The 70,828-nt window shown below is 53.2% G+C and overlaps 1 protein-coding gene across 1 annotated transcript; it reads right to left on the reverse strand.

Moving 5' to 3' along the window:
- Positions 1–405: 405 nt before the first annotated feature.
- AR (androgen receptor) lies at positions 406–44,841 on the reverse strand. Its single transcript, XM_086756106.1, has 8 exons — positions 43,711–44,841; positions 23,331–23,482; positions 14,880–14,996; positions 8,828–9,115; positions 3,505–3,649; positions 2,501–2,631; positions 2,020–2,177; positions 406–1,061 (listed from the first exon to the last, which is right to left on the reverse strand). The coding sequence occupies exons 1-8, from the start codon at positions 44,637–44,639 to the stop codon at positions 906–908; spliced, it is 2,076 nt and encodes a 691-aa protein (XP_086612232.1). The 5' UTR covers positions 44,640–44,841; the 3' UTR covers positions 406–905.
- Between the last annotated feature and the right edge of the window lie 25,987 nt (positions 44,842–70,828).

Below are 70,828 nucleotides of genomic sequence, written 5' to 3' on the forward strand. Positions count from 1 at the left end.
GTCTGAGGAGGTCAGGCACTTGGGGAGGTGGGTACGGTTGCATCGCAGGAGCAGCAGCTGTCGAGAATCGGAACGTGACTGCCGAGCGTCCGGGCGTCCACGGGGCAGATCGACATCCAGCTTGACTGCTCGCAGGAAAAACATCCCAGGCGGAAAAGAGCAGCCACCTGCCATCTGGGCATTTCTGAAGGTCATCTTCCCCTCCAGCCCTTCTGCTGACGGCCCCATAACGCTCCACCAGCTAATAGCCACGCTCGTCCTGTGCCGGGCTGCAGGGCGGCAGGCGGCAGCGGCGTGCTGCTCGGGGCAGAGCCTCCGCGGCTGCGCGGCAGCTTTCTGAGCCAGCAGCAGGTCCTGGAAATTCATCAGGCTGCAAATTCATCTCGGCCCCCCAACTAGCAATGCTACTGCAATGTTTTAACTCATCTGCTTCCCAGCACCACAATGCCGATAAAACACCCCGCAGGAGGCCAGTCAAGCGACCCACACCCAGACTTAAAGGTTCAGCCTGCTTCTTGTCTTGTTCTGTTTAGAAAAAAACAATGCAACCCAACAACTGCTGGCATTTCTCTCAGTCTCCTGTGGCCCTGGGCCACTAAAAGTCATTGTGGAAAACACACAAATGAGAGAGCACAGGCACGGTGCCGCTGCCACCGCGCCGCAGTCCCCTGTCCCAGCACAGCGAGCCAGCCAAATCTGGGGAGAAGCCGCGGCAGGCAGTTCAGTTCAGAGGTACCTCAGGAAAAATAGAAATCTCAGGAATCCCAGCAGGTCACTGTCCGTCTTCTCGGCACACCGCCTCTGTGGAGGGGATTCCCCAAGGCACTGCAGTACAGTAGTGCAGGAATTACAGGCAGGAGATGGCTGAAATGGGGGTGGCAGAACTGGGAGGCCCCTCCAGAAGATCACTGTGCGTGGAAGTAGATAGGCTTGACTTTTCCAGACAGGATCTTGGGAACCTGCACAGAGATGATCTCGGCCATCATTTCGGGGTAGTCCACACTCACCATATGTGCCTTAATGAGAAGGTCAAATGTAAACTGATGCAGATCCTTGGCAATCTGGGAAAGGAGGAAAATTCTGTTAAGCGAGAACTCCCAGCTCTCTCTCCCCCTGGGAGACAGCGGGCGCACGTTAGCAGGCACAGCGGGCCAGGGCTGGACCCTGCTGCTCTGCTCTCCGGCCCTCGCTGCCCCACTAGCAGTTACCGGACGGCAGGTACACATCCCCAGGACGGGCGAAGGAACGGCCTGGCCCAGAAGCACGCGGCGCATCGTGCCACGGCCCTGCAGGCTCAGACGTGACTGAGTCCCATGAAAACAGGGATGTATAAAACCGGCACTTTCCTACCCCTACAGAATCTTGTCTTACGGTGTGCAGGTACTGCTGGCTTCACGTACTCAGAATTACGTTTTGCCGGTAGCCATACAGCCCTACGGGCATGGAGCTGAGCCCCAGCAAAGCTCCAGCTCACGGTTCAGCAGTACAGCTTTAATCACAAACGGAGAACTTGTTTTCACTGCTGTAATCAGAAAATATTCCCTGGGGGCACTGAGATTTTGAGCTGTTCTGCCAGGCTGACAATGGAGAAGTATCCTCTACAAAGAGCTCACAAAGGAGGCCCACAAACCAAGCAGGAGAGTGGTGACTGCAGGGAGTGACAGGTGCAGACACCGCCACCCCCCCGGCAGAGCCAGCGCCTGTCCTTTCCCTGTCACTCCAGCTGGGAGCACGCTGCCGTTCTGTCCCCGCAAAGAGTTAAAGAACAGACCACAAAGAACCCCAGGATGACTGAGCAACCCAAGTTAGAAGGGGCCTCAAAAGGTCACCCGCTCCAACCTTCCCCAGGCAAGCAGATCCCAGCACCCTGTCCAAGCGCATCCTGAAAAACCTCCGGTGATGGGTCCCTACCACCACCCTGGGGAGTTTTTCCACTGAACAACCACTCTCACTGTTAAAAGTTTCTCTAATATATAATTTCTTATGTGCACAGATAGACATTGCACTGTCCTCTCTTACGGGATGCACGGAGTCCAGGACCTTGGTGAGCTGGTAAAATCGCCGAGAGCAGGAGGTAGGGTTCTTCCTCTTGCAAGCGATGATACGGTCAAGTTCCTTAATGTAATTCATTCGAAGTTCATCAAAGAGCTTCTGGTTCTTCAGGCCATCCACTGGAACTGGACCAAACATGGGAAGCAAAGGGTAAGAGGTGCCCAAAGAGTGGAGAGAACACAATAGCAAGAGGAAGGCTGAAGAAGCGGTCAGTCCTAATGCAAAGATCTGCCCACCAGCACTATGGGCTGGCTGCCGGCACCCCTCTGCGCAGCAGCGCGTTGGCTCTGAGCAGCTCGGATTGAAGCAGAGAGGAGAACACCCACAGCCATCCCTCGGGGAGCGTGAGTACGTGCACATGCAGGTGCAGGGAAAGCAGCAGGTGCCTCTAGGGCGATAACAGCGAACAGCAACCGGAGATCTGCTGAGGAAGGACGTGAGTACTCACTAATACTGAAGAAGAGTAGAGCCTTCATACAGAGGAACTCCTGGGGTGTGATCTGGAGCCACCCGAACTCCTGAGAGAGGTGCCGCATCCTGACACACTGGCTGTACATCCTGGATTTGTGCATCCGGTACCTGGCAGGGCAAGACGCGCAACGCGTGGGCAGGAGAACCAAGCGTCGGCTGTGTGACGCGGGGGAGGACGCGCTCTGCCCGACCCCGCCACCCCGGCCTCGCCTGGCATGGCCCCGCTGCCAAGAACCGGAGCTGTCTCGGGGGATGCTGGCAGCAACAAGCCTGCACGCAGGAGAGGAACCCTTTCCAAAATGTCCGCGTGTAATCCTCTTCATCTGGAAACGGATGACTACCTGGGATCTGCAGGGTCTGCTTGACCCTCTGCCTTCCTGAAAAACGACCGCAATGACGCGCCAGATGTGGGAAGGGACGCGAGGCTGAGCTCGGAGCTCAGACACAAGGCGTGGTTTTCCTCGCTGCTGTGCGAGGTTTTAAGCTGGTTTTAAGCTCCCCTGCCTTAGCGTCAGCAAACCCTCCCAGCTCCAAGCTGAGGGCACCTCAGAGAGAACCCATCAGAACTTAAAATATGTGTCTGTTTCTCTTTCTGCTGGCTCCAGCTGACCAACCAAGCTGAAAAGAGGAGCTCAGATCCCTCCAAAAAAAAAAGGCAAATCCGTAAGGACCGGCCCCTCACACCCAGCACCAGCACTTGCTGCTGCACTGGTGGAAGCAGAGCCTGTGGCAAGGCTGAGGGAAAGGGAAGGGGACCCAGGGGAGACACCGCAGCTCTCCGTATTGCTCAGCCACTGCGGAGCAGCTAGAGGGGAAAGGCAGGGCACTCCTGTGCTTTGCTGGTCAGCTCTGCAGCCACGATTACTCAGGCTGCACATTTCATAAGCAGACGGGAAAGCAAATTCCTTGTCTTGTTCTCATTTCTCACCTAGTCTGGCCCAGAGAAAGCACAGCGCTAGGTTGTTGTTATTTTGCACTTACTCATTGAAGACCAAATCTGGAGCGAAGTAAAGCATCCTGGAATTGACATTGGTGAAAGATCTCCAACCCATAGCAAAAACCATAAGGCCCATCCAAGAGTACTGGATTATCGACATCTGGTCGTCCACATGCAGGTTGCGAAATCCTGTTAAAAAATGGGAGAGGGACGTTACAAATTAATACTAGGCTCCTGCTGTTACCAGGGCTGTTTTCGCACAGGCACCAGCTCTCCCCGCAGCGCTCCTGCTGTGTCAGGGTGGTCCAGGGCCTGACCTCGGCTCCCCCGGGACACACGGCCGGCGACACGGCCACAGCGCCAGCCGCCGGGCACTCCCACCCGGATGGGCAACCAGGAACAGCCGAGCGCAAAACGGGAGAAACTGGGGAGAAAGGGGATGCCCAGACACAAAGCAACTGGGAGAAAGGGGGTCCCCAGACACAAGGACGGGATAAAACACACAAGCAGCAAAGCGTTCTGAAGGCAGGCAGTGACAAGCGGTAACAAACGACACCTTCCCCCCGCGCGTCTCAAAGGCCTTCACATGGTGTTTGAAGGCTGTGCAAGAGCCAGGGCGGGGACCAAGCACCGTTCTGCGAGACTGCACGAAACGGCCGCAGCAGGACGGGCCGGATGGCTTCCCGAAGTCCCGCAGGACGCAGCCCAAAGTGGAGGTGCGGAGCAGGCCCAGCGCCCCAGCAGCAGGCTCGCCCCGCCGCAGCCCTCGTTCCCGGCACCGACGCGACACCCAGGCCGCCGCGTCTCGCTGCGCCGCACGCCCCGCGGCAATACAATCACCGTACCACGCTCTCCGGGCGCCAAGGCAGAAACAAACCTCATTAACCAATTACCTCCTTCGGTGCTGTCCCAGCACTCAAGGAAATAAGATGAAAAACTTCCTCTATTTTCAACCCATTAGGACTTAATCAAATTTAAGTAAATGGATTTTAATGCATAATGCTCACAGCCAGCAAGTAACCCCCAGGCCTCATCACAGGGTAACAGACTGCTTCAGCACCTCTGTCAAATACACAATGCATTTAGCTAATGACTATGAAAACGAACACCAAAACCTCTGCTGAATCACCAGCTAAACAAAAATATCAATTAAATTCAAATCAGTGTTCCCAGATGGCGTTGCACAGTGAAATCCCGGGCATGTTTACAACACAGGCACAAACATCACCTCCAACTCTGTACTTTTTTCCAAATACTTATAAGTAGTCAAGTGTAGTCTGGTTTCAAGAAAATCATATGTTACTGCAATCAAACATTAAAGCAATTCCAGCGCCTCCAGCGTACCATTGCAGTCCATTGAGACGAGCATCTGCCTCATGCCTGGGAGGCTGTCAATTGCAAACTGCACAAGTCATGTCTTACTGCTGGCTGCACTTGCCTTACGTTTGTACACCTGCCTTTCAGCTTTCATGTCTCTGGATTAAAAAACTGAAGTGTGCGCAGGCAGCATCCTGCCGAACGCAGAGGTGGTTTTCATCTGGAGGGCGCTCAGCCACCGGCAACACGAGCCCTCCGGCAGCCAGCAGGCCAGCGAAAGCAAGGCATCTGGGCCACTCACGGACTCATAAAATCAGCCATACTCTTCTCTAGGACATGTCTAAGTTGGATTTTCATATTTAATTACAGCGCTGCATCCTATAACAAAGCTTTCTATTTATCCAGTGATTTGGTCAGAGATGAGTTCACTGCCTAGTAAAACCTAAGCCATTCACAGTGACTGCTTCCTTGAATTTCCTCCAGCTCCATACTTGCCACTGTTCTCGTGCCTGGCCTAGACTTTCTGAAAAGATTAGAAAAGATTAGTTAATTGCAGAGGAGCCATCCTGCCAGCGCCTTAGGCAGGACTTTGCAGTGAGCAGGCAGTGAGATGGGAGCAGGGAACGCTCCCACGCCAGCCCTGAGTGATGAGGATGAACACTCCATCAGTCTCCTACACGCTGATCCCCCCAGATCCATAAGGTTGGGTTTTTCCCTCATGCCCATATTCCAGGAGCGAGGCCCATAAATCCGACTACTTTTCATTTGCTGCCAGATAAAATGATCTAACAGGTCTGAGTGCCGATCTAAATCAACCCTAACGCCTTTACTGACATCACGTACAGGGAAAAGGGAAAGCACGTACTTCTCCCGCTTAGCCTGAAGTGGACAGCTTTAATGGATTTAATCATATTTTTAAATTCTGTGTTTCAGCAGATGTCTAGCAAGCTGTGGTTATTTAATCTTTCCTTCCCAGGGAAATCACAGTTTGGTTCTACCTTGTACGCAGAATTTCAATTGCGCAGGGTGCAAAGGGCCGCACGTCACACTCTCTCCAGCGCAGAGAGGCTGGCATTGCCACTGCGGGCAAGCAGGACGCAGCAGTGCTCCCACCTGGAGCAGCCTTGTTTCCAGGATCCCAGTGAAACCTCGCTGAAGGAGCGCAGGAACACTGTGCTGCGTGCTATCCACTCCTGGCACACAGGTGATGCTGTGTGGTGGTGCAGGATGCGAGGTTCATATTCACTATTAACCAGTATTAATCCACGGCCAGCGCGATCAGGCTGAGGCGTTCCCCTCCTCCCACCAGCAGCAGTCACCGGAAAGTACTGCCCCTTTACATCGCTAAGTACCTTCACTGACATGCAGGGCTGCTTATGCTTAGTGAAGCCCACGCTGGTGCCAGATGCACTTCGCGGACAGGGATAGGGACAGGGGGATAACATTCCCACCCTTCCCGCGGACCTGCTGCCGGCCAGCCGACCCTGCTGCTGGGCTGCCTCGCGGGGCAGGGGCCAGAGCCGGGTTTGCTGCTCGGCGCCAGAAACCCCCGCTGAGAGGGTGCCTGGCTGTCGGCCTCCGGCACTGCTCTCCTCGCGCTGCGGCAGTTGGCCAAGCTCTCCAGTCCGCTCCCCCTGCACCTCATCAGCAACGGTGTTCATTAAACTGCCTCCAGCCTCCCAGCCGACCGCGTGAAGATCTTTCTGTTTTGATAAAAGCAATTGCATCCCGCTGATTTAAATTGCTTGGGTTTTGTTTCCATTACTTCTTCCCCTGCACGCATTTGTGCCTCTCCCGAGCGTCAGGCTGCCCAGCCAACCTGCAGACCCGGGAACCGCAAACACCTCCGCTTTATTACTCAAAGTATCGTTCAAATAAATTATAGACAGCAAACCACCTCTGGCTGCGGGGTTGCATCCCGCACATTTATCCGAAAAGCGAGGCGGCCGCGGTGCGCGCAGGGAAGGGCAGTGCCTGGGCACAGATGCCCGCCGCGGCGCCAGCCTGGCACTGCCAGCGGTGCCCGTTCGATGCCCGGCTCCCGGCAGCACCAGCGCCAGGGCAGGCAGAGCCAGCTGGACCGCTGCTCCAGCGAAGGGGCCGCGCAACCACCGCCCGGAGCACAAAACGGCAACGGCGCTGCGGTTGTTTACTTCTTCCCTGGAAAATATCAGGAGGATGACTAAGTGGCGAATTTGCAGTTATTACTGTTGAATGCCAGCGCTGGCACATGTCAGGGAACTGCTGGAGAAAGTCGAGCAAAACAAACTGCCTTTGCCTCCGGCTCCGGGCACCGTGATGCTAACGGTCAGGCCAGCACCAGCTCCGCGGCCGGTGGGACCGGAGGGCAGGCAGCGTCCCACCACAGCGCACCCATGCAGGAGCGCTGGGCTCCCTGCCTGCGGAGGGGGTTGTGGTTTTATTGTAACGGCTCGGTGACCGCTCTAGGTGTAAGAAGATCAGAATTAATTTTTCCCAGACGCTGTTGCTGGGATAGCGGCCGCGGGAGGCAGCAGTGCAGCAGCAGGCACCGCCGCCCCGCCACACACCATGGGGCCAGAGATCAGGTGCAGCCCAGGAGAGCGGAAGCCTTTGATGAGGGGGTGGTTATGATGAAGAATGTTTTTCAGAGCACTCTCCCTTTCCATCAGCACTCCCGCAGTTTTACAGCCTCAGCCCCCGGACTGCCTGCCAGGTTTGGTGGTGTCTCCCTGTACTTTCCTGAAGAAATCCTGATGTCTGGTGTAGATAAGCCAGAGGAGAAAGCAGGATTTGTCTCTAGTTTCACAAGCCAGGTGAACCTTTTCTGACTCAAGAACATAAGAAACAGAATGGGCTGCTCTGCACTTAGGCATACACAGACTAACAGCCCCTGGCACCACCAGTCAAGCCGTTCCAGGGGGACGGCTAGATTTCTGGGAACGTCAAACGTCTGCCCACAGTTCATCACCAGGTTTTGTCATACAGTGGCAAACTTACTTTGCCTCAGTTTTCCCTTTTGGTCATATCACCCCGCACACAAAGAGCAGGATCCTTGCTTTCTGTGGCGTTTCCTGAGTAACAGGGCCAGGGAGAGGAAGCAGCTTGGTATCCCAGTCGCAGGGATGCTGGAAGATGTACTGGATCCCGCTGCGCCCAGAGCGAGCTGAGCCTCCTGTAATTTCACCCATTCAGCTGGCAGGATTACGACACGCAGCGGGCAGCGTGTTACAGACCGGTAACCGCTGTGCTCAGAACCAAGGAGCGAATCCAATGAAGCGCATGCATCACCGGGATGTTTTCATTTATGGCATCTGCTGTTACCGCTGGGGAACTCTCCAGCCCTAACGTGCTCCCATACCACGACTCTGAACACATCGTAAATATAGCCCAGCAGCCTGTCAAACAGGAGCAACCCGAGTGCCAGGACAAAGCCCTTTGGGATTTTGTATCTCTCTTGTTATTTTACAACTATTCAGTGTGTGAAACACAAAAGCGGCGAGGAAGGATCTCTCCCCTCCCTCAAGCCGCAGCTCCTTTTAGTCCAGTTTCCCCCATCTCACTTTCACACCATGAAGCAACACACTTCCGACTGGCCCGGGGAATTTCCCCTTTTCACCGCTTCATGCAGGTTACAGGACGGGGCTAACACTTGTTCAGGGAAGCCATCTGCTGGACACAGCCCTGGAACCCCCACGGCAGAGCGAGAAGAAAGCAAGGCCCTGAACTCCTGACCAGCACAGCCCCTCCAGCACAGGGAAGCAGAGGCATCCCTACACAGAGCTGCCTGCTGGGGGTCATCAGCGGGGACAGACCCCAAACCGCTAGTTTCTGCATACTTTGTCACCCCCCGGTCACCTCTCCCACCAACCAGCCACCCAGAGGAGACACGGCTGCAGCCCGCCTTACGGGGATGTTACACAGACAGGCGCCCCATGGAGATGCTCCCCAAGAACTGTGTGATGGTGGGACACAGCCTGCAGATCGTCTCCTCCGAACCCTCCCCTCCAAAGCAGGGGGCTTTAGCAATGTGCCAGGGAAGGGGGGGAATGTGGCAGTTTTCTTCCCCACCTGGCAGGGCCTTTGCCCATTTGACCACGTAGACCAGTTGCCTCTCCCCGAGCTCGTTCAGGCTGGTCAGCAGGTTGGAGAAGGAGTCTGGCTGGCTGTTGTCGTGGCCGGCACACACCACACCAGGCTCAATGGCCTCCAGGACGTTGAGGAAGATGGGCTGGCACTCGTACCCATCGATGCGCGTCATCACCATCTTGGGAGCTTGCTCCTCTGTGGGGCTGGATGAGCTGGCTGCCTCCACATCATCTTGTGTCTTCAGGTTACCCAGCTTCTTCAGCTTGCGGGCTGTGGAAATAACACATTTTAGTGTGAGACTTAAAAATGAAAAAAAAAAAAGCTTGAGGTTTCTCGGCCTCCAGCTCCATCACTTATATTTATGAGGAAAGGGAAACTGCAGGCCAGCAGCAGCTGCTCCTTCAGCGCACGCTGCCCAGAGAGTGCTGGCACCGCAGACCTCTCCTAAGGACAAACGGGAGCACGCACTGCGCAAGGAAACCCATTTGCCATTAATCTTACACGGAAAAGAACAGGCATCATTTACATCCCCAGCCGTGACCCACCTCACTTACACTTTCTCCCACTTAGAAACGGAGAACAAGAACTGGGGAAAAGAGAGAAGACGTGACTTGGTTCAAACTAGTCACACGCAATTAAAGAGGGAAGGAACACAAGCAAATGAACTCAGCAGATGGTCACGTTCCAGGGAAAAAAGCCATTGCACTTGGCTGCTCCAGTGGGATTGTTCCATCCCAGGCCGGAGTGGACGTGGGCTGCCAGCGAGAGAAAAGCCGCTCCCCGCCCAGGCTCCCGCCGCCCCAGAGCCAGCTCGCCCAGCCGGGTCACTACTCTACACACTATGGAAAACACATTTAGAAGCTAGCAGGCGGCTCCACGGCTGTTTCCCTGGAGTCTGCCCAGCCCACCACCGACGAGGAGCGGGCTCGAGCAGGGGTGGCCTTGGCTTCAGGAGCAACGTCAGGAGAGCGGGCTTGTGGGGCGGGGACCACGGCACCCAACGACCGTGCCCGTGTCACCGTGCCGAAGAGGCTCTGCCGCACACCCGGCTCCTCGCTAGCACGGTACACCAGAGCTCCAGAACCCTTCGAGTCAGGGTTCACCGAATTCGCTATCTGCATGGCAGTGCTCAGCACAACACAGGTTGGCAGCTGCTGCAGATAGGAACAGCCTTCACCCCTCACCGACTCCAAAAACCCTCATTAATTAGAGAAAAACAGCCATCGTTTAATTCAAGCAGAGAATGTAACATCAAACCAATTGTCCTTGGGGTTTTGGCTCCTTCATTACATGATACTTATCTCAAATTTCCTTTCAGCTCTAATTAGAAAAATAAGCAGCAAAACATAAAAATGTCGAGTTAAAGTGCAGCTTTGTAAATCAATTCAAAACGCTGATCTTTAAGTAATGTACTTTGGATGATCTACTGTATGAGCAATTAAGACAGACTGCTCTGTAAAAAGGGAGGAGAAAAGAAGTCATGAAAATAAAAGAGAGCCAGAGGAAGCAAGGCCGTGGTGCCGGGCGGCAGGCCAGCCGAGCTCCCCGCTCCGCCCCGCCGCGGCCGCGGGGAACACCGGGTCCGGCAGGCTCCCCCCGAGAGCCGAGCCCCCGGGGCAGGCTTGGCACCGCTCTCCCTGGAAGCTGCGCTGGGGTTTTGCTCTCCACCAGCAGCACGGGAGGCGAGGAGCGCAGAGTGCCGATGCCGCGTTTCCAGCCATCCGCGCGTTAAGTGGGGAAGGAGGCACAGGGCTGACTCCACCGGAGGCAAACACCGCGTCTGGTCGTGCCCGGCACTGGGCCTGTGGAGACGGGAGTGTCGCTAGGAGAGAAACGCTCCCAGGATCAAAGGAGAAACAAAAACCAAACTGCATCTTCCAGAGATGAATAACCAGTGCCCATCAGGTCCTGTGCATAACTGGAGCTAAACCACAGTACAACATATTACAGTATAATTATTTTTTTTTCTTAAAAGTTGAATTACCCAGTACTAAAAGATATTGAATGAAGTAAGAAGGAGCAAGCGACCGACCGTGCTGGCGCTGAGACTGCAGCCACAAACCAACGCCCTTGGCGCTGGCAGGCAGGGAACGGTAACAGCTCCCACGTCCGCGCTCTCCAGGAGCAGCTGCTCCACAGACCCCCGTACCACAGCGGGACAGCCTCACAGGTATGGAGCAGCTTACGTTCGTCACCCACGCAAAAACCCTGTTCGCTGGCAGCTCCTACTCGGCAGCTACTGGGAAGAAAACCAGAAATAAAAGGCCGCTGTTACACTTTTGTTCTGGCATACTAGCTAGGCAGAAGCCTGACCTTCTCCAGACCACGGTGGGACGAAGCCCAGCACGGGTCACCCGGAACAGGCAGTATTCCGGCTCCGTTAGCGGGACAGCAGCCTGGGGAAGCCTGGAAACGCGGCCGCGGGCACAGCACCTGCAGTCCGGCTCGAGCCTCATTGGGGAAATGTCGCAGGTATTTGAAAAAAGGCTTGGAGGACATAACCATACGGCATCACGACGAGCTATTCACCAGCGCGCAGACCCCCAGGAGCACGCTGCGGGGCGACGGCCCAAGGGACGCACCTTTTAAGCCACTTAACCTGCCCACCCTCCCGCCAGGCAATTGGGAAGCCGCTGAAGGAGCACGCTGGGCTCCAGCATGGACTTTCCACGAGTGCTGGGACTTGGGGAAGTCCTGGGGACCTGAAAGAAAACTGCCTTTGCACTAGCACGGACAGAAATCCTGCCAGCCCCAGGCACGCACGCTGATTTCAGCTGCGGGCAAGATGACAGAGAAGCTGAAATGGGACTTGACTTATATCCTGTTCTTTAAATTTTTTTATTCGCATCAGCATGTGGCTTGTCAAAACAAGGTCCTGTCAAGACATCAGCATTTTCTGACAAGATCATTTTAGCTGATAATTACAATAGTACGGGTATACCAGACACGTTTAAGACATCTGAGTCAGTCCAGCCCACACAAATTAAAAAAACTCCAATGATATCAAAGCAGAAAATTAACCATTTCTACTGAAGTCTGTACGACAATGCAAAGATGGAAAAACAGCAACGAACGTTAAGGGCTGATCACTGAACAGAGAGAGTAAGGTCGGCTGATAAGCTCAGTCTGTTACAGCAAAGCACACTTCACGGTAAGCAGATACACTGAGCAACTGAAGAAGTGAGCCACAACAAAGGTCAAACTGCATCCTGGGCTGGCAGGACGGCTCAGCGACACGGCGCTAACGGGAGCCCATGCTGTGCCACGGAGGAGAACACCGGCCTGGAGAGCATGGCCCACCGCCCGTCAGCATGGAGCGGCTGACACCGGGACACCGTGATGAGACGTTCACCGTACGAGGGAGATGCTCACAAACTGCAGAAGCCGTAAGAAAGGTAAAGAGCAGACAACACCACACCTTGCAGCAAGGCCATAAAGAGTTTCACTGAGATGGCTATGCAGAAGGCTAAAGGGTTACTAAGTCACAGCTGACAAATACCCACGGCAGGGACAGAGACTCAATAAAAGCAGGTTTTTAATCTAGCAAGCAAAGCTGTAATAAAGATCTAGCTGCTGGAAATCAAGGACAGAGAAGATGAAAAACACAGTACATCTATCACAACACTGATTGTAATTAACTGCTGCAGCTGGGTGGCAAAAAATGTGTTAGATTCTCCACTGCTGGAAACGCTTATGTCGATACCAAACGCTCTTACGAGACACAAGCTCTGCCTTAACCACAGTAACCGGACTGGATTAGCGCTAAGCACAGGCACGGCTCGCGCCTCGGGCTGGTACAGGACACCAGCAGTTCCTACAGCGGTTTTCTAGCCCTACCATCAATGAAATGAGCTGAATTTCACACCTTGGGGAGGCTCTGTCTCAAGCCAGGACCGACGCGGGGCTGAAGGTGCCGAGCAGCCGTCCCGCAGCACAGGGGCTGCCAGCGCCGGCCGAGGGCAGAGCCGCCCGGTCCTTGCAAGGGGGGCGGCCGGCGGGACCGCGCTCGCCACAACCGAAATGCACCGGCAGCAAACGGCCAGGAGCAGCCCCAGATGCAGAGCTCTGCCGCTCAGCGGGAGCCGTGCCGAGCGACGCGCAGGGTTCAGACCCCCGCAGGACAGAGGGGCCCGATCCCCACCTCTGCACGGGGGCTGGTGGGACAGAGCACTAGCAGAATGGAGCACACGGAACGGCCATTATCACTTTCTTTTTTTTCTTTTCCCACTCTTTGCCTTTACAGTCTTGATCGGGAGAGCAGATTCTGTTTAATGGATTTCAGCTTGCGGGTCAGAGTGATCTCAATCAATAACCAAGTGCTTCGACATATCGCCGCTCCGTGCCAACGCAGAGAGTCCTAAATAAGGCACACGGCGTGTCTCCTCCTCCCTGGGAGCCGCGGGTCTGCTGGTCGCAGGCAGCTCCATTATACCCACCAGTGACTGGTAAGGAACAGGCAGTAAAAACAACTGTTTGGAAGGGTTTGCAAATGCTCTGCCTCTCTACTGTGGGAGAAACAACTGCGGACAAACTCATAGCGTGCATGTTTTTAACAACTGCCTTTAAACCAACATTCAAAACAAATGTAAAACAGACCAGGCAGAACAGGTCAGGGTGACCCAAAGAGCTTAAGAAAAAATAGGAGGGAGGGGGCTATCAGCACTAGCATTACTTTTGTCAGAGTGTCCTGCAGAAGCTTACATTGATGTATGTCTTCTCTTACTTAAGGAAAATTCACCAGAAAAAAGCACTTAAAAATAGGAGCACGCTTGGTCTGGAGGGCATTACGGAGCCCTTCTGCTGGCTGCAAAGCAGGGAGCTGGGTTTGGCTCCTCACTCCTGGCCCCCAGCTCGGGAGCCCAGGGATCCCAGCATCCCGGCCCCGACCCTCCCAGGTGGACAAGGGAAGGGCTCCAGAGGAGCTCCCTGGGAAGCCACGGCTACAAACAGCCACTGACAGCCAAAGGATGGCCATCAGGAACTCCGGCAAGAAGGCGAGCGGGCACGGCTCCGGTTCAGGCTCCTCTGCCCTCGCTGCCTGCCAGCCGCGCTGGGCGAGCGGGGCCGGGGGCAGGCGCGGTGAGGCACGCGGGGCACAGAGTGGGGACAGCCGTCCGTGACTTCAGCAACAAAACCGCCTGCTTGGTCGCATCGGGTGGACTGGGCACCTCCTTGGTGCTCCGACACCGTGGTGCGCCTCTGCGTGTGCCCCCGCGCATCGCTCCCCAAGATGCAGAGCGGCACCGGCCGCTCGCCTGCTACGGAGGGGGAGCATGAGCGAAGGGCGGTCAGAGCCAGCGCATGGGGCTGACCTCGCCAGTCTGAGGACTGCATTGCCTCGTGGGACGTTTGTTTAAACCAGAACCTTTTCGGCAGCAAGAGAAGGCTGCAGCGGCCCAGGACCCATCTCCGCTTCCCCGCCACGGCCTCTTCACGCCGTGGCCCATCAGCCCTGCTTCTCAGGGAATTTTCCTCCTCGCTCTCACATCTAACGAACTCAAACAGAAGCCACCCAGCGATCTACATTGTAGCCTCTGCATTTTGAGCAGAAAAACTCACATTTTGGATACAGGCACTCTGCCAGGTTTTGGTAGAGCTACAGGTTTTAGAACAGAGACAAACAGCAACAAGAATCTTTAGCAGTGATATAGGAGCAACTTCCATTCAGTGGAGAAAAACAGTGGGGCTGTAATTTTATGAAGAAAACCGCTCCTTTCTGCCTGGGAAAAATAATCTCAAAATGGGAGTGCTCTATTCAAAGAGGGTCAGTGTGAGTGAGAATCCAGCCCACCCAGTCATTTGCATTTTTTCAGGTTAATAAGGTTTTAAATGAAGGAAAAGAAGGTTTTCTGAAACTCAAACAATGAAATTCACAGGTTGGCATTAGAAACCTGCAAACGTTTCCCAAAGCTCATTATGCTCCACCAGCCTCATTTCTTCAGACATTTGCTGACTATTAACACGCCACGTGCGTTCGTTATCTGCAGGACTAGCCCCGCTGTGCAGCCCACCGCAGACGAGATTCCCACAGTACCTCCGAGAGTCATCCCAGCCTCATAGCACTTCCGCAGGCGACAGGACGGGCAGTTTTTCCTCCGGAACTTGTCGATGGTGCAGTCGTTCCGGCTGGCACAGAGGTATTTCTGTTTGCCTGCAAACATCGGAGGAAAGGGCAGGTGAGTGGCGGTACCGACCAGACCAGGCTTACAAGGAGAGATGGGCTCGCTCTCCCAGCACCGCCTGCGTGACCGGCATCGCTAGAGGAGAGGAGAGGAGACACTGTTTAAGTGTCATACATCTATTGTTCCGCTTTTCACTCTGCTGAGCTGTTTTTCTCCCAGAGCGCCTTCAAACCCAGTTTGATCCTCAGGCTGTGGCACTTACCAGTTTGCTGGTCACGGCTCTCTTTACAGCACTTTTCGGGACCGAATTGTTTTTTGTGCCAGCCATTAATCCTAACTGGGTTTGTCGTCTGCAGGCTGCGGACACTGGTGGGGGGAACCGGCTGCGCGGGGAGCTGCTGCCCCGCAGGCTTTGCCGCCGTGAGTCTCGTGCCGGGCTGGCACCAGTCACCCATCCCCGGGCTGCACTCACAGCCAGCCAGGAGACCCGCGCAGCCCCAGGTGGACGGGGCCTTACAAAAAACCCAGAAGCTACTGATTGCGAGAATAACCGCGGGCTAGACCCACCCTTCCACCCACCTGAAGAGCCGCCCTTCGAGCTCTGGATCTCAGCTCCCTTGGGTTTTAACTGCCTCATCGGCCAGACACGCCAAGAACAAACCTTCCCTCCTGACTGACGATGTTTTCTTGTCAAGTCCGAACACCCTACTGGATCAGGACTTATCTGATGTTCCTCGTACCGTTCCAAACTAAAACCAGTCTTGGTAAATGACAGAGCTGTGCGCCTCGCAGACTCTGCGCCAGCAGCCTACGTGGGAAATCAGTCTACATCCACCTCAACCTTTATTTGTCATCCGGCAAGCGTTCGCTTTCTGTGTTCTTACAGGAACAGTTCTTTGGAGACACCAGAGATCCATTAAAAGGATGAGCTTGAATCTAACTGTTTTGACAAGAGATGCACTGATTTCGTTGCACACGCACCCACAACTTCTGAGGAGATCAGAATCAGAAAAAGAGGCAAATTTTTAGCAACCCAGTATCATAGACCTCATAGACCTCCCTGGCACCGTCCGTTCCTTCCCATCGCCCTCCCAACTCCAGAGCAGCCTTGCTCCCCGCGCCCTCGGGACGATGGTCCCACCGCTGCGCCCAGCGCTGGCTCCAGCAGCGCCCGGCCGCCCGCCCGCTGCACAACCCCTCCCACAGCCGCTCACGGCAGGGCCGCAGAGAAGCCACGGTGAGGCTCGGCTATAACCAGCTCCTCACGCTGCTTGCGCGTGGGACCATGCCAAAGAGCTGCAAAAACACCACTCGTCTGATCCTCCTGGAACCGTCCCCAGCAGAAGCCAACCGTCACGCCACCGCAGCGCCTTAGCTGTTAAGGCTGGAGACACAATGGGGCAAGAGCGCAGCACGGACGACTGGCGGAACCCTTTTAACACCCTCCTCATCAGTGCCTCTTCTCGCTCCCTCCCCGGCTCATTACCAGCGCTAAGCACACTTAGAGAAGGCCCAGAAGCGGCGATCACGCCAAACCCCAGAACACAAGCACCATCCTGCCTTTCAGCAGTCCATTGAGGAGGGTGAGTAATAAACAACCTCAGCTGAAACTGGGTTACTGGCAGTTATTTTTGTGGAAAGCAGTGCCAAGGCCGCCCTATCTCCACTCGACCTCCTTACGTGCACGCATCACACGGGAGTGGCCGCCCTGTTTTCAGGGCACAGAGAGATGTAGGGTGGCTTTGCTCTCCCTCCCTCCCGTTGCGCTGCAGGGCTCCTGTCCCGCAACGTCTGACACCAGGATGCTCCAGAGCCCCCCAGAACCATCCCAAGTACAAATCGGCTGGGGCTGGGACTACCGGGAAGGCTCAAGCCCAGCCCAAGGGCCAACTCCATCTCCGGCCAAGGCCATGGGGCTGCTGCGAGCAGTGGCACCCCGCTCTGCCCCTCGCCCCTCCGCTCCGGCTCCCTCGCTATCTCGCCTCCCCAGCCTAAACTACAGCGTTTTTGCAACAATAACAGCTCAAAATCTTTAAAGGTCGAGCCTCTCCTGTGAGCGGCTGTAAGAAGGGAAGGCAGCACAGTCGCTGCCCGGGCCCCCCAAGGACACTCCAGGGTCAGGCACAGCCCTATCTAAATTCCTCTGCCCGGGGGAGGAACATCCACCAGCCCCTCCGCTCCCCGGGCAGCGGCCCAAAGCACAGGCTTGTCCCCACCCCACTCTGTCCCCCCCAGGCACGCCGGAGAGGGGAGCAGGGGACGGACGAGATTTGGGAACCGGGTTCAAGCCCTGCCCAAAGCAGCAGCTGCACTGTGTCCCACCAGCCCCATGGCAGCACCCGCCGCCCCGGCACTGTTGGACGGGACGCGGCGAAGGAGCTGTCTCCCACCGGCCGAGGCCAGGCTCCTCCCGGATCACCGTGCGCACCACGGTGACCCTACAAGAGTACCTAGGACAGCCTCGCCTCCTCGCCGACGGGCTCGCATGAACGCAAGCTTTTCAGCCACAGCCAACTCACCCCACGGTCATGGTACAGCGGCGCTGCTGAAACGGCGAGGGCCTGCTTCCTGGTTCACAAAATAAACCCCTTGGGGCAGTAACCCCTTCTCTGTCAGCTGTGCATGCACACTCTGGCCCTGGTTGTTTCAAGCTGTTAACCGTTAACAAACAGAGAAACAAATGGTTGCGCAATGGCTTCCAGAGCCTGCTTCTGCTCAGCTGAGAACAGGCTGCTTGCTCACCTCGCTCCAACACGTGGGGATGCAGAGGTTCTCCTCTCAATTACTGCAGAAACCCCGCGCCCCCATCAACGCTACCCCAGCCATGGATAGGGTTGGTGAAACGGACCCATGACCCAGGACAGGGACCACACCGTGCCACTGCCCCAGCAAAGCCAACCGTCCCGAACCGCCAGCGCTCATCCCATCGACCGCGGAGAACCGCGACGGCTGGGACACCCATCGCCTTGGGCATGGACTGACACACCGCCGGGCCAACCATCTCCGGCGGATACGTCAGCAGCAGCAGCTCCTCTGCTCCGCCCGCGCCGGCGTGCACCGTCCCTTCCCTCCACGCTGGGGGTGCGCAGTACGGACGGGGACGTGAACGGCCGTCACCCCAGCACAGCACGGGCGCACGGGGGAGAAGGTGCCACCGGCTGCAGAGGCCCAGAGAACAAGGAAGCGCGGGGCCGGGATACAGACAGGTTCCATCTGTCTTAAGCAACTTCTCATATACAGAGATTTGGTTTTAAATACAGGATAATTTACTCTTCTCATTCACAAACAAGCTGAGACACTTGCAATCAGCTGTTCTCACTTAAAGATAAATGTACTGTTTTTTCTTTTGTTTGATTCTTTTTCTCCTTTTCTTCCCTGCAAACAACAGAGATGCCTCCTCACATCACTCCAAAGCAGAGGCTCTTGCTTTGCGAACCCGTACGCGCAGCTCCACACCTGGCGCACGCTCTCCCGTTTGACCCCGCGGCCCCGCTCTTTGTAACCCCAGCCACCCAGACTCTCCACAGCGGGGATGCTGCCGAGGCGGCAGCCTCAGGTGTAATTACCCAGCTGATGACACCACAGATGCATGGCTAGAGCCTAGAGCAGGCCCTGCTCCCTCCCGGCCGATCCAGACTGTCTGACACGCACGCAGGCGAGAAGTGAAGTCAGAGGTACTCAGCTCCTCGCTGCTACGCCAGGCCAGGCCCTCGCCCACCACGAACACAGTGCTGGACCACCGCCCCCTCTGGCGGGAGCAGCCCCTGCCGCCGCGCCGCCTCCCGTGCCACCTCACGCCAGGCAGAAAGATGCTCCTGCCGCCCCCGCGCCCTCCTGCTCATCACCCGCGACTGCCATGAACATCAGGAGCAGAGGCAGATGGGGTAGGGCAGTTCTTCAGTCTTGACTGGAAATAAAGATTTATGGAGAAAGAGTACTTGCTCAGTCCAGAGCAGCTGTGTAACGAAAAGCCTGTTGACACATGAATTGCTGCACCTAGCGCAGCTTTCTCTTCCAGAAAGCAAAGTAATCTATGCGAACGTCTGGAGTAAGATTTATGATTGGGCATGTGAAAACCCACTAAACACCTTTCAGATGAGAGATCCGTGCTTGTATTTCAGGGCACAAACCAAATCCTAACAGCTGGGGGATAAGGCCAAGCTTTCTGAGAAAGTCAATCTGCAGGGTCTCAGATGACCTCAGGGTCTCTAGAGCTCCTCTGCAAAAACAGCCAAGCCGCTATTAATAAACTAGCTTTGCAAAGTCATTTTCTTCATGGTAACGTGTATTTACCAGAAGGGTAAAGAAAACAAAAGGAAAGCGTCCAGCCCCAGCCACGCAGCGCGGGCTTCGGCACCGGCTCCAGCTGTGTCCGGGGCAGCGCCTTCAGCAGCCGGGATGGCCGCGGGTGGAGTGGGAGGAAGCTCTCCAGGGAACCAGAAACAACGGCTGCAAGCAGAAGCACCAGCTGGCCACAGAAACACACCATGGGAGTTACAGCCGGCGGCGAACTGACAGCACGGGCAGGTAAGAGCTCTGCACAGGAGACGACCCAGCCAGGAGCCCAGAGCCCGCCAAGGCTAAACGACAAGCTTTAAAACAAAGAACGAGCTTTAGAACGAAGAACTACAGGACTGTGCAAACTGGGAAGGCTTTATTTTAAAGACGTTTAAATCCAGCAAGCAAAAATGTTTTAACTGCTCAGCTCTCTGGCAACAAGACGAAACCGTAAGGTTTCAGCTCCTGAGCCTGTCTGAAGTCACACTGTCTGCTTCAGACTCCAACCAGCGGCCCGTCTGACTGCGCGCTGACTGACAGCAGTGCTGACCGGCGCAGAGAGCTGCCACCCCGCAGGGCGCCCAGCAAAGCGGGCCTGACGTACCGCGTCGCCCAGAGAAGCACAGCTGTGCTGGGCTGGGGGAGCTGCTCCCTGGACGCCAAGGGCAGAGAAAAGCGAGAGACAGGCAGCAGCACGTGGGCTTTCCGAGGTCGGGTTATTCCACCTTCTGCTCTTCCCACGGGTTTTTAAGGCCAAGAATACCCAAAGTGGGGTGAGAAACCCACCAACCCACCACGGAAGCAGCAGCATCATGCTGCAGCACCACCAAAGTCTTCTGCAGCCATGACTGTACTGTCAGATCAGCCACGAGAAGGAGAAGAAAGCATTTTAAAACATGGTGAGGGTCTTTGAAAACGGTTCATTTCAAGTGAAGTGCTGAGTTGGCCTGGAGACACTTCTCTGGTGCAAAGCCAATCTGCAGCAGGTCAGGATGCAGAACAATAACCCACATGGAGAGTGACCGAAAGGGAGTTGGAATAGCCTGCACAACAGTCCAGCTGTTAGCCCTCCAGGAAATTTGCCAAATGCTGTGTTATTTCTTTCACTTAGCTCTCTGCTATTTAAAGGCAGTCCCTTCAGGAATACAGCTGAAGGCGTCCCAGTCCTGCGCGGCCAGGAACACCGCAGAGGCAGCTCTGCGCTGGCCAAGGTGGCCATCAGATCTCATGCAATCCTGGAGGGACGAGGGACGAGGAAAGGACCATTTTTCAAGGATGGATGAAGGAGAACAAAAACGACTCCCTGGATGTGATGGGACAACAGGAACCCCTGGACTGCCAACTGATCTGGAACTGCATCCTGTCTGAAGCACTTTTCCATTTCACAGGGACACATGTGGTGTCATGAGGACCAAATCCCAGCATCTTCAACTCATCTCTGCTATCCAAACCATGCAAAGTGATGCCCTGCCTACTCATGTTGAGAAAAAAACAACATCTGCGCTGAGGTGGATGTGCTTTTTGTTTACCAACTCTTATCAGATATAGGAGAAAGAGGAATTAGGAGGAGGAGGAAGAGGAGTCCTCCTTCGCAGGCTGCGAGGGTGCCCAGCAGCAGCGGTGCAGCAGCTCTTCTCACCGGGGCAGCGAGCCCCAACCCTCTGGATCCCTCGTGCTAGGACACCAGAGCTGGGTGAGAGGAAGGGAGACCAACGCCAGGCTGGATTACGAATGGGAGGCCAGCCATCCCACAAGCGAGGAAGTCACATCAGCGCTAAAGAATCTGCAGGGTGCAGTTCAGAGCTGGCTATATATAATCTGGGCATCTTAAGAGAGTACAAATCAAGCCAGAAAGAGATCAGGAAAACATTCATGTCTTTTTGGTTAACTCTTCCAGCATCTTTCTTGAAGAACTGCTTGGATGTGAGCTTGGAAAAAACCTCAGATCTGTCAAACATTTTATCAAAGCAGGAGTGATCTGCTCTGCTGGCAACCACACCAATCCCTCCACGTACTTCAAAGGGGAAGAGGCATCAATGCCATACATTTGAAAAAAAAAAAAAATCTTTTCCCTTTCTATTCCCTTAGAAGGCAGTGTATGTCTACAAAACATTCTTAAATATCCCTGAATTACTGCCAAACAAGTTCAGTATTATATTAGGCAAAGAATATGATAAAAGCAAAACTACATGTCTGGCTATTCCCCGTTCCCTCCGAGGTGATCTCTTTGTGCTGCTCTTCAGTTCCCAGTTCAGCCCGCTGCTTCTCCTACCAGTCGGAGGCTGCTGGTTTCCACCAGTAACAGGAAGGTAACAGAGGCAGAAGAAAAGGTTTCTTTTCTCATCAGGGAAGCGTTCTGATCTGCTGTTATAAGAAGTCTCCAAAGGTGACCTAAGGATTTTAGAAATGCATTTTATGGACTTCAAAACATGAGAACACACTGAAGTATCAGCTTTCAACATTGCTCCTCAGCTTTATGAAGGAAAGGTCTGGCTGGAAAATCACCAAGAGTTAGGACACAAATCATCGCCTACCACTACACTGCATTCAGCATTTATACAGGAGTCTGATTTATTGTCTCCTCCCAAAATAAACACTCTACCTCAGAGCAACATCAGATGAAACCTCAGGCTCGGGCAGGTCCTCCCCGCTGCTGCCGCCCCTCGCTGCAGACGCGCCTCGTCCAGGGGCAAGGCAAAGGGCTGCTTCTAATCCCCTGGGATACTTCGAGGCTTAAAAACTAAGAGGAGGCATAAAAACCATTTAAATTAAGGATGCAACACAATCAGGAGAGGGCACACCACCACAGCGTGCGATTAAGAGCAGCGCGAGCAGCCCGGGCTGCCTCGTCTCCCCCGCAGGCATCTCGGCCCTCGTCCCCACACCACGCAGGACCAAGCCCACCCAGGACCTGCCAGTGACACGGGGTGTTTCGTCAGCCATCCATCCGACAGAGCTGAGACACTACATACCATAAACCAACAATAACTTGCTGACAGAAACAAGCATCTGCTATTTACTGTGGCTGCACACGCCAATCCACTTGGCCTTACATAGAACCTCCCTCTCCCAGGGGTGCCGCGGCCCGTAATGCCGACTGCCACGGCGTGCCGGCGCGCTGAGTAAGCTGTGGCAGCGCCGAGGAAGAACAATGATTTATACTGGTTCACGGCTCCAGAACACAAGTCAGGTGTGTGACTTACAGGCGCAGTACATCAGCGGACAGTCAGGGTTCCACAAGAGAGACCCTCCCTCTGCTGCTGAGGAATCCCGACTGCAGATAGAAACCAGACACTGCTGACCTGCAGCCCGAGGAAACAGCTGGGCTCAGCCCTCCTACATGCTAGTGACCACAGAAAGACAGAACATCCGGGCCCACGCTTATCTCTGGAACGTCTGGCGCTACAGAGCTGGACGTGAAGGAGAAGTTGCTTCCTCAAGGGCTGGTGAGAAGGGTCATGGACACCAAAGTCAGAGCACAGCTCTTGACGGACAGACAGTTCTGCTGTTTCGCAGGTACTGAGAGAAGTGACCCTCTGAAAGGGACACAAGAGAGGAACAGCATCCCCTAAATTTGGAGCCGTGGGTGTGAGGAGGGATCACAGGAGGGCTGATGGGAAGTTAAAGCACCCGTGCGAGTCAAGAGGAGAAGCAGGACCTGGCTGCTCCGGGTCTCACTAGGTCACTAAGGTAATCACGCGTTGGAAAGGATTGTGTTTTGGCAGACTAGTTTGGCTACTTTTTGAGGGCAATCTGTAATGTGGAATGACACACATAGGACAAAAAAAAAGCAATTTATCCTTGAATTTTCTTCTTTACTTGGAAACCCACCACGCTTTGTCCCCACCACCCTTGCCTCAGTCCTCGTGGCTTGGCAGGCTCCCCAAAGCAGGGCTGCTGAACCTCTGTCAGCAGGAGGAAAACATCACAGTGCTGCAAAAGCACTTAGATGTTTATGACTTGACTGCTGATGAGAGACCTTTTCAGCTCAGTGTCAGCAGCACTTGACTCTTAGGCTACTTGGGTGGAGAAAGCCAGTGCCTGGAGGTGGGAGGGATCTCCCCTCCTCTCTCTGCACGCATTACCTTCAGCCGCCCGTTTGAAGAAGACTTTGCAGCTGCCACAAGTGAGGGCTCCATAGTGGCACCCAGAGGCTTCATCTCCACAGATCAGGCAAGTCTTTTGAGGTGGAAAGTAATAGTCAATGGGCAAGATGTGTTCGTGGCCAGTCTCCAACCTGCAGTGTAAAACAGAAAGAGAAGGGAAAGGGTCAGCACTGAGGTTAGGACGAGTTACCGGTGAGCACAAGGATGGCGCTCAGGAGAACGTTCACAGCAAAACCCAGAACCTCGGTGATGGGACAAGCCAAGCGCTGATCAGAAAGGAGGCAAGCAACGACCAAGCCAGACCTCGCTCTGACCATGCAGAACACCATGCCGGGTGTCCCTCCAGACGTTGCCCCTGGGACAAAGCATGACAATGTGGGACAAAGCACAGGCATAGTGACAGCACAGCCTAGACAGGGACGATGACTGGGACTGGCTGTTGCAGTGTTTGTGTAATTGTGGGCCATGGCGGTGCCGGGGTGCTCAGGGGACAGAGCTCCACACCTCCACCCCTCCCACTGCTCCCCAGGCGGCTCAGCCTGCAGCTCACATGGTGCTGCACGTGTGGGAGCAGGGCCCCGCCAGCTGGGACCGCGGAGGAGGACGTCGCCCGCCCGTGTCACACTGCCCGTGCGCGCCAGGCTGCCGCAGGGCCAACCAGCGCGCTAACCCCAGCACCGCGACGCTCCGCGAGCCAGCCCTCCTCTCCAACCGCGTGCTCCTCACGCTTCGCTCCATCCGCACGCACAAACCCCTTCCTCTTGGCTGGCCCCCGTCCCGCCCCTCCCTCCCGACACCCATTGCCACACGCTTGTTTGGTCAGATCCAGGGAGAAGCTGCTTTTTCGGAAGGCACGGCAACGGAGAGGTGCTTACCAGAGTCACAAGTCAACACACGTCCAGGCCGCGTGGGGAGCAACAGCGTTTCGAGTTATTGCTAAAACCAGCTCTTTGTCAAAACACCAGAGCAGGCAATTGGCTTCTAACAGCCAGCAGGTCACCACAACTCTGTGGTCAAAATTAGATCTGCTTTTGGTTTCCGGTATTGTTTGAATGCTTGCAGGCGAGCTCTTAGAAATCAAATTATATTAAGAGCAAATGTGACAGTGCCGGGATTTCCCGGGAAAAATCTTTATACTCAGAAAAGCCCCACTTGGGCCCACAGTGTGAACAAACCCAAACCCCACCAAAACAGAGAACAGCCCCAAGGGAGACAGCAGGCGGAACCCATATCGTGAATCTTCTGCAAAGTCTTGCAACTTTTAGAAAAAGGGGTCAAACACCAACGCAGACCCAGGCAAGGAAACGCTGTCCTGGTTCTCCGTCCCTCAGTCCCACACAGTTGCCGTGGCTGCGCCTCTCCACATCCCACGGGCAGCTCTGCCCGCCGGGTACCACGCGAGGGGAATCTCGCACACCAGAACACCTGGCAACGTCGAGGTCTGACAGAGGAAAGCTATGCGTGCTGCCTGCTCCGACCACCAGCTCTTCCCTGGGGTCCCCATCTCCGCGGTGAGCTACAGCGCACGGCACCGCGGCCCTGCGCCTGCCAGGCTGCGACAGCAGCAGGCACCGGGCAGGCGCTCCCATGCGGTCCCACGCCGTCCCACACCTCTCCCATCCCTCTCCCCCGTCTCGTTTCCCTTCTCCCAAAACAGGGGGATCCCACAACCTGCACTCGCACAAGCAGCAGTCCCAGGGACATCGGAGCTCGAAGGAGAACGGTGCAAGGACAAGGATGCACCCGCGCAGGGGCCGCTGCCCGGTTATCGTCTTTCGCTCAGATGTTTTAATTCTGGCAATAAGAGTAGCATCTTTAGTCCAGGCTATGCATTCCCTTTTGTTTCGCTTCCCATGAGACATTAATCAAACTGAGGAGAGAGAGGTTTTAAACGGGAAAAAGTGTCCGCTCAAGACAAGATGAGGAGCCGATGTTTGACTGGTTCAAACCACACCGTAGGTGAAAAAGACCTCCCGGTGCGGACAGGACTTAGGGACTGCTGCTGTTGTTACATGAACAACCAGCTGGGATGCTTCATCTCACGCAAAGCCTGCCCCTGTTACAGAGAACCGGAGCAGTCTGCCCTTCACCCAGGCCGGCGCTCTGCCGAGCACGGCTGCCATTCCCGAGCCACTCATGCCTCGGGAGCAAAGCACGGACTGGGACAGTTACTGGTGAGATCCAAACCCAGGCTCAGCTCTCCCTCGGATCCTGCCCTCAGGTGTGTCCCTCAAGAACGCTGCTTCTGCCGCTCCTTGCACGAGAGCTATGCAGATCCTACCCAAACTGCAGGTTAGTAACTGGAGCAGCACTTTTATCCTCTGGTCTTAAGGCAAGGAACATTTTGAGTGATTTCTCCTCTTTTTGGCAGCAGCAATCAGAATCAGTGTGCTACCTGTGGACGCTGCTCAACCATCCTTCCCTGACAATCCCCATTTCCAAGGCTTTTCTTGAGTCACTGGTTAAATGGAGGCGATGCAGTCGGTTGCAACGTATCTGCCATCGCTGAGTCCTGATGCAACAACCATCCCCTGCAGAAACGGCTCTCGCAGCAGCAGCTGTTGTGATGACAGGAGCAGGACCCCCAGAAGACCTTGGAATATTTTTGAGGCTTAATTATTTGAAGCTGCGACACAGGTTAGCAATTAAGGCTTGCGTGGTTTTTAAACAGCTTTTAAAAGAGCTGTTCCTGCATGAGAAGAGTTGTGCAAGTACGAACACACCTTCAGGCAGGCGTGTACCTCGTGTGCCTATGTACCTACACCCACCTACGGAGCAGGGCGCTGAGCAGAGCGTCCCAGCTCTCCCCACAAACCCCCTGTGCTTGGCCGCCCTCGCCGCCCACCTACGGACGGGAACCAGAGCGATGCTAACGCCGGCTGTGAGCCGGGCTTGTCTGCCGGGGTGCACGCAGGGCAGCACGCAGCCCCCGCGTCCCGCTGGAGCGACGCCTCAGCAGCTGGGGAGCGGCTGCAGGCGGAGCCCTGCAGCACCAGCACGAGCTCCAGCACCTTCCCCAAGGACTTGTCCAGGAACGCCCTTGATTTTAAGATGTCAATTTGCCTTTTCTTTTTTTTTTTAATTTTAGAGTGGAAATTGTAAGAAAAACATAACTTCAAATGTCGGCAACTGGGAGCGAGCTGTGATAATGGCACCCTTAATGATCTATTTTCCAGTCTCCAAGAGACCTTTGGAGGGCGTTCTCAGAATCCCTGGGTGGCAACACAGCACCGGCCGGCGGACGGCGCGGGGAGGCTGCAGGGGCGTGCGGCCTGGCAGCTCTCTGGGCCGAGCCCCAGAGACCCACAGCACAGGGTCCCAGCGGCGCCCGCGGCTCCTCCGCCCCACCGGCTGCCCCCACAGCTGTCCCCGAGGCACGCTTCCCACGCCGGGGGCACCAGCCGAGCGCGCCCACCCCGCAGAGCCACGGGAACACAGCCGGCGGACCAAAACCAGCACCGAGCGCACTGTGAGGGCTCCAGAGTATGTGACTGCAGTTTGCACAATACATGGCAAGCGTGACGCCGCCTCGGAAAGCCAAAGCCGAGAGATAGCAGGTGCGGGGCAGACACAACCGGCGCAGCGGTGACGTCGGGCAAATTCCAGCCCTGGCGCGCGGCTCGAAGGCCAAGGTCAGGGCTGCTCACGACGGAGCACAGCGGCTTTCAAGGGGGAGAAAACACAACCTCGGTATCTTTCTCACAGCTACAGGAGGAATTTAACTGTCCTTTCAGAAGGGTTCTTTAAGGAAACGAACAGAGCCTGCCACGCTCCTGCCACATGGAAACATTTCTGTGGGGCAGGAAGGACAGTTTTGCAATAGGAGCGCTTGTTTGTCAACAGTTCATTTCACCAAACAGCCCAGATTTCACAACACGCCCCGAAACCCAAGGGCAATGGTGGATAAGAGAAAGGTCAACCACTTCTCCAGCCCACAGAGATAGTTTCCCCCCCAGCACAGACGGCACACGCCACCCAAAAGGAGCCCAGGCGCAGCCGCCGCCCCCGCCCAGGACTTCCGGCTGCCGGGACAGACCAGGAGCGGCACAATTCCCGAGTGACCTGCACAGCTTCTGCAGCCTGTGCCCACCTGCTCCGACAGGATTAATTCATTAAACAGCTCACCATGCTAACAGAACACAATGCATACTCCGTACGCTCCCTCTGCTTTCCACCAGCCGGACACGACGGAGCAAACACAATTCCCAACCCTTTCACTCTTAGACCTGACCCCACTGTCCACGTTAAAACGAACAGCGGCAGCAGAACCCACCGGGCTGCGGCGAGGGGCTGCGGCGAGGGGCTGCGGCATCGCCCTCGACGCGCTGCGCCCACCGGCTGGCACGGCCTCCTCGCGGCACAGCTCAGCGCGGGAACCGCACGCGCCAGCGGGCTTGGCACCCGCTCGAGGTGCAGCCGCCCCGTCCAGAAACACGTCTGCCAAAGCACAGCACGGAGAATTTGCAACCGCGGGGACTCAGCTGGACCGGCCTTCGGAGGATCGCTCGCCGGGATCGCCTGCCCACGCGCCCCAGCTCGTCCCCCCAGAGCCGGGCGCCTTTGGTCACAGCCCTCGCCCTCGGGGGAGAGCGGCTGCTGGCTCTGCAGGTTTGCAACGCTACCTCCAAAATTCTGCCTGGCCATAACGCTCAGAGGATGCTGAGCCACGAACGCAAGCCTGGATGACGCAGTGCTGTCCAGTCACTTCAAGCACTGTCATTTCCGAGATGCTGTGACATTACCGCCAGTAAATGTTGCCTTTAAAACGGCATCATCTGTGCTCGACACTTTCAAACGCAATATTAAAAATAACTGGTTCCCGTCAATGGAGCGGTGCGGCTCACGCCTGGCCGAAGGTCTGTGACTCACAGCGAGTGCACGAGCCACGCTGAGCTAGGAGCATGACTGTTCATTTCAGGCAGGAGCCTCGTGTCCTTCTGCACATTCCCGTTCCACTGTCACCGGCTCCGGCCAGAGTTGAACGGAGCCCGCAATCCCCAGGCGCTAAGCCGCGCGGGTTCAGATACCAAGGCCTGCATGGAAACTCTAAAGCATCCCATCTGCTAAAACGCTTTGAGCAGTTTCATCTAGAAACACGCAGCCTTGTACCCTGAATTTATTCCCCTTTTTCTAAATAGCCTTGGATTTGTTTCTAAACTGCCCATGCCTTGTTTTCCTGTAGAGCTGCTGGAGGCGGAGAGGCAAGATAGCATCTCTGAGTGAGCAGAGCCCGCGCAGCGCCAGCAGGGACGGCCGGCGGTAAACACGTATGGGAACCTGAGCCTCATTGGACTTAAAAAAACACCAGCAGATGACAACGGGCTTTCCAAACATCCCCAGCAGTGAGGGCGGCAGAATGGGCACGCTCTCAGGAGAAGGTGCTCTGGCAACAGCTCCCGGGGCGGCGCGGGGCTCTCAGGTGGGACCACAGCAGGGACAGCACGGGCACGGGACGGCGGCAGGGACGGTGGCAGGGGCACGGGACGGCAGCAGCTCAAAGGCTGCCTCCCAGCCCAGGGGGCACAAATAACTGCAACGAGCACAGCTGCGAAAGAAGCAGAATGCAGGGTTAAAACGGTGGAAGCAGGGAGGCACGCAATCCCTGAAACGCCAAGCCCCCCGCAGCCTCTGCACCACACGGGTGGCCTCTGCGGCAGGCGGCTGCCTGTGTTTCGGATACAGTACCGAGATCAGAACTCTGCTCAAAACCCGGTCCCCAGGGAGCAGCTGAAATAAATCAGCTCAGAGAAGACGAAGCACTTGGTTTCCCCATAGAGAGACAGCATACAGGAAAAGAGACGGCATAAGAGGCTACTTGAGATGGGAATCCAGCTGATGATGAAGCACAAAGGGGACAAAAAGCAAAACGGGAGAGATGCAAGCGGGCCTCAGCCCTGACGCGCGTGCCAAGGCCAGCGGCGCTCTGCACCGTATCGTCCTGGCGACGGCACTCACCTGGAGCCTGCAAGGACAAGGCCTCGGCGTCCCTGGCGCACGGAGCGCCCTGCTTATTTCCCAAGGAAACTGTCTGTCCTGATGAGTATTTTCCACGTTAGTTTAACCCACGCCATAATCCTCCATTCTCAAACCCATCTCTCTGCTGACAAAAAGAAAACGTGACCATAAAGAACATCCCAAACGGTGAGACTCTTGATCCGTGCATCTCGCGCTCCAAGGGACGCGACCATCACGCCGGCCAGGGAGGCACACGGATCCCAGTGCCAGCACCGCAGGTATAAACGAGGCGCGTGGTCCCTGCCCGCAAAGCCTGCGTAGAACAGCCCTGCTCGCAGACCTCCCACCGGCAGGACGCGGGGAAGGGGAGGCCGCGTGGTCGGCCCGCACCCCAGACTGGCGGCAGTGATGGGGTGCAGCCAGAGCACCCGATGTGAACCCTCCATTTGGCCCCCAAGCTGTCTTCACAACAGAGCGCTGCCGCGTCTCAAACGGGAAACAACAGCTGCCGGAGCAGACAGCCCGCGCGGCGCTGGCAGGACAGGGCTGATGTAAATGTCACGTTCAGGCGCCCTGCTCACCTCTGCGCTCGGGCAGGGAGAGAGCCCCTCTCCAGCCCACGGACACCCCACAGCCCGGCAGCGGGACCAGCACCGCCAGCCTCTTTCACCGGCCTTGGCTTTCTAACATGGAACAGGAAACCTCAGGGCCCGGGTCCCGCCGGGCGCTGGCGGCTCAGCTCCGCGCCGCACGGCTGCAGTGTTCCCGGGGAAGAGCGCAGCGCCCACCGTCACCTCCAGCCCGCGGGCAGCCGACCCTCCATCACCTCAGCCCCCGAACCCCGCACCGCGGGCCACCCTGCATCGCGCTGTTTCTCTCTGAGAGCCGGGCCGAGCCCCGCGCCACGCCGGGCAGGGACCGAGGGGCTTGCCTCAGGATGCCTCTGAGCAGGGCTTCCCCCGCCGTCCCCTCCGGCCAGCTCCGCAGAATCCAGTAAGGTACTGCGGAAGGAAAACCAAGGCGGATGGATTTAAATCAACACCATACAGAATCCAAAAGTAATCAGAATTTGATTTGGCAACAAGGATCCCTCTACTTAAATAATCATTTTCATCTTTTCTACCTCTCTCTTTTGCAATGATTTTCCTTACAGCACGCATTCAGTGATTCTCCCGGCAGAAGGCATTCGGCAGTGCTCCCCACCGTCACCTTTTCCCTTTGCAACGTGCAGAACGTGTTCATTTTAACCAGGGCCATGCTGATGCCTCTGCAGAGGACGTGACAGCTCTTTTCGTTAGCAAGAGCCCTCTCCTCCTTAGCAAATAAGGGGTTCTGAAGCTATTGTACAGTTTGTCATGACTTCCAACCTTCATTCTACAACTTCGAAAAGGTAAAGGACACATTTCATATTTACCAGCTGCTGGGTTCATATTTTATTTGTGATGGCCCTTTTCTAAGGGCTCTCCAAGATGCAACAGCTGCTGGATACCCCCGTCCCATGCCTTGTTTCCTACATGGGCTGGAAGAACACCTCCCACATTTTCTGGCTTTTTCAGCTCCGGGTGGGTCTCAGTTTGGGTGAGAAGCCTTTGAACTAATCTGTCTGAACAGATCGGATTTGCTCTGCCTTCCAGAGCTGGTTTAGCAACGCAGCGAATTCCCAGCGCTGAGGTGCTGATTTCTGCTGGGAGCCCGATATCCTCCGAGACCCCACAGACCCCCTGCAGCACCCACCACCCCACGTCGCTGACCTCCCGTGAGTTCAGACTCCGGTAAACACAGGCTTCCACATTCTTCCGTGATGAGAAAGTGGGAATACGGCTCCACGCCTTGTCCCACTTGTGACAAGTGCTTAACAGCATTCCTCCTACTTACGGACAACGAACTGCTCCATCAGCTCTGCAGCCGGCATCCGCCTCTGTTCCCGTGGGAACTCATGGAAACCCATCCGATAGGCCCGCGGCCCGGTTATTCCGGCAAAGAACAAGTCGGTGCAAAGAGGGGCTGCACAGCAGAGCCCTCCTGCCACGCTCGCACCTCAGCCAACCAGCACAACTTCCGTAACGGGACGGCTCCCAGCCGGATTGCTGAGGGACGTCAGGATTCACTTCCAGACTCGGGTATTTAAAACACACAATATCTTCCCCACTTCATTTGGCAGTGGAATTATTGCTAAGGAAACCGGTGCCACAAATTCTGCATTTTTATTCTCTACTGGATGAAACATGAGTTGAAAACGGGCAGACAGCAGACAATGGAGGAATCCAGCATGGAAAAATGAGGAGACCCCGATATCACTTATACCAGAGGCACCTGGCTGGGGAGGCACACCATGGAGCAGCCCCCGCCTCCCGCCCGTGGCCCCGCAGCATCCCCTCTCACGGGAGCGGGACGCGGGGACTTGCCGTGGTGGCCGCGTATCGCCATCGCGCCGGCTCCCGCACCGCGCTCCCAGCATGGCTGCCGAGAGCCTGTGGTGGGGCTGTCGGGCTGGCCTAGGCAGGAGCTCCAGCTGGGGCCGTGCCTTACTGGCAGAACTGCTTTACTTGTAGGCATAGAATCATAGAATCACATGGTTGGATGTTTATACCAAGGCCCAGCCTTTCCAGAGACACAGCTGCAGGGGAATAAAAATGCTTTTCCTTATTATGTCTGGAAACGGGTATACGCTGCATCTGCAAAATTCCTCTTCAGCTCTGCAGGCAACCCATCTGCTTTTAGAGGAGACTTTGCAACTTAGGCAACACCACCATCTCCCCATGCCCTCAGCGCAGATCACGCTTTGAGTCATCCCATAAAGAGTAAACACGCAAACTACAGCGAAGGTTTCGCCGATCTACGGTCTTGGCCCCCTTAGCCCTGATCTCAGCCACACGGGCAACGCAGAGGCAAATCCCTCAGTATCCCACACCAACCAGCTAACGTCCAGCCAGGTCGTCAGCTCCATGGCCTTGCCCTCCGCAGTGGCCGCCCGCCACCCGCGCGTGCCCGTGGCACACAGCTGCCCACACTGGCCGGCTGCGGCACGACCGCGGCACCTCCGCCAGCCGGGCTGCGGCGATGGGCAGCGACGGTGCCAGCCCCGGCGGCATGCTCATGGCGAGCCCGGGCATCCCGGCTGGCACGGCCCTGGGAAGCATCGCCTTGATGCCGGTACGTTCTGTTAGCGACACGAGGCACGGAGAGCTGGAGCTCACCTCGGCCCCACTCCTCGGAGCCGGCGCTGCCGGAGCAGGAGAGGGGACGGGGACCACAGGGCTGGTTCTCAGTGCGTGCCCCAGCAGCAATGCCCATTGCAGCCAGGAATGGTTTCCTTTTAAGCCCGCCTGCAAACCAAAAGGCAGATGCCATGTCTAATTTTAGACCTCCTAGCCTTTAGAGTGTTCTTTCAATTCTGCCTCAAGCGAGCAGCGAGATAGTCATCTCCGGACAAAGCCACCGAGGCGCCGAGCGCCCGCCTCAACCCCGACTCCTGGAAAGCCGGAGGGTGTGCGAGGCAGAGCCCCATCCTCTGCTCCGGCTCTGCCCCGCCGCCTGCGCAGCCGGGAGCCAAGGGATTGCCACTGGTCCCACCGGACCCCGCGGGACCCCTTGTGTGAACTGGGAACAGGCACACAGAGGCACTGGCCCACCGTCCCGCTAACCTGTCCCCGGGGCGGCTGTCCCAGCTCAGGCCATAATTCAGTTTAGGCAGCAACACGGCAAAGCGGAGGGCGAGCTGCCCCAGGGCAGAGCCGCTGCCCCCAGGCCCTGCTCCGCTGCCCCTTCCTCCCAACCGCGGGGCAGGATGCTCCGTCCCGCAGGCTCTGCCCTGCACCGCAGAACAGCCAAGAACCAAGGACCTGGCATTTGGCACAGGCTGTGCTGTAAACAAGGAAGGGCAAAAAAAAATCCCTGTGCTGCTATTTTTTTTTCCTAACCATTTAAAGATGTTCCTGGGGACTGGGAAGCAGATCAAGGATTAACAGGTTTTGTGCAAGCGGAAGACTGTGTGATTAGGGAAAGCCTTTCCCACCACGGGGGGACACAGGAAACCACAGCAAGTAACTGCCAGCCAGAAAACACCGTGCACGTGAGCGGCTGAGCCGACGGGGGTGACCTCACACCTTCTGCGGGATACGGGCGCACGCAGGGACACAGCCTGTGGCCAGCCGAAGAGGGGACGCGGTCCCTGCGGGACACCCGGCTTCGGACGCAGGCCAGACGCAAGCCGCGCAGAGCCGCGCAGAGCCGGAGTGGGGACGGGGACCGCAGGGCCGGTTCTCGGCGCGTGCCCCAGCAGCGACGCCCGTTGCAGCCAGCCCCCACGATGCCCGTGCGCAGAGGCTCGCAGGGCCCCAGCCGGGGGCAGCCGTGACCGGTGCTCCCTCCCACGGACAGCGCAGAGGAAAACCCCCGCTTCCCACCGCCAGCGTCTGCGGACGGGCTGCCGCAGGCACCAGGGCAAGGGACAGAGATGCTATTTACACGAGAAGAGAACACGCGTACAAAAACCACGCCTCCTGTCCAGGGGGAGAAGACGACACATGCCCACAAGTGCACACACCACCAAAAAAAAAAAAAAAAAAAATGTTGATCATCTAAAGAGCACTTCATTTTCCAGTTAATGCACCTAACTGGCACCCAGATGAAAGCAATTAACCTGGTCTGCACACAAATTGCTGTTCTCCTTTTCTCCCTCTCATGAGAGGCCGGAGGAGCTGCGGAGAGAGCCCGTCCAACAGCCGCACGCCAGACAACGCGCGGGCGCTGCTGCTGCCCGCTGCAGATAGGCAGGGAGGGGGAGGAGGCCAGAGCCTTCGTTGGGAAATTACTGATACGAAAACTTATGCCTGGACGCTGTTCTCAGCACATGGGCCAAGGTCAACGCAGTTTTTTCTGCCATTTCTAACCAGCAAAGAAGCTAATGCAGCTAAAATATGTAAGACCAGTCAAACCGCCGCAGGGCTGGGGAGAAAACACCAGAAAAAGTGAAGTACCAGGCTGGACGGGGCTGGGAGCGACCTGGTCTGCTGGAAGGTGTCCCTGCCCAGGCTGGACTGGGTGGTCTTTAAGGTCCCTTCAACCCCAACTGGTCTGTGATCTTGGGAAAGACAAGCAGCAGCCCTCTCAGGCTTCCCTGACCAGGGAGAACATGCGGAGAGGTGACGCGATAAAACGCGCTTTAGGAAATCTGCAGCCTCCCCTCCGGCATTTGTGGGGATTGCTCCTGATGCCAGCAATTCCAGGAACACCCGGAGCGACGGCCTGGCAGCGCGGACGAAGATGCTGTCGTAACGCGGGGTTTACCCCGGGGGTCTTCCCAAAGTTGCCGGCTGCAGCCAGCCCCAGCTCTGGTCCCCACAGGGTGCAGAGGGAGAGGGCACCCACCAGCCCGCGCCCACCCAGCCTCAGAGCGCCGGCTGCGTGAGAGCTGGCGCCCGGGGCCAGCGGCCAGCACCCAGGGACATCCCTCCCGGCGCCGCCTGTCAGAGACACCTGGCTGCAGGCGTTAGCCGGGTTAAAGATAAATCCTTAAGCTGTGCCCGTGCGCGCCGCGTGAGCAGCGCCCGGGACGGCGGCTCTGCACAGCTGGACCAGGGCTCTGCGGGGCCGGGGCGCAGCACGCGTGTCCTGGGGGCAGCCCCGGCAAAGCCCCCCATGGCTAGGTACGGCAAAACGTGCTGGGCCGCGCTCCCCGCCGGCCGCAGCGCGCCCTTGCTCTCGCAGCAAAGGATGCCCCGTACCAACACCACTGGTTCCCAGCATCAGCAGCTCTGCGCTGACTTTCTAAGCCTTAGGACCCATCTGTTGCTCCCGGAGCTGTTTGGGAGGCGGCAGCCACCTTGCCAGAGGAGCTCGGCGTGATCCACAGCATCACACAGCCCCACGCCGGCACCCAACCGGCCCCTCCAGCGAACCCACGGGCTCATCCGCCACTCTTCACTGGGGATGGTTACTCGTTTATGACACTGTGCTCCTTCCGCTTCTTCATCGTGCAGGAAAGTCACCAGCGGACCTGCAGAGCTCGGGGTGTAATCCCCCTGCGCGAATGCCCGGAGCCCGGCAGCATCCGACTCCCGCCCCAGTGGGACGGGTGCCCGCTGCCCGGGGAAAGGGCAGAGCTATAAATACCTGCAGAGCTGGGCTTTATTTTTAAGATTATTTCTACTACACAAAATCACTTAATCTGTGGTCTGTGTCCCAACAAATCATTCTTACTGCTTCCAAGGACGTGTCGGCATTTGACTTTGCTCTGGCTATTCAAAACGGCCTCCCCAGAGACGGGGCTGGGGAGTTCCAAACCACAGCGGAGCATGGGTGACCTCGCTCTTCTGGCGTCTGCTCAAATGGCATTCAACAGGAAAAAAGCAGAGGCGGGAGAGCAGGGCGAGCCGAGCCCGCGGCCCCGTCCCCGCCGGCACTCGGGGAGCACAGAGGCTGCCCTGGCCGGGGCCCCGTGCCGAGACGCTGCCGTGACCCCTCTCCTGCAAACGCTGTACTGGCGCCTGGAGCTGGACCGGGCCAGACGTCCCCACGGATGGCACTCGGGACCGCTAACGTCAACGGGACCATCAACAGGGAACCAAAGTCTGGGGCAAAAGTCTGCTTCTGCAGGACTCTCCCTCAAAACCGAGCACAAAACCAGTCTGGCCCCCCGGGAGCCCAGCTGCGACGGCTGCCAGGGCCCGCGGCCGCTCACACACGCTGAGGGACGGCTGCCAAAACCACCGGCTCGCCACAAACCCATCTCCCCATCTCCCGAGCAGGGGCGATACCGATTTCGCACGGCTGCCTGGAGGCCGAGCGAACCGCGGTGCTTCAGGAGGGAAGCGCCACAGCAGCACCGAGTACCGCTGCCGGCAGCGTGTTTATTGCTGGCAGAGGAGACACTGAACTCCACTTAAAAACACTCACGAGAAGAATCGGGGTGCTAATCATTATTTTTAAAGCAGAATCAAACAAAAACGCCCGTCGCAACAACTGGTTACTGGTCCCTCCAAGCCTGGGCGGCTGCGCAGGTTTCCCATGCAGATTTGTGGTGGCCAGAGAGGCTCTTCCAGGTGTTTATTCCCTGCTGGCATCCGGGCCAGCCTGTGCAGCAGGGGCAGGCCCAGCCGAAGCAGAGGCTCCCAGAAGACACAGCCAGACGTTTGCTACCACCACAGCCGTGTCCCGCTGCGGCGCCGGGCTGGGCAGAAGCCAGCCAGCTCCGTGCTGGAGCTGCCTCTTGACCGCTGGCAGCAAGGAGAAGTTGCAATGCCGCAGTTTGGTTTGCAATCCGGCTGCGCAAACAAGATGGAAACGGGAGGCAGAGACAGGACGGGGTGCCCTCACTGGCCAGGTGGGAGGAGATGACAAGCCGGTGTCTGTCCCTTACGTGTTTGCCGGGTATAAACACACAGGACACCAGCCTCCTGTGCACGTTGTCTCCTGGCTCTCTTGAGGAAAACGAGAGCAGAGAACTTTGCCGTTGCTACATTCCAGTGAATATGGTGTGGAAATGGGTTCATCCAGGGCAAGAGGAGATCACTGCTGGCAAATTCTCACATCTCACCTAACGATAATAACAAAGGAAAGCGCCCGTGCCCTGCATCACACACCAATTCAACGAGACGTCGAAGAGCAGCCTCTTCCCAGCTGACACCCGTCGGTTGGTCTGACCAAGAACACTTCGCAGCATTCGCTCTGGGTCGGTGTCTGCTGCAGGTGTCCCTTTTGGCAGAAAATTCTCCAAGCCAGCAGCAATGCTGTGGGAAACCTTAAAAAAAGCTGAGGAGCCAATGGACACTGAAGTTCCCACTCTTCCTCCCATTGCCCCAGAGTGGTGGTGCCCCCAAATGGTGCCAACGTCAGCGTGGTGAAGACGCTACATCTGCTACACGCGTGCCGTGGCAGAGACCTGGAACGCTACGGCCTATGCTGTGTTTTCAAAAAAAGAAAATTCACTTTAAACTGCAAAATATATTGAAATAACCTGAAGGAGAGAAGGAAAAGAGCACGCCTCATCAGCCCGTCTCCCTGTGTGGCATTGCCTTCTGGCTTACGACGCCGTGCGGGTTTTCTTCCACTTGCACGTGTGCTCAGGACCGCCAACGCCCTGAAATCGGGCAGGGGACACTGGGAGAGCCGAGCAAAACAGGCATCCCTGATACCTCTCAAGGCACGCACATCATCTCGCAAAACACCAAACACCGCGATCCTCCTTCAAAAACTCATGTGTACGCGCAGGCACGAGGCTTACTGGGCTGCTGCGTCCAGATTTCCCATGTTTAACCGTCAGTCACAGAACCGCTGCACAGATTTTGGGAGCTACCAGAGAGGCTCAGACAACAAATGGTTTCTACTAGAAGGAGCAGAGAGTCTCCCACAGAACAGCTTTCTTTCTGTAAATGCTCCTTTGACAAATTTAAGATGTTCCACGGGATGATAAAATAATACTGGTTTTGGTTTTATATTTAGCCTTCTAATTTTAGCCTCCAATCACAAGCAGAAGGTATCCATTTCAGACCAAACGGCTACGGAAGCAGCCCGGCAGCCAGGCACCGGCGAGCACCAAGCCCAGACTGGAAGCCAGTTAGGATAACAATCGCCAACTCCCAAACGGCAGATCAGGACAGTCATTTTCAAATCGGCCATTGATAAGACATGAACAAAGCTCAGAGCCAAGACAAAAATGCAATTAATGTGAATGACAGCAAAATGCAAAGAACTGAACTACTGCTCTCTGTTACAAATTGTTGTTAGCTCTGTGAAATGAAACTGCTTTCGCCATACCAAAACAAAATGTTCCCATACGACTAAAAAACTCCCAATATTTTAGGAAATTTTGCAATTTCTTCTTGCAGAAAACGGCAACATTTCCAGTTTTTCTCCCATATCAGCAGCACACTTGTGAGAGGCGTCGCTTCTGGCCGCGCTGCCGGGCACCCGCTGGCAGCAGCACCGACGTCCCACTCGGCGCGGTGGCAACCCAGGGGTGGGGGTGACCGGGGGCCAGTGCCCGCCATGGTGACCCTGCCCGTCCCCGCAGCCTCGCAGCAACGGAACGCGTGTGGAAAGGTGCAGCTGCACACCGGGGCGGTTTTCTGTCAGACACGGCAATACGCAAAGCCGGAGGTTCCTACATCGGCTACCAAATGCGCTTTCTCTCTTGTTCAGTCAGCATTTTGAAATACATTGCGCTTCCACCTCAGAAAAAGCACCAAATCCCTACCAGTCTTTAATCAGCTCTCTCTGGCTGGAACAAAGTTCTCATAACAGAAAACTAATGAGTTCTACTCCAGCCTGGCTGCACGAAGTACCGCAGAGCACAGCTAGCCTCTGCGTAACAAACAAATAGCAGTGCATACTGCAAACAGTGGGAAAAACGCAAAAGCTGCGGCAGCGGGAGCATCGCTGTCGTGGGCAAACCCTCCAGCGCTTCCCGCCCAGCAGCCCTCGGCAGCACAGGCCAGCGCACAGAGTGCCCGTGCAACTCCAACCCAGCAACGCTCTGAAAGCTTCTTCTGCAGCATTTCTTTGGGGAAATTTTCTGAGTTCTCAGCCGCTCTTTCCTATGCCAACTATCATGTAGAGCTCATTCTGTCATTGCGACCAGCGCTGAAGAGAAACCAGGAGGAAAATGTAATCGCTGCTGAGATCAAGCACGATCTCAGCTTCCAGAGGGCGTAAGAGCTCAAAAATTCAAGACATGAGGAGAAGAGGATGGGAAAGCGCAGAAGAGGACAGAGCAAAGTCTGCCCTTGAATAGTTTTATGATGAATGGATTTTGCGTTGGACGGGCAATTCCCACACAAACACGCGGCGCGTGAGTACCAACACTTTTTTAATTCCCATGGACTCAGCCAGCGTGCTAACACGAGTACTGTGACTCTTCCAGTCTGGAGTGTTTTCTGGGCGGTTCTGGGCATCTCCAAAAGAGAACAGCTGGTCTCTCTGTGTGTTATGCCATCAGGACCCGGGCTCCTGACGTGGGATTTCAGCGTGCACGCGGCGCCGAGTCAAACAGCCCGTCTCCCGAACGGGCCGCTGGCTGCTCCCGCACCACCACAGGCTGAGCCCAGTGAGAGAGGATCATCTCATTTTCCAGTTTCACTGGAACCAATGCTTGCACATCACAGCTCTTCAGGCAGCAGCTCTGCGGAGCAAGACGGAGCTGCAACCACGGTGCTGCCAGCGCAGCCGGGGGAAGGCCAGCACCCGTCTCTGCCGCTCTCCCGGCTGCGAGGGGTTCGCTGCACCCACTGCTGCTCTGCGAGAACGAGCCTCGAGCAGAACTGCGACACCCTGGCTGCTCTGCTTACCCGGCCTCTGCGTATCACTTCTTCAACAGCCTTAGCCGAGGCCGCCACAGACGAGCATCTTGCCACAGCCTGGTAGCGTGCCAGCTCGCATTTAAGGCGTCCCGAGCTCTCCACAGCAGACACGGTGCTGGGGCAGGACTGGTGCTTCGCCGGGTGCTTAACGCGGCCTTCTCGCGCCTGCCAGCAGGGACGGGAACTGGAAGGCGACGAGGAAGAACTTTGTTTACGCTTTCTCTTCTCCTTGTATCAGGAACCATCAAAAGCCTGAGCACATCGGTGACTTTCCCAGCCGCCCCAGGTTCGCTGACCACGGATCCGTACCAGCAGCTGCGGACCAGGAGTCCACAACACAAAGCTGGCCAGAGGGACAGGCTCCACAAACAGCATTCTTCCACGCATGGCTTGTCTTCAAAGGAATATTTCCATAATATCGGCGTTCCCAGAGCAGAGAGGTCTCACCGACAGCAGCGGGCGGGAGGGTCACCCCCTTCCCAGGGCCCTGAGCGCCGCTGGCCCAGAGCGGAGGGCTGGGACCCCCAGGTCTGGCTCGGGGCAGGGCTGCTGGGAGCGCTCTCCGGAACAGCTTCCTGCCTCATCTCATCCGTTATCCAATGGCCCACCCTTGATGTTTTTATCTCCTCCTTCAGCAGGCAGAAGTTATTCCAGGTGTTATCTGTAAGCACTATCACAGTTACATAGCTGGCCACAAGAAGGATTAGAAAGCCATTACACCAGGCGATGCACAAACACACGGCACTCGCCCAGGCCGATTACAACCCAGCCGGGGAATCCGCAGGTGGGTGTGAGTAGCAAACACGGGGACAGCAACCAGCTATAGCAGCAGTTACAGCAAATGCCACTTAAAAAACATTTGAACTACTGGACAGCTAGCTTTCTCTGAGCTAATTACCCCTTAAATTCGTTTATCACCTTTGTTTCCATTGCTTCAGCAAGAGCCCCTTCTCTGATGGCATTTTAGCTTAAACCAGAGTGACACAGGTTATCTGGTCACCTCCGAGGCTGCTGGCAGCAATTCCGCAATAACCAGAGCAGAGGGACAACAGCTATCCCTGGCGTTAACAAAAACAGCTATCCACGGCATCAACAAAAGCCTGGATTAATTTGCTAATTACACGTAATTGGCACAATCAGGCACAGCATATCAAAAGCTTCAAATTAAATGAAATTGTGTCAATGCCCACTTTGTTTCCCGTGTAACGTCTCGGTGCCCCCAAACCCGGGCGAAGCCCCGCTCTGCCCAAGCGAAGGGGCAGGCGGCAGTTAGGGATCTGCAAGGGTCCCAGCGCCCCGAGAGCCGCGGCCCCGCCGCAGGATGGCTCTGGCCAAGGGGTACCTTAATTTGTCCTGCTGGCTTCCAAGGCAAACCCCAGCGACCGTTTGTTTACGAGCTGTGCGTGCTGTATCCCGGACCGAGGTGGATGCCAGTGCCTGATTTTCCACCAGCGATCCCTCAAGTGAGCCAGCTCCCCTCCCTCGCAACTTTAGAGGCAAACTTCTCCTAGGAAGCCAGAGCCAAGCTGCCAGTCGTTTGTAGGGAAAATGTAAACAACTCCCCCCAAACATTAAGAAACTGCTCATACTGTTTGTCTCCAACTTAAAAAACGCCAACCTGTACCTGACCCGACAGCAGCGGGCAGAGCTGGGAATCAGGAGAGGTTCACCCTGGAGAGAAGAGATGTGCTCCTGCTCGCACAAAGCGGGGCTGTTCAAAAAGGGAAAGAACCAGGAGGAACACACCTTAAAACACTCCTTATTCTTCTTCAAAGACCAGGCTGTGTCTGCAGCAGGCGCTGCCAGCACCACAGCAGCGGGGGGATCCGGAGCGCAGATCTCCCCAGGCCGGCGAGGCTGTGGCGAGCCCAAAGTGCCCTCCGCCGCGCCCACAGAAAACGCCGACACCACAGAGGGTAAAGCGTTCTGTGCGATACCACAGGGCAGGAACGCCATCGAACCCAGCTCTGGAAGCTAGCAGAGGGGTAGGGGGGCAAAGCAGACCACCCTTCAGTGAGAGAACTCTACCAGGAAACGTTTGAGCCCCCACGGCCCCTTTCCTTGCGCGTGCTGCTGCCTGGGAAGCTGGTGCACGATCCGGCTCCAGCTGCAGCAGAGGCTGCTGGCTGCACCGGCACTGTTGCACATCCAGGAGAAAATTAAAAGCCACCACAGTCCATAGGCAGGATGCTGTCAAGTTAGTGGAGACTTTGCTAGGATGAAATATAAACCTGGCAGCGATTAACCCGTACGGCTTTAGCCAGAGCACAATGGAGCTGCTCTGTCCGTACTGCTCGCAGAATTTTAAAATTGCATCCGAGCACAGAGGGGTACAAATGCCATCAGCCCGACACTCACTCGCGGCAGCCAGGTAACGCTGTACGAGAAGCAGAGTCCAAAGCACAAGGCAATGGTATTTAAAAGCTCTCTGCGCCAGCTCCGGCTCCACCATCCCCGCAGAAGCTGCCAGCGGGAGCCCAGGCCCCCAGAGCCGCTATGCCAGGGCCACGGCGACGCGGATGCAGCGTGCCGAGCCGAGCTGCAAGGAAGAGGAGGATACAGCATTTCCCCAGGAATAAGGGAGATGACATTCATTTCCAGGGTGAGAGCTGCGCAAGACTGACCTGCTGCGCAGGGCCAGCCCGCACGCCTCCCCGCTGACCCTGCAGCCCAAACCCATTCTCCCTACAGCGATGTTCCATCCGTGCGCGCTACCGCACCGGCTTCGCAGGGAAACCACCATCGCACGGCTGAGCCTTCTGCTGTCAGAAACCTGCGTCACCCATCGACAGCATTCGGACCGTTGAACTTTTCCAACTTCAGTCGTCCCTGCTCGCTCTGCACGGATTTCAGCAGAGATTTACCCTGGCTCCAGGGGAACACGCGCACAGGTGGCCCAGCCCCTGCCACTGCCACCGCACTCATAGCCGGGCTCATTTCCACCTCTCCTTACTTCCATCCCCGTTTTTTTGCCAAATCCCCAACCTCTTCGTAAAATTCCCAAGCAAACTGTTGCACGGATGATTATTACCACACTGCCCAAATAAACCTGTGGGCATTTTAAAGCAGCAAAATCAGCACAGAAGCTCGAGTGTGACGTGTTTGCCCTGTGCTAATTTAAAGGGAAAATCTAACCACTCATTTTAACGTTTGCTCGCACCACAGGGCGAGCACGGGGCTGTGAAACTCCAGCGACGCAAACCCCAGCTGCGGCCACACCAACCGCTTGTGGCTGGGGCAGAAAAACCCTTTGGCAGCGGTGTTCTCGCTCCTGTTTCTCCCCGCCACAGCCACCTCCTCAGGCTGTAACGTGTTTTGCCACGGTGAAAGGCGGCGATGCAGTACGCCCGCCGGGTTGGCCGGTGCATACCTACCCTAGAGAAGCTGTCCATCTCCTTTGCTGAGGCTAATCCACCAGGAAAAATTACTGCTGATCAAATCCTCCTTGTCAGCCCCATCGCTCCTTCCTCCTCTGCCCTCCTGCTAAACACTCTTCTGTCTCTACTTTGAAACGCACCTTCCATCTGTACTCAGCGCTGCGAGGCACAGGCAGCGTTTCGCTGACCCTGCTCAGCGGCTCAGCCGGTTCTGCTCAGCGCGCTCCCCGTTCCTCGAGCTGGCGGCAGAGCGGGGCGCACGGGGAATGGGAACTCGGTACCGAGACCGGTCGGTGCGCGAAGCGCGGCGGCCCGGCTCCCGCACGCTCACAGCACCCGGGAGAAGGGGACAGGGGCCGTGCACCGGGACGGGACAAACGTCCGCAGCCTCCACGGCACGGCGGAGAGCACGGGAGTCGGCACAAAACGTGAGGCACAACCTCGCCTTGCAAATCCTCAGTGGCAGCGCCTCGGTAAAGAGGAGGGTCCGGCAGCGGGCGGGAATCAAGCGGCGTTTGCCGGGGCGACTGCGGGGCGGCTTGGGGTGATGCGGGATGCGGGATGCAGGATTCCGGTGGGATGCGGATGCAGGATGCCAGTACCGGTGGGATGCGGGGTGCAGGGTACCGGCGGGGCGCGGGATGCGGGGTGCAGGGTACCGGCGGGGCGCGGGATACCGGTGGGACGCAGGGCGCAGGACGCGGGTGCCGGCGGGACGCGGGTACTCACCGGAGGTCGCCGTAGGCGCCGGCGTAGCCCTCGGCCCAGGGCCCCAGCTCGCTCTTGACGCAGGCGGCGGGGGCGGCCAGGGGCGGCCGGCCGGCCGGGTACCAGGCGCCGGCGGTGTCCCCACAGCCGAAGGGCCCGGCGGGCGGCTCGGCGCAGGGCTGCACCTCCTCGGCGAAGCAGGCGACCCAGGGGGGCGCGGGGCCCGGCGGGGCCATCTCGCCGCCGTAGCGGCACGGCCCCCCCCAGCCGCCCCCCGCCGCCGCCGCCACCCCGGGCGGGCTCTCCCTCTTGACGCGGGCGGGCGGCGGTGCGGGACCGAAGGCGGGGGGCGGCCGCACCGCCGGGCCCGGCGAGCCGCGGAAGAGCCCCGGGGCGGGGGGCGCGTCGGCGGCCAGGGCGGCCTCGGCGCCCGCGAAGGCGGCCGGGGCGGGCGGCGGCGGGGGCTCCGGCGGGGCGGCGGGCGCGGGGCGCGCGGCGGGCAGCGCGAACATGCAGTCCTCGCGGGGCGGCGGCTCGCCCGGCGCCTCGGGCGCCTCCAGCGCCAGCCCCATGGAGGCGGACACGGCGCGGCAGAGCTGGCGGGCGCTGTCGCCCAGCGGGTCCTCCTGGGGCGCGGGCTCGGCCCCGGGCGGCGGCAGCGGCGGCAGCAGCGCGCCCGCCTCGCCCAGCAGCTCCCGCAGCTCGCCGCCGCAGGGGAAGGGCGAGCCCATGGCGGGGCCGCCGGCCGGCAGCGCCTTCCCGGCGGCGCGGGGCTCGCGGGGCGGCAGGCAGGCGGGCGGGCCGGGCGGCGGGCGGGGGCTCGGCGGGCCGGCGGCCGACTCCTCCCGTAGCGCCTCGCAGACGCTCTGGAAGAAGGTCTGGAAAGCCCCGCGGAAGGCCCTGGCCCCCGCCCGCGGGTAGACGCGCCCGACCCCCACCTGCACCTCCATGCCCGCCGAGCGCGGGGCCGCGGAAGCGGCCGGCGAGGTGGGGGCAGAGAGCCCGGCCCCCGCCGCCCGCCCCTCGTTACCCGCTACCGGCGGCGCTGCCCCGCGGCGCCCATCGCCGCCGGGCCGGGGGGGAGGAGGGGGGCTCGGTGCGCGCAACAGGCGGGAGAAGTTGGAGCCGGGGAGCGGGCCGGGCACGCCTGCCGCCGCGCGCTGCCTGCGCTCCGTGTGCGCGGCGGCGCGGGGAGCGGGGAGGCAGGCGGCGGGGGCGGGAGGGACGGAGGGAGGGGCGGTGGCGGGGGGGGCGAACGACGGGACGCGGGACGGGACCGCCCCGCACCGCCCGGGGGCCGTGCGGCAGCGGATCCGGTGACTCTGCCCTCGGCCCGGCCCCTCCGGCGGGGCGGCCCCGAGCAGCGCGGCTCGGGGAGCCGCCACCGGTTGCCGTCGCAATTTCTGGGCTCGGCCCCTCACCGGCGCAGGCCCCGCGGGCGGAACGGAGCGGAGGGGGACCGCACCGCCCGCCTCGTCTCCGCGCGCCCCCGCTGGGCGGAGCTGGGTGGAGCGGCGGCGGGGCTGTGCAGCTCCGGTTCCTCTCCCAGCCGTCCCGCACCCCCGCTCCCCGCCGGGGAGCACCCGCGGGTCCGCGCGGCGGGGGCGGCCGCGCTCGGGACACGGACGGGGCTGAAGAGCAGCGTTCGTGTAGGACCGACCGTAAACAAAACTCGACCTCCCCTCGCTGGTCCTGCGGGAACGGCCCCAAACCAGCTGCTCCCAGTAGGCACCGCTCCCGGGCAGCCTGGTACTGGGAGCAGGCTCATCAAGGGGGTGAAAGTAGCCCCTCAATCTCAGCCCCTTTGCAGACAAAGGGAAAAACACGAAGTCGTGGCAAACGGAGAAGTGGAGCCAATTGGGAAAACAAAGAATCATGTCCAGGCTTTTAAAAGCATTTTTACAAGCAATAGACGATAAAAATAAAGAAAAAAAAATAACTAAGTAGAGCGTACAGCCAAGCACGATGTGGCAGCGTCCTCCACGCTGCCGGAGCGGGCAGGGAACCATGCCTCCCATCGGCAAAGGGTTGGGCGGAGGAGAGGATGGCATCGCTGCCTGCCCAGCGGACCCCGGCGCCGGCTGGCACCCGTGGGGCCGCGAGGCAGCGGGCAGGGGGTGCTGGTACTGGGCCGTGTAGGGCCCAGGACTGGGCACAGCTCCTCCTGGCCGTTCCTGAGGAAGACCGTTCACAGAGAAACCTTGTGTGCCCTCAGTATGGGTGCCCCACACCGAGCTGCTTTTCAACAACAAGCACCATAGCCCCTAAAATAATAAAGAAGCAGAGCTAAAACCTGACAAATAGAGGGAGATACTGTAAAATGTGTGCAGAGTGCCTGTTCAAGCACTCATAGGCCTCAGCGGTCCCAGCTGCGCCACTGGAGACAAGCCCGGCTGCGCTCGGTGTGGGCTCCCGGCAGCCCCAGCCCGGTGACGCAGGCACAGCCCAGCCCTGCAGCGACATAGAGCTGCAGCCCTCGGTACGAGGAAAGGGAACGGGGCCAGAGAGGATCAGAGCGGTGCTGGGAGGAATGCAAAGAAACCCGTGGAGAGGAGGATGTTTGTGCAGCCGAGTATTAACCGCATTACAAACTGTTCATCACATCCCCGCGTGGGGAGATGCCTTTCCATGGGGCAGGCCTGGGAGAGAAGCGTCTCCTGCAGAAATAAGGCTGTGTGCGTTACTTTTCAAGAACCTGGTATAAAGCCTTAATTGGGTTTTCTGAAAGATTAGTACCATTAGTTCAAAGAGCCTCTTTTTTTTTTTTTTTGGACACAGATGAGCATATGAACTCGCTCTTCCTACCCGCTACGCAGTGATAATGATGGCCTAGCCTTGCTGCAAAGCTGCTCTGCACTTTAGAGACGATAGCAAAAACCTAGAGGCACAAACCCAGGATTCACAACTGAATCTTATTATGGTATCCCTTGTAAATGACGCAAAACCCCCCTTGTCCCAGAAAATTAGCAGCTGGCACAAATCCAGGCAGATCCCTCCCAAGTGGATGCGGATTCCAGTGTCTTTGCTGTTTCAGCCTCCAATAGTTGTCAAGGCTCTGGAGTGGAATATACAGACTCTGGAAGACATCAAGGGGAGAATTCTCGTGATTAGCATCAAGAAATGTATTGAAAAATGCTGAGGATGGGCGATGTGGAGTAAAGTCACTTAAGAAACAGATAGCTGTGCGCGTTAAACAGAAAGCGGGTGATTCGCACGTGCGGTTCTGACCAGCGCAGAGGGGCTTGCTTTGACAACACCGTTCCCACCGAGGAAGAGACGTCCTCGGTCCGTGCGTACCAAAGACACCACGGGCTGCCAAGACCTAGGTACAAGGTAGACTCTTTGCGCTCAAACAGCCTCTCTGTCTGGGGTTGGATCGACTTGGGCCTTCACGGGTGGTGTCCGTCCTGCTGCGTGCGGGGCTCTCCTGGCCTCTCCCAGCTTCCCAACATCTGCGGGTGTGCGGGTTTTCCCACAATCTGCAGTTTGCTGCCGGGGCCGGAGATGCTAATCACAACAGATCCGCATAACGAAGGACTGCAAATGGTTTATGTTATTCTCAGTTTACAGAGCCAACACTTCACTTTTGACTGATTGTCTCTGTGGTTAAGCTGCATTATTTTAAGAAGCAATTTTGTGATTAAATCTTCCCATAAATTTGAAGAAGCTGGTAATTTTCCTTTCCTTTCCTTTCCTTTTTTCTTTCCTTTTCTTCTCTTTTCTTTTTCTTTTTTTTTTTTCTTCTCTTCTTTTCACTTCTTTTTTCTCTTCTTTTCGCTTCTTTTCTTTCATTTTCTTAATTTATTTCCTGAAAAGGCATCTTGCAAATGTTTTGTTTTCCTGGTATTCGCATCTTTCTTTTAAAAATTATTAAATGTTAATGGATTTTCTGTGTGCGTGTGTGTGTGGCTGCACATGCTATTTTTAACAGGCTTCATGTATTTTAATCTTTATAGTTGGCTGACAGAGAGAAATTTGTACTGCTAATGCACAGAGAGCGTTTTACTTGCAGTTACTATCTTACAAATATGAAAGTGTAACTTACTTTAGTGTTTCAAAGTTCTTTTACTAGTTTCATTACAGCTGAGTTAAATCCTTTCCATCAAATCCCTTTCTACAGTTCAGAAGTCAACCGGCAATCTCAGCTTACATGTTAAATTGAGCGCAGTATTTTAACTCAGTAAAGTAGGTGTTGTTCATGAGCAGACCAGGAAAAACTTACACAAATGTGTATTTTTTCTGTAGGCAAGCTAAGCTGTAGTTTTGATTATCAAATTAATGAAAAATGAGCAGCAGCGTGAGCCTATGCATGTTTCAGCAAAGTGCCTTTCTCTTAAGTGAGTCCGTGCTTTTCTTCAGGGCGAAGCTGAAGAACGTGTTGTGGATTGTTTGCTTGGCCCTGGCGCAGGTCTGTCAGCGGTGGAGGCTAAGGTATCCGTGCATTTGATTGCGCTCTACTGCTAAAACGTGAAGGCGGGCTGAAAGTATTTTGTTTTGCTTTACTGTCTCACAAACACTGAAGCGTTCTTTTCTGACGTTCCAGTGGTATTTGGTTTTATTTGTTAAATCTGAGTGTAAGAATCATAGTACATTGTTTTCTGTTACGTAAAATAACATTAAAATCGGAAATCGGGGTGGGCATCCAATCCAAAGGGACTGCAGTTTCAATCAGATAAATACGTTTGCAGAGACGTACAGACCTCTCGACTGTTCGGACAGAGTGAAGCCAAGCGTCGCCTGGGCCGAGCGCTGCCCGCGCCTCCTCGGGGGCTGCCAGTACAGCCCCTCTGCCATCTCCCGCAGTTGCTTGGTTTTTGCTGCTGCATAATACGCTGTTTAGAAGGAAAATCAGCTGTGAACAAAACCAGATATTTTCTCACAAACCTGTTTCATGCTAACTGAGGTACATGTGGCTTTCGTTACAAGATAATGGCTCAAAGAAAAATCCAGCACGATGGGCTCGTCTGAATATTCGGTAGCATACGTTCCTCCCGGTTATCACGGCTTCGTGCTGAGAGAGGAAGGGGAAGGAAAGGGGAGCGATGCAATAAGAGGAAGGTCTTGCTGAACCACGGTGCTCCTGGCGCTGGCGGAGCTGCCGGCATCGTTGGTGCGTGGTAGGCGAGCAGGCAGCCGTGTGCCTGCGGGATCCATACAGCCTCGCTGCTGCCAGCGCTGCTGAAGGTCTCCAGCTGCTTCTGCAAGGCTCTTTGCTCGGTCCCGGCATCGCAGAGATCCGCTGCCTCCCGTTGCTTTTCGGTTTGGTCAGAAGGAGGCACAGCTGTGAGCCGGGTTTGTTATTCCACGGATGTGAGTAGCGTACCGATGCGGTAATACCCGGCACTGGGAGAGACGGCAATCTGTATGCTGGGGCGGGGAGTGAAGAGAGAGAAACAAACGAGATGTTTCAAAAATAAAATATGTAAAGTGCATAAAATGATTGTAAGAGAAGCATCACCTTTTCCTTTATTTTATGAGCGATTTACTGATGAAAACAAAATGCATATAGATTTTTTTTTTTAAAATGGAGTCCCTAAATTCATGTCTAAACTTAATGTCATTTATAAAAAAAAGTTAAATTCAACAGGAAAACACCATCTTTTTCTCTGTATTTGCTCCCAGGATCATAAAGAAATTTTTGTCATTTGCCTGGTAAAATCACTACTTGAGCACCTAAAATTGAAGTTTACTGAAATGCTAAACCATCATTTCCGAGTGTGTTATTAAGCGTCAGAGGGAATTTTTCATTTTAGCTCATTCAACTGGTCCTGGTCAGTAAGTCCTGCACGCAGAACTGGGAAAAGCAGGAAAACCCTCCTGTTCCTATCCCATAGTCAAAATGGGATGTGAACAGGTGAGATCTACTGCTTCTAAGGTCAGGCAGGAGACAGGGACCGCGTGCAGTCGATGCAATGCACCACATGTGGCTAGCGCTTTTTCTGTCTAATAAAATACTTTTTTACATTTAAATAAAACAGGGTTTGGATACTCAGAATTTAGTAGCATTTTCTTTAACTGTAAAAAGATCTTAACATTCCGCATGTATGTTTTAACTGATTTTAAATGCACCTCGATACAACACAAAAATAAAATGAATGATCACAGCATAATGAAGAAATTTTTCTTTCACTGTTTTTAATGTAACAAATGTTAAGAAAAATCTGAAAAAAAAAATCATGCTGAAAAAGACATGGTTCAATGTTTGTGGTTTGTTCCTCTTATCTAAGTAGAGAATTAAAACTCTTGATATTGATTAACCTTCTACTAGCCTGACCTGCTCAGCAGAATACCAGCGCGTTGTATGTGTGTTGAACAGGAGATAAAAAGCAACGGGATGAGGTAACCGTGTGCTCAGCTGTAAAACAAGATGTAGGTTTACGTGTTTCTTTGGATGTTTGGGATGGAAGAGCATTAGTGCAGTGAACTGCAATACAAAACAGACATTTCCTAAAGGAACCATTTATAAAACCTTGCAAGCTATTTTTCTCTGTTCTCTTAATTTAAAAAATCAGTTTGCATGTGTTCTATTATTTCAGCTACACGTATCTCACAAGCAGTTTCTCCATTAAAAATATTTTAAAAGAACGCGTTCTTCTTGCCTTGAAGTTAGGCACATCTTCAAGATAGCCAAGAAAATGGAAGCAAACTGTTACTTCATTTACTTTGTGTTAAAAACCTTTGTGGCTTTGTTAAACTTACTCCATAGAGACCAAGCGTATAATTAGAATCTCTTGGGCTACAAAGCAGTATACCCCTAACAGTGCTAAAATTAAAAAGGATTTCACATAACCAGTTACTTATTACCGATGTCAGATTAACAGAGAGTTTGCCCAAATAGAATACGTGAAAATTTGACATAAAAACCTTTGGGACTTTAAAACCAGCTCTGTGTTAACTACATCATATTCCTGTAGCTTCTGGTTTGGTACTAACACAAGCTTGTTTACCAATAAAAATGCCTAATATTTGCTTTCTCATGACCCTCATACAAGACCAAATCATTTCGTTTTTAGTTTATCATGAAGAATGTAAAAATATTTATTTATTACTCAGATACGGCAAAAAGCAATACGAGGGACATTTGGCCTAATGATCATAGGATCACAGACTCTGTAAGGTTGGAAAAGACCTCCAAGATCATCAAGTCCAACCACAATAGGCTTCCATTTTTCCTTCCCAAGCCCCTCCAGCTTTTTAGTGATATTTTTAGCTCATTGTTTTGTCTTTCCTAAGGATGCTGCTACCTCCTGTCAGCCGTCGGGTTACACTTTCTGCCTGCACACGAGTGCCTCTGTTTTTCCAGTGGCGGATGGCTCTTCTTGTTAGGAATCAGTTGGCAAAAGGAGCGTCAGCAGATCCTGCAGGAACAAAATGTAAATCTAGAAAACCTAATTTTTTTGTGTGTGTCCCATCACTTCCTGACTAGTCCTTCTCGAGCAGAGGGAGAAGGCATCGCCTGGGCTCCGGCGCTGCCAGCGGGGTGGGCAGGACTTCCAGCAACACACCGGCCCCTCGCTTCTCCAAGGACGGGCAGCGTTTGCTCCCAGCGCCTTGGACGGAAACCCACACGCAGCTTCCCTCGCTGCCGGTGCTGCTTGTGCACAAAAACACAGATGGAAGGAATTAAATATCTACGTTTATTCCGAGCTTTTAAGCACGCTTTATCCAATCCACCCGTGCGTTTCCCAGTGTCCCTGTGGTTTGCAGCACGATGTGCTGTACAGGGCTGGCCTCAGGCACTATGGAGCCCTTGGGCAAAGTCAGGGGAGCCGCAGGAATTACTCTGCAACTCAGATTTGCTGGTCTCTCCTCTTCTGCTGAGAACCGCCCAAGCACTCCCCACGTCCTCCACCCTCCTGCCACAACACCCCTCTCCAAGCAAGGGCCTCCTTCCCTCCTCCTCTTCCTCCCAGAACTTGGCCTCCCATGAAAAAGAAGTAAGCGAACAACTTATTTCCATTTTCTTGCTTTTGTTTAGTGCTACCGACCTCAAGGAGACAGTTAAAATTGAGAAAAATGAATTATGTTAAATCCAAAAGCGCGACAATATTTACACTAATACTGTGCGTCACTGCCCTTTAGAACCCCTCTTGTATTCGTATCTTAATGACTGACCTCACTTGCCTGTGGAAAGTGCTTTAGAAAGAAAATGCATGTTATTAGCCAGAAAAACCTGTTAGCGACAGTTAGACAAACCCATCGCCATGTTGATAACACCACTCCAGCTGTTAGATAAACGTTTCCTACGTGCTTTCTGTAGCTTGTTTCTGCATTACTGGTACCAGAGGGACTTTTGGCATTGTTTTCAATAACACCTACAGGCTTGCAAAGTTAAAAACTTGACTCTTCCACCCCTTATGAGCATTTACCATTTTGAATCCTTACCAAAAAAATTCAGTTCCCGAAATCCTGCTCTTTGCTGTGCTGCCTGAAATGCTCTGGCTGTGCTCTCAGCCACAGCACCCCTCAGGAGGAGCCGCGGCAGGACCACATGGTCACCGTTCGGGGAGCAGGCAAGAGGAGGGTGGGGGAAAATCGCTAGCAGCAAGGCGGGCAGACAGACAGATTCTTACCCCATGGAGACAAAAGCCAGTCAGACCCAATTGCCTGCTGCTTCTGTTCAGCATGATTGTGAAAATGCCTCTGTGGATACTTAATTTTATTCACCTGGAATGTACACTGTCTCTTGGAAGTCAGAGGAGGTAATTCTTCAAGGAGGCTTTCCCTGGCAAGCAGCTGAATCAGATCAGGAGTTTTACAACAGGTGAAAATGATCCCTGAAGACACTGTACAACTGCTCATCCCTAAAAAGATCAAGGAGGCATTGACTTTTCAGAACGGAAGGAAGAGAACAGCACAGGGGTTTCTTGCATCAGCTTGCTACACACTTGTCGGGAGTTGGGGGCAAATGACTGCACCGGAAGATTATAGCTACGTGGGTAAGGTGCAGTTTGCAACTGAGACGCAAGCTTTGCAAATTTAAAAGAGATTCTCATCTTTGTGCAGTATTTTAGCTGGCTGAGAGAATTGCCTCACAGGTGAAACGAAACACTGTGCCGAGGACATCCTAGTAACACCAGCCTACGAAAGAGGGTATGGCTGAGAGCTGGGACTGGCCTGCAGCGACGGAAGGGGAGTTCCCAGGAATACGTATGTGATCACACACACAGCTAACGATATGCTGCAATGGCTTCCATAATAAAATCCTTCGGGATGCCTTTTCTAGTTGTATTAACTAGGAATCTCTATCTTATCAGCCTTTCCCTTTTGCATGACTTAAGCACCTTAGAGCATGAATTGGCAGCAGATTCTTAGTACCTGGATAGGTGAGAGTTAGAGTCCGAGTATCTTACTCTGGAGGAACTTACTCCACGGAGGTGACTGCGGGGCTGTCCAGTGCAGCCCCGTGTGTCAGAACCTGGCTCAGATTGTTCCATGCTCTGTAGATACAACAGGACGACTGCTGTACATACTCTTCAGGCTGTGCTAAAGGACAGCAAACAATAAATTGAGGATGGTTAGTTATTCTTGAATGCAGCTCTCACCGGAAATTAGACAGTTTCTTCTGCCACTCTGACCACAGACAGAAAAATGTATTGTATGCCATTTTCAGTTTCTTTCTACTATGAAGTCACACATCTTCAGCAAGCTGATTGTGCCTGTCTACAGCACACAAAAATGCTTTAAGAACTTCTGCTTTTAAACGAACTGCAAGAAATTTCTTCCAACTTTGTCTGTAAAATTTCTATTTCAGCTTAAGCACTGAAATCATAGTTCTTGTTGGAATAATTTAGATTTTATCATCAAGATTTCAGGAGCTGAAAATTGCAGTAGCCATCTCATTTCAAATCATTTAGGCCCTGGTATAGCAAACAGTACTCATATGCTGTTAACTTTAAACAGAAGCGTTATTTTGCTCAAGTCTATGAGACCTCTATGCTTAAAATTCAGTGTGTGTCTACCCTGCTTTATTGGATAAGGGCTTTGCATAGCGAGGGAAAATCTATTACCTTCTGCGAGAATATTTTTCTATATTTCGGCAACTTGCAGTGGGGCTTGCCAGCAGAAAACAGTACAAAGAAGGTCTGGCAGGCATTTGCTGTTCGGGGTATAACACAAACAGCATCCAGCACTGACTTGTTAGGTCTTAAATTGAGTCCTCCTGTATGGGAGCCCTGTCCTGGTCTTACTGGTGTATCCACTCAGGATTCATCCCCCTAACCAGCACCTACCCACTGAAGCCAATGGTGCCGCTGAAATGAGGAGGGCTCTTTGGCTGAGGAGAATTGTTGGGCACTGGTTCAAACTGTGACTATTGAAAACCATAATTCTACAGCGGAACTTGGGCATGCCAGTTTAGGAGGGGTCTGAAGAACAGCTTGCAAATAGTCCATCTTCCCCGGCACCTGCCCGCTCCCCCACTATCATAGCAGTTTAAAAACCAAGATTCACCTCTCTACAACTTCTGCGCTGTGCCGGTGGCAGCTCTCCAGTCTGAGCAGTGGGCTGGGGGCAGAGCTGGAGAGTAGGTAAGAGCGTCCAGCTGAAAGCAATGGAGAAAATATGGAAAATAGGTACTGTACCGTGGTGCAGGCTTCCTCTGCACTCGCCCACACACCCTCCAGGGATCAGCTCTCCTTGACAGGAGGCAAGTTCATTCCCATGGCCACAGGCAGTGTTTTGCCTCTCGCTGAAATTGCCAGCTAGAGCTATTGGAAAAAAACATCAAAAAGAAAAAAAAGGAGCAATTCTAATCAACACGGTAGTTTCGTTAACATTTACAGCTTATTGATACTCTAAACCACTGAGCTGCCAGGAAGAATTTCGAATTACTGTCAGCCCATCAGTGGTATCTGCTGAGACACCACCCCGGGGGGAACTGGATGGGAATTCCCACCCTCTTCCACAGAACCACCTTTGCTGTCCCCCACACCCCCAGAATATGTTGGCTATTTGTCTTCTGCTGTCGCTCTTCTTGAGGGGCTCCTCCCTCTCTCCTGCGGGGAGCAGGTGGCCGGCAGCGGGTAACTGGGATGGCTCTGCGCTGGAGAAGGCGGACTGGAGCAGCCAGCGGGGCCAGAATGTGCATTTTACAGCTGGCACGGGGGCAGGGTCCCCGAAAGCACGAAGGAAGGAGGCAGGCTGCAGCTCTGCATCGCCTGCCCCACATTCAGGATCTCGAGCATGGTTCCTCCCAGGCAATCAGCATTCAGGAAAGTCAGTGGAGGGATCGGTACCAACGGCTGCATGCAGGACGGGTGCTGTCACAGCTCGCCTCACTCTCTCCATCCAGGGTTCAGCTTGCTTGGCTTCCTCATTCAAGGAGGGTTCAGATCTGCAGCCTTTAGAAATGTCTTCTCCTTGATCAAATAGGTAGAAAACCGTCAAACGTTTCTGCTTTTCCCATTCCTGTGGTTTCTCCATTTATGAGCAAGAAAATGCTTTACAACCTTTTTCAAACTGAACCTCAGTGCAGACCTGGGAGGAGGGAGGGGGTGGTACCAGTGAGTGTCCCAGTTTCCCACTCAGGGAAGCGCGAGCTGGCTGTGCAGCAGCATGACCTGGTGAGTCAGTGGCAGGGCTGGGAACAGCACTCCCAGTTTTTTTCTCTTTCTTGTGGTCTGACTCCAAGCTTTTTCCACGTATGGCTTATTGCAAATCAGTCATGGTTAGGAAAAATTATCATCAGAGTATTTCTTCTCCCTCAGTCAGTCCCAGAGACAGCTTGCTCCGTAAACAGAGCAGGATTCTTCCAACTGACAGAACTGCTAGGTCAAATAAGGATAAAAAAATCCAGCTCTCTTTTCTCCCATATTCCCCAACGCTCACTGAGAGAGGAGGACAGCAGAGTTCAAAAGCCTGCCTTTCTCTAGCTGCATCGGCCTCCGCTTTCCAGAAGGCAGAGGAGCAGCCTGGGCTGCCCAGCAGAGGAGGCAAACAAAATATCCCCAGAGAAGGGTACGAAAAGAACTCATTCCCTGGCCCTCGCTCTCCTTTAAGCATCATGCAATATTTTGGAGATTACCTAGTGTCAACTTGAATTTTGTAGCGTTTTGAATTTTATTTTCCTATTCTCTCAACAGCATGCATTGAGGTAATTTATATCTGTTTGCAAATATTTTTTTAAAGGGTGAATTTTAAAGTCCCCTACAGATATTTATAAGGGACCTGCGGATGTCACAGAGAGTTTTGTCTTCCAGTTCAGAGATAGTCAATTTAAATGCATGAGGAGGAAAAAAAATAAAAGATGATGGACTTGATTCTGCATTACTGAACAGGCACTTTATCTGACTTCATCACAGGCAGGATGATAGCTGACTAGGGCCAGGGGGAGGTGCTGAAGAGACCCGATCCAGGAAAACACTTCAACATGTTTTCGTCTTTAAGTATATAAATAGTCCCACTGAAATCTAGGAAATACTCGTGTGCTTAACTTTTAGTATTCACTTAAGTGCTTTGCTGGATCAGTACCAAAATGTTTATTTACAAAGTGCTGTCAAATCCATCAGACACCAAGAAAATACTTTTTCTGATAAAATCCTTTGGCTCAGAATATCCTATGTGACTGCTCAGAACTGCAGCAAATAAATTTTTTCAGATAGACAGGGGACATTCCCTTAAAAACCTTCTCTCGAGACTCAAAATTACCAGCTGTTGCTTTGGTTTGTTTCCTGAAAAAAAAAATTCAACACCAGGTGATCTTTAAGAGGACAAATCTGCAGCCACTGAGAGCTCAAGTATTATTGTACTCCCGTGGAGCTTGCCAGGAGCAGAATCAATCATTTTTTGACATTAATCTCTAGTAAAATAAGGCCGACAGCACACAGTTCAACAGTTTTGCTTCCACTCATTGTAGGCAGGTTGCAGGCATAACGTATTAGCCAGTTGCTCGCAGTATTGTCTTGATTGTACTTCGCGTGTGCTCCCCCAGCTGAGGTTATTGACCTAGTTATGATACAGCTGCTGAAGTCCTGCCTTATTAACATCCCAGAAATGTTGAAATAATGAAGTCCTTTCCAACCCAGGAGCCTGCACGGGAAAATTAAGAATGATTCTTGCGATGCATTTGCAATAACGGCAAATGTTACAAAAGAATCGAGAGCACAAAGGGCACCCCGCGCCCCGCCGGGGTCAGCCAGGGGCACCTCCGCCTGGGGGCGAGTGCTGGTGCGAGCGCGCGCCCGGACCCCGTACTGCGTCGCCTAGTTCTCAGAGGGGAGCCGGGACTCCACAGCAATCAAGCTCGTGTAATTTAGGGGAAAAAAACAGGCAGGTGAGAGAGATCTTATTTGTCTCTCTCCTGGCTGCTGTCGCTGAGGGAACCCTGACGTGCCTGGACGGCAACGAGGCAGAAACCAGGCTTCGTTCCTTCTGCCTCCCACAGCTTTTCCTCATTCTTTGATGGAGTCTGTTAGTCTCAGATTGCCTAGCGCTACACAGAAGTAACACATTTCTTAAAATTTGAAATATTTTGGCCATTTGTATGAATCCTAGACTGCTAACTTTGCCTTGTCTTGTCAGATAGACGTGAGTTCACGTGAGTGGGTTCAGAGGCTTTAAAAATTGTCTTTGCAGATGGGGGCAGAAAATGTTCTCACTTTCCTCTATTTTAATTCCGGAAGGTAACAAAGTCTTACATCTCTTGTTGCTCAATATGTTGCATCCTTCTAATTTCGGACCATAGGATGCTTAACTCTCCCCTATACATCTCCTTGATGTTCATGTTCATAATTCCTCCTAAATGCTCATGCTGCTTTTACCCAGGAAAGCCCAAACCTCACGTGCTCCTGGGAGAGGAATTGCCTGTCTCCTTGCCACTGCCTTCAGTGAGTTTTGATCAAGCCTATGGCACAGATGAGTGAGAGCATCTTGCTCTGTTCATCACTCACCCTGCGTGCCTTGTCCCAGGGCGGGACGGGCAACTGATTGAGCATCATTACCTCTCAAGAAGAAAGCACTCGGGAGAAGATGAGTTTGATGAATTCCTGGCATGCAGCAGGATCCACCGGCCGGGTCCCTGCCCAGGAGCGGCACCAGGCCAGCGCCAGGTTGCTCGGCAACCGGCAGCATCGTTGCACAGAAAGCAGCAGACCTGCAAGGTAGCTTTCGAATGCCTTTGTTCGCATGTTTTGAAACAAATCTTACTTTTAATACAGGACTAAGCAGATGTCTTAGGTAATATTTCTGGAACAGTTACAATCACCTGAAATGTTATTCTTCTCTTTGCCCAAATTAATCCCTGTCACCTTCAAAGAATCACTAATGTATTTTCCTTCTTTTTCAAATTAGAGACAGACTTTCAGAACAGCCTGTTCATGCACCTTAATGAAATGACTGAAATGCTTGGTCCATGTAATCAAAGGCAATCATTGCAGAAACGAGAACTTTAAGAAACTTCATTCCTAATGAAACACACATTTGTACCATCTATCCTGTCTTACACTATTGCATTTTGGGCAGAGTTCGAAGTTCCCCAGGAGCTGGAGAGGTCACACATGGGGTTGTGACTTCTAAGTTCCTATATGCACTCTGGTCCAAGGCAGCAATGCTGACAGACCAATTTTCCCAGGGTACAGCTGGGAGAAACGTGGGATAAGGCCACTTCCATTGCCAGACGGGGATGACCACCCAAGGTGAGATACCAGAGGCTGATGGCGATTCATTGGCTCCACTGAAGTCCATGGGGGTTTTGGTGCTGCCACCAGCAGGCCAGCAGTCCATCCAGGCTTAAACATACAGTTGATGTTAGGTTGTTGCTGCTTGTTTAAATACTCTGAAGATCCCAAGGAAGCATCAGAACATTCTCCTTTATCTGAAGTTTCTAATGTTTCCAGTCTTTGTCCCATCTTAGCAGGCATAGCTCTTCCTCACTACGTCTCAGAGGTCGTTTCAAGTTCTTATTTCCAACATTGTTGTTTAAAGACCTTGTAACATAACTAAAGAATACCATCGAGGAATGATGTGTAATGACTCCGCTGAGAGTGTGGTCGAGGGGATTAGGTTGTGTTGGTCATAGTATGAGCTGCTGTGGGAAGGAAATTGCCCCTGGAAACTTCAGTAAAACTACACATCCATATGACATTGTTATAGCGCAGGTCACAGAATCTCTGATGCGATGTCCTGGAGGTATAAGACTTTGCACAATTTACTTTGTAAGCGTATTTTCACTCTGAACAGCAGTGCACACAACAACCTCCTTGAAGTTCCTATAGATCTCAAGTCTTAATTTTTAAAATTTTCTGTAGCATAAGAAATACCAGAACGCAGCAGAGTAATGCGCTTCTCATGGGCTGAGGGTCCACATCTTAAAGATTATAACTGAATTCTTCTTGCGCTGCACAGCAAACTGTGCAGCCTCCAACACAGCTATCCTCAGGTGACACTGCAGAGAAAGACTGAAGAAATCCAAGGATGGCAAAGATCAGTGCGTTCAGGCGCAGGTATAGATAGATAGCCATAAAAAGATGTCACAGATTTTGCCCTGCTAACAGTAATATACTATTGACTTAAAATCCCTGTACGGGTAGTATAGTGTCTCCAAAGTGTCTCCAGTGAATCAAAACAAAGAAATCTTTTGGTGCAGGAATCTGAAGTGACTAGGACAGATGTAGCCCAATACCTTACCCTTAACAGAGGAGAATGATTTAAAGAAAAATCTGAGAGGCTGGATGGGTTTATGTTCACCAAGTGCTCTTCTGCAATGCAAAAGTAATAGGCTGGTGAAGCAGGTTTTCAGTGATTTTCCTCCTACTGCCCTGCAATTAGTGTCGAAAATGTTGGCTTACTGTACAAGAAATTGTTAGTGACATCATTACAGGGCAGTAAATCTTGGCATAAGGAGACTTCGAGCCTTTCTGCATCCTGAGCAGTATTGCTGGAATACCGCTCGCACGGGGAGCGGTGTGTTGTCTTCATTTCTTGGGCTTTATCTTTGCTGCTCCGGTTCCAGCCGTACCAGCACACCCAGGTGCACACGCACACAGACGCACACCCGCGCTGGCATTCTTTTAGCCTCCGTGTATGACAAGAGCCCTGAAAATGAAGGAGGTGCAATGCATGCATATGCATTACAGGGGACAGCGGGATCAGGCAGAGGACTTTGTTTTCAAGATTCTGTTTGTCAGTAAATGTCACCCTGTTTGTACAGAACACGTCTGAATCTGGGACTCAGCAGCGGTTTCCATCCCTTGGGCCTCGCTGCCCGGTTCAGCAACGTTTTAGCCCCAGAGCGGGACCAGACTGGCGCGTCCCCTGCCCTACTGCCAGCGTCCTTTTGCCCCGGAAAGGCAGCTTGGGTGCAGGAGCCTGGCAGGAGCCTTGGTGCATTTCAGGGCTGTCACATTGCTCTGAGCAGTCAGAAAACTGCAACGCCAGGCACTGTGGGGCACGCTTGCCTTGCACAGAGCAACGGACAGAGCAGGAACCCTGCGAGCAGTAGGACTGCACAATCAAAACTTGCTCTGATATATGGTTGAGAAATACCTTGCCAGGCTTTAAAATGCTGTCAAATCGCAGGAAAGGCTTTAGCAGTCAAATGCAACCTTATCAAACTCAAGTCCCCCATGCTAGATTCGCGTTTGAATGGCCACAGTCTGGTCCCATACTGGGAATGGAGGTGAGGAACACTGTTCGTGGTCACAACCCCCCGGTTACCTTTGCTGGGCCAAACCCAGAACAGAAATGCTACCACGTGAGTGTTGGTCTGTGCCTTGCTCAACCAATAACCAATGCTTCTTGACTTTAAAATTTGACGTAATTGTAACTGGAACTGTATTGTCCAAAGGCGCCTTTTTAGAGATGATTATTGTTCACCATGTCATGTTCTGGGTACTTTCATAAACTGTTGTTGCAAATTCATTTGGGGAGGCTTTTTGTGCTTGTAAATTATCAGCAGATGTTTCATTTTTCTGAAACATCAAGAAACCGGCAGCTTTACTAGTTAAAAAAAAAAAGAAAGAACATTGTTGTTGTTGTTACTGTAGCTTCCTATTGAACAAGAGAAGTCTTCACTACTTGCATGTATTTGTATTCTATTGTTTTTCAGTTTTGCCCCTGAGGAATCTGGCCTTTTGATATCAAGCCCTATTTTGAAAGCAGAGGCCACAAACACCATCTCTGTCCAGCCAGGTTTTGCAATCCTGACCTATCCTCACTGCACACTTTGCCAGCCTAGTGTCCACCGCTCCCCAGAAAGCCTTGCTCATTATCAGATTCATTCTGTAATTGCCACCCCTGTGACCAGCCAGCTGCCGGTTTGCAGTGCCTCTCCCTTGTAGATGCAGCAAGCTGCCGTCTTTTCGCTGACTGAAGGGAGGCCTGAAGGTGCTGTTCCTCGCTCCTTTGCATCTGGAAGCCAAGCACCACATCTCATTCCTGGTGTCTGGTCTCCTCTCCTTCCCCTGAACCGGGGACCATTTTGGCCACAGTTGGCTGGAGGGGGTGGTGGTGGGTAAGCCATGCCTTTGTAGCTCTGTTGGTTCTTGCAGAGCTACACTTTGCTTATTTTGATCAATTTTGTTTCATGTTTTTAATCCCATCTAGATACAGTTGTAACCCTTCAAATACAAACGGAGGCAGGTTCATGCTCTAACCTACACGGAGCCAGCCTGCAATATGAACTCTGGTGGTGTTTGCATGTTTGCACCAAAGAGGCGATTGTCCAAGGAGATAAAACTGCTGTTATATGATCTTCCTTGCAGCTCTTCAGTCCAGGTATACAACAAAGCTGGTCCAGCATATCAGCACACACTCGACATTTCTTTCAAGCTAGTACATTCTGTGATCCCTTGAAGCACACACTCCACAGTGTCCATCAGCTTTGCTGAAAGCAGAGGATTTTGGACGTGTTACAAATGTGATGCCAGTTACGTGGATTTAGAAGAGCTGTCTTGCTGGAGGATGGATATTGTGTTTGTAAACCTGCAGCAGAAAGTTAGGCAAAACATCCATGTTACAGCAAACACAGCTGAAAAGGAAAATGGAATTCCCTTGCGTCAGAATCTCTGTCAGTTGTCTCACAACCTTGTTTATATTATTTTCTGGGAAGCCAAGAGTCTCAACCAATTATTTAGCAATTCCTTCCTCTTTACGACTGCGGCTCACATCAGCTCATCTGTTTTTCGGTTCTATTAGACAAAATCCTATTTGGTGTTAACAAAATAAAGTGGAAACAAACAAAATGAGTAGTCTATTTCAAACTGATTGCTGCTATTCCGGTCCTGCCTCACAGCTCATCTTGGAGTCCCGTAAATCCGTACTGTCTGCTGAACGTGACCGGGACAGAGTTGGCCTTCACATGGTAGCAAAAAAAAAAAAACCAAAAAAAACTAAAAATGTTTTCAGCTTTTTCAGCCCAGAAGAAAGAAGTTTAGAAGAAATGTGAAAAGTGGATATCCCAAAGGCCACAGTAAAGCCAAGCAAGTGATTTTCGCTCTTGATGTCCACGACTTTACCGTGGAAAAAGGGAAAGGCAAATGGCTGTACAACTTTTGGCAGCCGAAGAACTGAGAGATAAACTAGCAAGCTGTTCTCCCTCTTTTTCCTGTGGTGGTGGTTAGTCCTTCTGTTCCCCTTTTTGATGTCCCTACAGCACTGCAACAGGACTGTAATCCCTCAATAGCCCCAGTGCCTTCAGGGCACTGTGCTTTTTATAAGACAAAACAGTTGTGCATAGCTAGCCTGGTGCACGCAGTCCAGCTGCTGTCCTTGTTCTCTGCGCTGTGCTCGCGTGGGTCAGATGCTTTTGTCCCACAGGCACAGACGTGTAATCATCCTGCTGCCTATCCAATGGAGCTTGTAAGATTCTCCAGCCCTAAAACCTAGTTGTCATAAAACTGGACTCGAGTGCAATGGGAGAACTGATCTGAACAAACAAAAATTAAGCTGGTTTATGTATAAATAATCCTGTTCGACCTGGAAACACAAACACTTCTAGTAGTAGATCAGCGAGCTGCATGACAAACAAGGAAATGTGAACTGGCTGTTTTCTCTCCAGTGCAACTGATATGCAAAGAGACAATTAAGGACGGGAAGAGGAGTCAGAATGAGATTGTTGCCTGTCTTTGAGCCTCCGCAATCTTTTGGGCTCTGAGGTTTGTGTAAAGTCCAAACCCAAACCATCTGTACTTGTTGGTGGTATCTAGCCAGGCTGAAGAATCAGAGACCTGATTCAAAGGAGGAATCAGAGTGTGTAATAGGGCTGCAGATAAGATTGAAGTCTAATCCACGATCTTCTTGGGAAAAAGATTTAAGAGCTCGGAAAAACAATGAGCTAGAAGGAATCGGTTGCTTTCACCAGTGCGACAGCAAATGTTTCAAGTCCCATTGAAAAATCCCAGGATGTCTCCAAGGTATTAATAGAGTGGGCCAATGTACTATTTCCAGTTCATCTTTATCTCCGCAAAGAAAGTCTTTTTTCAACAAACGATCTGCTCTTGTTCCAGCCCTCAGTAACAACACTGCAGATCCATATTAGCTGCCTGTTGGGTAACAGGGGACATGTTGCCTCCGTACTGTATTATCTAACCGTCTATCTGCAAGAAGGTGCCAGGTTCTGCTTCATGTTTACTGACTGATTGCTGGCTTCATTGTGTCGACTAATTTGGCAAAGGGGAATACAGTTCCTTATCCAGCTTTTTCTTCTTCTCAGCCACGCAATAATGTTTTGCATGCAATCAGTTTCAGGGAATGCTTCCAGGCGTTTTTAAGGGTGGAACCTTATTGATTTTGGATTAAATTGTAAATTTTGAGAGGAAAATGGGGGACCAACAGCTGCAGAGACTACAATATAATAGTAAACAAACAAACAAACAAAAAAGTGTTTATGAAAGAATCACAAACACCTAACAGAGAAAATAGACCTTCCATGTCAGCTCCTTCCTTCCTTAGAATGGTTAGGGTGTTGCTATCTTGAAAAAGCGCTCTTTAAAGTAGAAAGAAAATTCCTTTTCCTCTGTGTAAGGCCATTGGCAGAAAAACCAGAATTTCCTCTGTAAAGCTCCCCAGTCCTCAAGCAGGTCAGCCCCTCTGCCTCTGTTAACAACTCTTCCCCTGGAACCAAGCTCTGGCAGCAGGCAGGCTGGAAGACATGAGCACTTTCTATGGCAAAGCACCATGTCCTGGCCAGCTGCCACTTGCTCTGGCCAAGGATGTGCATGAATTCTCCCCAAAACCAGAGTCAGTCTTGTGTTTATAGCCATGGTCTTGGGTACCTTATTTAGCAGCTTTCTGTTTGGAACATAGATATTTGGCACACTGACCGGACAATCCATCATGGTTCTGACCGCTCGCTCAGCACCCAGCTGTCTGACTCCCTTCTCTCTTGACAAAACCAGCTTCTGTACTTTCTTTACAGTTGCAAAAGGTCCTGGCAGTGCTGCTGGTGTTTGCTTCTTGCATCTAAGCAGGTGAAGGAGGAAAAAGGGCAAATATTTGGTGTCTGTGACTGCTTCCTACATTTGTTGCTCATTTGGACAACACGTTGCTGCGGCTCACTGCCTGTGATTCCTGTCACTGGATCTACTTCAAATGCTGTGGTGGCCAGGGAAGCTAATAATGCTTCTACCCTCACTAGAAGAATGAGGAAACATAGTAATTATAAATTAATTCAAAAACGTAAAATCCCTTAGACAGGCTGCCAGCCAAGAAGTAGCTAGAGAGATAGCTTGTGGATGCAGTCAGGTGAACAGACAAACGGGCAGGCAGACAGGCAGGCAGGTACAGAAACGCGTGAGATTTTAGCATCTCAGGGCTGCCCACCCTTTTCTGTAAAGCACCCAAGACACGGATGGAAACATGCTAGTGTAGAGATTATTTTTATTTCAGCAGATGGGTCCTGGCATCTGTAGCTAGACATGCTGCACTGGAGGTTTCTCCATTTAGCCAAATTTCTAGCCACTGAGCTAATGTGACGTGCATTTAGGTACCTGGCTTTAGGCACGCAATGTATTGGAAATAACAGCCTGTCTTCCCTGAGAGTCTGTGTTCTAAAGATAACAGTTTCTTGTGAAACAAACGAGTTCTTTAACTTGCGCAGGATTGAAATGAAACCTATCCTGAAATAACTATCAGTTTACTTTCAACCTAATGAACATATTGGAGTATAGCTGATGGGAGAATTTGTTGTACTTTGATTTTTTAAATTTTGAAACAGAAATAAAGGCAGGTTAGAAATAGGGTTTGTCTCAGTTAAATCCATCCATGTAAAGCAAGCTCTTCTGTCTGACAGTATTCAGAGCCTATAAAGGTTATTTTGCACGAATGTTGTTTAAAGATACATTATGAATACCTGGAATACAACTCTAGCACAGGAAATAATTATCATTTTAGGATTTACAGATAGGAAGACTTCTAATTCCCTCATAAATGGCCAGCCTGTGTAGGCTGATGACAACAGGGAACGAGCGGGCAACGCCGAGCTGTGACTGCAGTGGCTGCTGGAACCTCGCATCCAGAACGTGGCTGTGCCTCCTCCACAGCCGGTCGTACCCACTGCTGTGGGACGGCGCCGACACGCCCATCGCAGGGCCCCACCGCTGTCCCAGAGTCACTCGATCTGAAAATAGCGTGGTGATACCCAACTCATTACACCTTCATTTTAATTTAGCCTCATGCTGAGGTCTTATGCTCAGAATTTGCATATGTTTGAAAGTCCCAGTTTTATTCACCACCTCAGGATTTGAGCAACTTCTTGTTTCAGAAAAATTCCAGGAAGGGTTTACATAAACTAGCTGAGAAGTTCCTTGCTGTATGGCATGGACAATTTCTGGGGCCAGTCCGAGCGCCTAAAAAAGATTACCAGCTTGCCAACGGTAATTTAGAGAAAGCCAGCTTATATAATGCCACAAGATGAGACTTCTAACGTCTTGAAAAATCAGCTTAGACTGTAATTGCAAGGAGGAAGTTTCTCTGAGATTAGTGAACTTCAAAGCTCTAGGAATACAAGTTCAGGAACTACTAATAGCATCATTTAGTTTTAGTACTTAACAAATAATAATTAAAATAATTTACAGCCATGCAGATATTTTTAAGACATCCACAAAACATCCAAAGATGTCTCTAGGGTTTGACATAACAAGAGAATTTATACAACCAACATTTTAATCAAAATCTGTAAGGACTACAAGAATTTTTAGCTTGCTAAGAATAGTTATTTCACTAATATTTTCTGGGCCAATATTGATTACAAAGTGGAGGAAAAAAGAGGTATTTTTCAAAAGCTGAGGATTTCCATGCCATTTCTTAATAAAAGCTACTTTTGTTTGTGTTAATGATTTCAGTCAGAAGAAAAGTAATCATGGCAGTTGCTTCAGCAATGGTTGTAACTGACATAATTATTTTAGAGTTAGTTCTTAAAGACTTTTTTGTTTAATTATTTATTGCCTAAATTATGCCTCACTCATAACCTAGATAGGGGTGCAGAACTTATCAGAGATCCTCCCCCTTCCAGGCACCACAAGCGTGCCATTGAGTGAAGCAAGCAGGGCACGGAGAGCTCTTCCTGTGCGTTCCAGCTCCTCGGCGCAGCAGCGAGCCAACACGACAGCTCTCTGCCCTCTCCTAAGGCTCCGTCTCACCTTTCTCTAACACGTAATGCTTGGTTTTGGGGAGCTCTGAGACCCAGGTGACCTGCAGCCTCTACTATACCCCACGGGAAACAGGTACACGGCACAGTGTAACAGAAGGGGTCTCAACAGCAAACAGAGAAGAAGGGTAAATGGAGCTGCCAGTCCGCGGGTACGGGGCTGAGACCTTGCCTGGGGCCGCGCACACGGCACTGCCTCTGTACGCGGGAGGTCTCTGTCTCTCTGCAGCCAGCCGGCTCGCACTGTGCTTGCAGCACCCTACGGTACAGTAGTTCTGGCTCCATCATCTCTAGTTCTTCTCTGTTTCCAGCACTGGAAACACTTCTACTGGAAAAAAAGGACTAGAGAGATTGTTCATTTCTCTTTTTGTTTGTTTGGTTTTTTAAAAATTTTGTTTTAGCCTCCCAATTCTTTTGCACCCTTAATGCTGCCAAATGCAAATAGTTCAGTGGTCAGCCTTCACTACCTTCTAAAATAGCTTGGTAGATATCCTCCGCCTAGCTAAAGAAAATAGCCTTGAAGCTTCTTTCTTTGTGCTTCTTCCCGAAGAAACAATTTTCATTTATTTTTGCGTTTATCTTGAAAAATGGCCTTATTTCTACAGACAAATGCTGGCTCTGGGGAAGACCGGTTTCCATAACTTGTGCAAACCCTTCGGCCTTATTGATGTTAATGGTGCTGGACTTGACTCTTGAAGAGCACAAAGCAAAATCTTCCTCATGAGTAACACTCCTCCTAGGCTGCACAATGTATCTCATCAGATTTACTTCTGAACCGTGCTGGCTTTCGATACAGGAGTAATATTCCCTATTCCTCTTGCCTTCCGTTTTAGGAAAGTATAGTAGGTAGAGTGTTCTCATCCTTCCTACAAGGCAAAAAGGACCATGCAGAATGCCCGCTCCTGGAAAAAGAAATAATCGCCACTCAAAAATACAAGGTGGCTTCAGGACATATGCAACCAGTTGAAAGCTGGGTGGCGAACAAGTCCTTGAAAGTCTCTGAAAGAAAATTCAAGGGGACCAGAAACACTCATTTTGCCAGACTTCTGAGCAGAAGTGACTGTACAGGCAACAGTAACACGTAACGTACCTGACTCTTAGCTGGCAAAATAGGCAGAGCTGTTTAGTGGGTTTGGAAGAGGAAAATCTAAGAAGCTCAAGGAGCAGAGGCGGAGCTGTCAGCTGCAAACAGGTCCGAGCTGCCAGGAGGCTGCAGAAAGAAATGAACCTAGGACATAAGCATCTGCAGGTTTGCTGAGAGCAGCTCCTTCCTCAGTTTTGACACCTGGCGATTAACTGCTTCCAAACTTCCTGCCAGCTCCTGCCTGAGCTAACGCTTGAATCTGCAAAGCTGTGGCAGGTTTCAGCGGCTGGGAAGATGGAAGGAACACATCCACATGCAGGCGGGATCTCAGATTCACCCTGAATAAACTGGCACCACTGTGTTCCACCTCCTTGCCAAACTGCGTGCCCGTGACTCCTCAGCCTCTCCACATGGCTCTTCCAGTGCCTCAGCATGACTGCAATACTTGTTCTGTGCCAATGTACAAAGAGAGTTTCACTGTCTAGTTTGTTTTCTTTTCACCTAAACTTCTAATCAGTGATGATTTCTGAGGACCACTAAATTGACATCAATCTTATTTTCCTCTTTTGTTCTGCCCCAAGGCATAATTAAGCTCATTCAGCACTGTTCCGTTTAAATCTAGATTCACAGGCACTGGTTGCGCAGTGTCCTTGGGAGTGCATTGGGTGATTATCCATCAGCCTTAAGAATGAATGTTGTCAATGGTGCAAGCGAATGCTCTAACTCTGTCCCTTTTTGGCAGCCTCATGACCTACAGAGGGATGGTGTTCAGAAACTGGAAACTGTTGGTTTTCTATACTATTTCCATTCCTTTCTTGTATCTGGACCGTTCCTGTTGCTCCCACTGAATCTGCAACAAATATTTTGCAGCTTTCTCAGCTGTGGTTTGATCTGTGGCCTTTTGTAAATTTTCTTATCAGGTTTATCTCTCAGCAACTTTCACACGCAGAGCACTATGAAAATAAACCCTAATTAACCTGCAAAACTTCCTTGTAAGGTTGGTGAGCTTTCTGATTCTTCATCTATCCACGGTGAAGTTCTCCGTTTTCTCCAAGCTCATTACAAAGCGAATGTCAGAATCAAGCTGCAAACTCAGAAATCCTTAGCTCCTGTTCCTGGGATCTGACCTGCTCCTCTCTCAGGAACCGCCCCATTCCATTTACAACTGGCACCTTGCATGACCATTTCTGCCCACACCAACAACTACCGGGAGACTTTAACCCCTCCCTGTTCCCTCCCCATCAAGGAAAAGGCTGCAGGTATGCGGCAAGGCTGTGTACAGGCTATACCTGCCCGAGAAGTTTTCCCCGAGTCTCAGAGGGAGCTTTTCAGCTTAGTGCGAAATGTCCTTGTTTAATGGGACATGCTCCGGAGTGGGCATCTCTTGCTTGCACTAAGAGCCAGTGTAATTACCCTCCCTGTAAACAAAGAGTTTAATACACCGAGGGGAATTTACTTAGCGTGGGCCATGGCAGATTTATAGTTTTTAAATGGAATGCCAGAAGGTTGTTGGCACTTAGGGAATCCTGCTTTGTTATTTCATAATCACATATTTATGGTTCCCACAGCATATTGTTTTTGTCTTGCCGTTCATTTATTGCAGGTCTATTAAGCTGTCACTGCGGAGCTCCGAGGCGCTGTACTGTAATTCTATCCTCCGCTGCGACTGTACTTTCATTCTTCTGGGACTGTGATGGAGATCAGTATCAGTGCTGTGGAGAATATTTAAGGAGCATGTTCTGCCCTACGAAGCAGGCACAGAAAAAGTGAAGATTGTGCATGAGCTATTGAACACGCTCCTTTCAAGAAGGATTATCAGCAAGCTCAGGTGTTGGCTCTTTGAGTGCACTTGCTGATGAACAGGATCCCATGTGTCAGGACCCACCCGCACAGTTACTTACCACTCTTGTTGGCAATCTTAGCAGAGAAACCCGGGCTGAAGTAGGCCATAGATATTTAGCTCCCTTGGGGAAAAACAAAAAAAATCACTTGGAAACCTTTGTGTGTTTCTTGTCTAGGCCAGGATTTTGCAGTGAGTTCTTGTCCTTGATTTTTTTTTTTTTGCTCTTAATGGGCATTCACATCCTTCACTCAGTTTCAGAAAAGTAGCTGCCTGGTTGTTCCTGTGAAGATACCAGAGTCCCATGCTGGGCTGCTCGCCTCATGCAAAAGCACCTACTTCAGCTGGAGCAAAATGCTTTGCTTAATGAAAGGTTATGTGTGTGTAATGATGAAACAGAAAGACCTGAATCCGGGAGTGCTTCCAGTGGCAGCTCTCAACATGGGCAGAGGTGAGGTGTTGATGGCACCATCTCCCAACAGGGGAGTGCAGACGAGGTCACTGGGAAACATGTTGGAGTGGCCACATGGCTCTTGAAACACTCATGGGGCTCCCTTTGACTCCGAGATGGGAGCTGCTAGTAAGGAGGGTGGTGAAGTGCCTGATTGTTTGCCTTTTGGCATCTGGACCTGGCCTTGAGTCCACAGTTTCCAGACTGGTGAGCTGAGCGCTGGGTGTTGCAGGGCCCTGGGGAGGAGTGAGCGGACCCTCACACCTGCTGACAGCTGGCCTCGCATGCAGAAACTTCGCAGGCTGTCTTAGCCAGCCCTGCCAACAGATGTCCAGACCCACTTTTTTACCTTTTCCTGCTCTTTTTAGGTCTTTCACCAGCCTCACAAGCCTCAGACCCACTTTTTTACCTTTTCCTGCTCTTTTTAGGTCTTTCACCAGCCTCACAAGCCTCAGTAGTTTTAGTTTTTTCTGCTGCTAATTTACCTCTCCCTGCCCTGCACTCCTTCCCACTCTTCTCTCCCTCTCTATTTCCATCAAGGTCTAGGGCGTCTGTGAAGCTTTGCCAGAACACCCAACCCCAGAACAGAGTAATTTCAGACTGTGCCATTAGCCCATGTTCTGGGTAGGCTTTTTTGTCCACTCTCCCCCTCTGTGATCTGCCCTTCCCAATCACTACAGGAAGCCCAGTCCAACGGCCAAACACCAGCAGGTCTCTGGCAGTTCCCAGTGTAATTCTCTCCTCATGAGCTCACTGCTTATCAGATCCCACATATCTCTCAGCCGTATGGAAGTGAATCTCCCCCTCCGCCCCTTCTGCTAGAGTGCTCCTGCTGCCTTCTGACCCCTTCCTGTAAATGCTCTAACTCCTCCGGTGCCCCCTCCGAGGGCTGTCCCGCTCCGCTACTCTCCAGGACTCAATTCGTGTTCCTCCCTTCTCGCACCAGGCGTGCCCTCGGCTTTAGCCCCTTTCCCAACCAGCTGGCTGTCCTCCTGTAGCTCTTCTCGTGCTTGTCCGTACCTCAACTCTCTTCCTCAGCTGAGTGAGGCAGCCTCCTCCTTCCAGCCCTCTTCCAGAGCAGATGTATGTGCTTGTATCTACATACGCCTACACTTACAGACAGATAAGTTTACCAATAGTGAATACACACCCATTAGCATTATTTATCTAGAACTTGATCCA

This window comes from Chlamydotis macqueenii, chromosome 11 (genome assembly GCF_036417535.1).
Source record: "Chlamydotis macqueenii isolate bChlMac1 chromosome 11, bChlMac1.mat, whole genome shotgun sequence".
NCBI classification, from domain to species: domain Eukaryota; kingdom Metazoa; phylum Chordata; class Aves; order Otidiformes; family Otididae; genus Chlamydotis; species Chlamydotis macqueenii.

Bases quoted from the DNA above. Each gene is read 5' to 3' on its own strand.
- AR (XM_086756106.1), bottom strand. From the start codon at position 44,639: ATGGAGGTGCAGGTGGGGGTCGGGCGCGTCTACCCGCGGGCGGGGGCC. The intron at 3,650-8,827 runs GTGGGGAAGAAA...ATTTTTTAACAG, and splicing joins ATGGGCAAAGGCCCTGCCAG to GATTTCGCAACCTGCATGTG. The intron at 2,178-2,500 runs GTGAGTACTCAC...TGTTTGGTCCAG, and splicing joins TCTACTCTTCTTCAGTATTA to TTCCAGTGGATGGCCTGAAG.